Source organism: Asterias rubens, chromosome 22 (genome assembly GCF_902459465.1).
Source record: "Asterias rubens chromosome 22, eAstRub1.3, whole genome shotgun sequence".
NCBI lineage: Eukaryota > Metazoa > Echinodermata > Asteroidea > Forcipulatida > Asteriidae > Asterias > Asterias rubens.
This window is the reverse complement of record NC_047083.1, coordinates 7,787,166-7,857,856: the sequence shown is the minus strand read 5'-3', so window position 1 is coordinate 7,857,856 and position 70,691 is coordinate 7,787,166. Positions and strand designations below refer to the sequence as shown.

Genomic DNA, 70,691 nt, shown 5'->3' with positions numbered 1-70,691 from the left:
TGTCATGCTAAGCAAGTTTTTGTGCTTAGCAGCTCTATGAAATTGGGCCCATGTCCGAGCTGGTCAACCGTGTACTTCAGATAGCCACTGTTTTGGGCCTTTCGTGCTGATTTGGGCCTTTCGTGCCGAGTGTGGCATCTGCAGTACGGTCGGCATTCCAGGACACCAGCCGAAACAAGAAGAGTTTAACTGATATAAGTAAACAAAAGCAATCTTTGCAACAATGTCTTACCAGGGATGAATCGATTCAGATGGAGATAAAACGACTCAAGTGATGTGGACCCACAAACACATCTGAACACCGGTAGAGTGACTCCGAATAACACCATCGATACACCGGCAGTCTTGTAGCGAGCAGTGATGCCCTTGGCCATCCCTTCAAAGCCTTCTGCTGCTGTCATCAACACTGTCCACACTCATTCCCAAAGTTGGTGGCCCATGCAGAGCAGTCCCGGAGGCTAATCGGTCCAGCAAGTTTTTTGGCAACCTGCATTTCAATGAAATAAATTGCAAAGGAACACAAACTTGCTAAGCACAGAGTACTATTGCTTAGCAGATATAGGTTACCAGCCCATCAGTTTACAATTAGTTAGCATACCACTGTTGTGGCTGGTGCCCACCCCAAAGTTTGCTTAGCAATGCAATTTGTCAAGCAGTACTTATTTCTTCTTAACAGCTTAATGAAATTGGCCCCAGGTAATCACCTACCTGATTGACACCCGTCAAATGCTCTACACATGTCCACAACCTGACGCACATGCGGGTATATACCGGCTGAGAGGAGTTCCCGGTGCTTGCACGTTTGGGTGAGGCAAGTCAGCTTCAGAGCCCACAGCTTCCAAGCTTGTGGGTAAATTACTGTGCAGCTCTGGGTTGTTGACTAAAGATTGGGCGTGGTCAGGGGTGGGCAGGGCGTGGTCAGGGGTGGGCAGGGCATGGTCAGGGGTGGGCAGGGCATGGAAAGGGAGGGTAGTACCAGAAGCGGTTGATGATCGTGTAGTTGAACTCCCCTTTTTCCTTTTTGGACATCCTGAAGAGTGCTTCTGATGGTTCATCCTTCTGAATAACCAGTGATGGCCGTGTTTTCGGGCAGACTCTGCCGTCATCCAATAATGAGATGATATATCCTGAGACAGGAAAAATAAAACAAAAATAGGAATTAATTAACACAACACTAATTATCTACAATCTCAAAGAAAAATGTTCTTTACAGACACTTCATCTGAAACGTACATTGTGTCTCGGTGACAACAGACTCTGGACTCAAGACTGTGGTAAGACGATCCAAGGGAGTAGGGGCCAGGATTCGAAATAACACTGTACAACAGGTTACCTGAGGCCAGTGATTTAAGAATCAGGCCAGTTAATTTATAAACGTACATGTCACGCCACCACTTTTTCATTCGATATGAAAAATAGTATAACAAATAAACCTCAATCAAATATCCCTTTTTGTAAAAATGAGTGAAAGTGGCTGGCGCGGCAGGATACAGAAAGTTATCCATACAAGTTCAGCTATCTTGAATACCTCTCTGCACTTTTAAAACCAATAAATACAAATATTCATCAATTCTTTGTGAGTAGACCTATTGAAGTATACCCATAACATAACAACAAATAAATCAATTTTCTGTAGTTATGGTTGCGTTCGTTTAGCTTCCCTGGGTCGACCCCGGTCTACCCCGGTACGTCCGAATAGCTTCGACCATGCTTTTACGGGGCTCACCCGGGTCAGACCCCAGTGCCCTGCTTGTAGAGTGGGTCACTTGGGGGTGACCCGAGGTGCATGCTGTCACCACGAGAGGGCGATCAGATTGTTCGATTAGCTCTTGTCAGGGGCTCACCTGAGTAAGCACTGCGGGGTCGACCCAGGGAAGCTAACCAAATGCATACCCATTCTGAGTTTATAATTTAATATTTTGGTTTGGAACTTGAATAAAAGATCGGAAGAAATTGCATTTAAGAACCATCACAAATTGTACATTTCATGGTGGGGGGCTTAGCATTAGCTGTAAATAACAATAGGTAATATCACTAAACCAAAATTAACACATTGTTACTAGTTCCTAATGACAAAAATAACAATCAAATATTTTCCCGAAACTGGTTAAACCACACCAATGAAAGCCCAAACTCCTATTCATTTACACTGCAGTACATCGCTGCTGACGGGCGCAAAACAACATATTTTTAGACACAAAAACGATACCAAACTACATGAAAGTTACTGAAAATAATTGTTAAAAAAACTTACCAATATTATTGGTGTTGAAATTCATTTTTTTAAGGCTGTAATGTGTGATTTATGGACAATAGTTCAGTCGAATTTTGGGGGAAAATGCGATCTGGGAGGAAAAATGGTGAAGTGCAAGTACGGAGCGCCAAATGGGTCGATTTGTAATCAGCTCCAATTTTGTTCCAATTTCGTGATTGAGGGCTCTGATTGGTCGAGCCGTTCCAATTGTTGTTCCAATTTCGCAGCAAAGTTAGGGGAAAATCGGCGCGCCATAGAAGTTCTCGGGTTTGCACTCGTAAAGAGTAGATCAAAGTCAAAATCAAGTAATGATGGGCCATGAAATAGGTGGGTAAAGTTGACACAAATACAATCACCTGTTATGCATAACCATTTCCACTGTAATATTAATCATGAAACAGTTTATATATTGGGTCAAACTAAATGTATCTTTTTATAATGCAACAGCAGTATGACAAGGCCAAAAACCATGTGTTGCTAGCTCAAACCACTGCCTGCCCTGACTGCACACAGGTAAAGTTTTGCCTTAACTTTTATCCCATTTTAAACTTATTATTTCTCCTTTCATACTAAGAATTTCTCGGAAGGGTTGTTTTCACTTTTACAGTAAATTAGTATACATTTATTTTATGATACTTCTGGAATTTGAGAGGCTATGGAAATAGTGAATTTTGGGGTTAGAAAAAGTGGTGTTAATTGTTAGAAAAGGTGCCCATTCAGAGGAGGTGCCAGTGAGACTCCATTGTTACAACCCCAATCCATACTGCACAATAGAGGGGTTCATTGCTGTATTAACTCTGCCCTCTTTTATTAAGTGTTAATTATCTGCTCCAAGTTATATGGGGTGTGATGAGACAGTTCACACCTCATCAAACTTGGAAGAAATTAACTCTCTTTCATCTTTACATGTACAGAGATGTTACTTGTTTATTTTGCTCTCCATTTTCTATAGAATGTTTTGGAGGTGTGACTCTTGTACTGAAAATAAGAGCTTTGATCTCTGCCTCCTTTTGAGGTTGTGAGGAGACACTATTTTTTTTTATTGCCCCTGTCCTTGGAAGTGGGAGGATCACCTCACTTCTCATCTCCATCCCATAATTTCCCCAAGATGTCCAATCATTACATGGCATAAAATGTGATTGTCCAATGAGAGTGTAGCTGGTCTAGCTTTTCCGGGCTGATGTTGTCCGGATTTCAATTTTTGTGCCACTCTGCTTTCTTCCATCGTTGCGTTCAGAAGTGTATCCTGCAAGCAGTTTTTGCAATTTTGTGTGCTCTCTTCAAGTTGTCTGCAACTTCTGTTTGCTCTCTTCAAGCTTTCTGCAATTTTGGTGTGCTCTCTTCAAGTTGTCTGCAACTTCTGTTTGCTCTTATCAAGCTTTCTGCAATTTTGGTGTGCTCACTTCAAGTTGTCTGCAACTTTTGTTAGCTTTCTTCAAGCTTTCTGGTAAGTTTTGTAATGTTTTAATGAGCTTCATTTTTGTTATATTTTGAACCTTATAATTCTGAAAGACCACTGTCCACAGCAGAACAATTATGGATTTGAGTTAGTGTGCATTTGTTTTATTAAAATTTTATTGTTTTTGCATGGGAATTTTTGTTGACTCCTTTTTAAAAATTATTCTATTCCAGCATCAGGATAATTTTCAAAGGGACATTACCAAAAAATCATTGCTGGCAGTGTTTAGGGCTTTTGTAATCCACCGTATGCATAAACTTACAAACTTGTTAAAGTTTGAGATTGATCGGCCATCTGCTCACAAGAAAATAGTGAAATCCGGATTACTCCAAACAGGAAAATAGTTTGATTTTGTTCCCATCAATTATGACAAGAGATGTTTTCTGCTATCATAATCATTAGACTGTGTAATTTTAATGTAAATCTGTGATCTTAGACAAGTTTTTTTCCTACCAATTCTAAAAAAAAAAATCATCTCAAAATTGCCATCCATTCGAATTAAGCCCTCGGTATGTGATGGATTTGCAAAACTTGTGGACATTGTTTTTGAAGCATTTTTGGTGGGGGTTTTACTCCACATAATGGCCGACCGTGTTAGTTCACACAATAAAAGTAAAACTGTACAATTTTGAAGCATATTTGTGTGGATCATTGTTTTCTACTTAAAAACCTCTTTCCAACCATATGTATTCATAACAAACATTTCCAAATGCTTTTCATGGACCAACGTTAATTGGTCTCTTCAAACCAACAACTTGTCTGTGCCCAAAACCCCTTAACTCTTAAGCACCATCTTGTAGAAAAAAAATTACGCAGTTTATTTTACAAAAGAATCTTTTCCTTACCCTCTTGGGCTTCTAAATTGCTTTTGTTTTCCTATTTCTTTTTCTCTGTTAGACGCTACGATGTATGCCCCCCGTTTTAAGCGCTACAATGGATTCCTCACTTTGGGGACAAGCGGGGAATCGCGTGCATGGCTCATGGCCAACCAAGGCAAAAGCAAACCGCCATGCAAGTCGCCGGTTGAAGTCAGGGAGGATGCCATTCGTTTGCTGAAACAGCAGGGGGGCAACATCAAAGACAAGTTGGCAGTTCTCTCTGCAACTGAACTCCAGTTTGGGCAATTTCAAGGTAAGTCTTAATCATACTTATGTGCAATTTTTATGTTCTGAGGAGCTGACATCTTTTTATCCTGATGAAGCAATACTGCCAGCAACTGAAAGCACAAAAAGTTGTGGCAACAAGGGTGTTTTTTCTTCCATTTTTATCACGAAACTTCAACGACCAATTGAGTTCAATTTTTTACAGATATGTTACTTAACGCATTTTGTTGGGAGACACCAAGTGAGAATACTGGTCTTTGACAATTACCAGTGCCTTTAAGCTAATTGTAAATTGTGTCCAATAGTTAATTTGTCACTCAGAACATCATAATCAATTTTTTCATCTGACTCTCTATTGATTTGATTAGGAGGAGGATGAAGTGAAATTGAATTTGTTTTTATTGCATTAATGTTTTTTTCTGTGTGTAAATCTTCTTTAGGGTCAACATTCAAGTGGGCCGTTACCCACAATCTTGGGTATTGTGCCTACTTGGTGTGCGGACTGAAGGGTGAGAGGCAGAGCGCCTCTCCCCTCAGTGTCAACAAGTTCCTTCTGAAGGAGTATCTGGAATCCTTTCCGGAGGGGCTGGAAGCAATAAATATGAAGATGAAGGAGAAGGAGCCACGCCTAACACGTGCTTCGACCCGGCCGCCTTCATCTTTTCCCTCTTCTACTGCTTCAGCTCCTCCCCCAACACCATCCGGAGGTACTGTAACTTTCTTATAAGTTTTCACCGTATGGCATTGCTTTCGTATTCATTATTGTAAAACACTGAAGTATGTGCTGCAATTGGGAAAATTTCACAAAATTGCATGATATCCCTTGTAAGAGTATAGCAGAGGGAAATGCTATACAATATGTGTCAGTTGCTACTCATAATCATTATTCCCTATTTAGTTTTCAGTGTGAACAAGACATGTTGAACGTACAAATTTTGCATTGCAATAATACTTGATAAAATCGTTCTTTGCATAAATAATACTAATTTTGAAGTGTTGACCACTTGAAAAATTTACAGGTACTCTTTCTGACATGGAACTTCTGTTGGCCATGGAAGATTTTGACGCAGGAAGTCAAGGTTAGTAATGAAGTTTTGTTTCCTCCATTTCTATTCAAAGGAAGAATGCATTTTTCTTAAATGTATTTTTGGCTGTGTTATTCTCTCCGACTCCCACCCCCCCTCCCCCCCACCTTCCGGAAAAGGACAAAAAACTAAAAACCCTAAAGTTCAACTGTAACTGTTGTGCTTTTTCTGCATGCTGGACAATTTAAAACAATTTCAATTGCACTCATTGAAAATGTTTGGAATATATTGTTGCATGTTACTTTTTCCCATTTCACCTGACTGATTATTTACAAGTGTACATGTGCTACTACTTTTTAGTAATTTTTCTCTCCCATTCTTTATTGTGGGTGTAACGCCACATCAATATAATCAATAATACAGAGAAGAACCAGCCATCCGCTGTAAGACAAGGCAGCCAGCAGCCATCCAGGGGAGGCCGGGGCTCATCCAGCCAGCAGCCATCCAGCGGAGGCCGGGGCTCATCCAGCCAGCAGCCATCCAGCGGAGGCCGGGGCTCATCCAGCAAGCAGCCATCCAGGGGAGGCCGGGGCTCATCCAGCCAGCAGCCATCCAGCAGAGGCCGGGGCTCATCCAGCCAGCAGCCATCCAGCGGAGGCCAGGGCTCATCCAGCCAGCAGCCATCCAGCGGAGGCCGGGGCTCATCCAGCCAGCAGCCATCCAGCGGAGGCCAGGGCTCATCCAGCCAGCAGCCATCCAGCGGAGGCCGGGGCTCATCCAGCCAGCAGCCATCCAGCGGAGGCCGGGGCTCATCCAGCCAGCAGCCATCCAGCGGAGGCCGGGGCTCATCCAGCCAGCAGCCATCCAGCGGAGACCGGGGCTCATCCAGCCAGCAGCCATCCAGCGGAGGCCGGGGCTCATCCAGCCAGCAGCCATCCAGCGGAGGCCGGGGCTCATCCAGCCAGCAGCCATCCAGCGGAGGCCGGGGCTCATCCAGCCAGCAGCCATCCAGCAGAGGCCGGGGCTCATCCAGCCAGCAGCCATCCAGCGGAGGCCAGGGCTCATCCAGCCAGCAGCCATCCAGCGGAGACCGGGGCTCATCCAGCCAGCAGCCATCCAGCGGAGGCCAGGGCTCATCCAGCGGAGGCCGGGGCTCATCCAGCCAGCAGCCATCCAGCGGAGGCCAGGGCTCATCCAGCCAGCAGTCATCCAGCCAGCAGCCATCCAGCGGAGACCGGGGCTCGTCTTCCGGTCAGGCACCAGGGATGGCCGGAATGTCAGAAAGACAAGGTATCTATCTTGGAGTATCAATATAAATAAAAAGTGCAGGTTTTGTTTGTTTGTTTGTTTGTTTTGTTGGCTGAAGAGTTGAATGAGATTTTAATTACTTCTTTCTTTACAGAGTCAGGAATTTTTACTTGAACAAATTATTCATTTTGGTTTCCAATAATACCCACCGATAGGGTAATAAAAGAGTGGCAACATGCTCTTAAATGCCCCTTTGTTAAAAAGCGTAATAATTGCACCTTTTTCAGAAAACTCAGGTATGTTTTTAAACTACCCTACATTATGCGCTTTCCACCAATAGGAATAGCTTAACTGTCTGGGGTATTTATGAATGTAGCACTGTATACTCAGTACTTTCCCGAGTCATGTGAACAAAATCACAGGAAATTTTAACAGTGCTAACACACATCAGTGTAAGGGTAAAACAAAAATTAATATTCTTTATTTTTATGTATTAAATGTCAAATTAATTGTTCATTTATTTCAGAGTATCCTCTTACTGAGGGCTGGCGTCAAAGCCTGCCAGTAGAGGACCACCGCTGGGTATCACAGGCGCTCTTCCGACTATCAGTCAAAGGAAGAGCTGAATTGGACTATGCCAAAGTCAATCGCTTGTGGTACCAACCTCCCCAACCACGGCTTATCCACAGTCAGCCACCTAGGGCAGCGCCCTTTTACACGCACCGCCTGCTACTGTGGATGCCGCGGAGGTTGTGGGCCCTGAGGCTGACCTGCCCCTCAGAATCTTGCAGTGAGAGGGAACTCCGCTCAGCTGGCATGTACCCGCACGTGCGCCAGGTTGTAGATGTTGATGGCTACTACAATCTGGCAGCTGAGTACCTGGAGTGCTCTCACTGCAAGAAAAAAGTCATCAGCTGGAGCCATCCGATCTTGGAGCAGCTGGACATTGGGCACCGTCTCCAGTTCCCTGCAGTCCTGACCTACAGGCTTGCCTGTGATAACAAGGTTGTCAGGCTGTTGAGGTCCAGAGGACTTGGAAACGGTCCCTTCCAGCTGCAGCGGAAAATTCATGAGCAGCACAGCGAGGCCTGGCTGCAGAAGACAGCACACTACCTGTCGCAGTGCCAGGAGTTCAGCCAGGCTTCGGATCGTCGACTCATTTCCCGCCCGTCCTTTGATGACCCCGTCCCAATGCCGTCGGTACACACCTACCACTGGCTGCTACAGGTTTACTGTAACGATGTTCTGCAGCGCATCAACGATATAAAAGCAGCCATTACTTCGACATTTGGGCGGGTGTTGAAAATGGACTCCACCAAGAAGGTGAGAAAGGCATTGTTTTCGTTGAACAATTTTTAAAAATTTATTTCATTTTTTATTTATGCTAAATTTGTAATTGTTTATGCAGGTACATGGTGCAGATGTGATGTTGTAAGTACTTGTATTGTTAATTGTTTGCCGGAAAAGAGTTTACATTTCTGCTTTGGGATTGTTAATTACTAATAATTTTTTGTTTTACATTACATTAATTTCAGATCGCAAGAAAACTGGCTGGACACACGCATGGTACTGCAGCATGGGCCACCGACGTGGGGAATGAGCATGGGCAGGTCCTGATGTGCGTGTTGACCGCTGCAGAAGGCCATGGTTTGGACGAAATGACCAAGGGCCTTGTCACACGGTACCAGTCTGCCAGTGTGCCCCCGCCGGAACTCCTCTATGTGAATAGAGACTGCTGCAGTGCCAGCACAAAACGTCAGTTCATTGGCTGGCCTGCCTTGCAGATCCGCCTAGACATCTGGCACTTCATGAGGAGATTTGCATCAGGGTGTACAACCGACTCCCATCAGCTGTACGCCTTTTTTCTACGTCGCCTGTCAGCATGCATCTTCTCATGGAGTGCAGAGGATGTGGATCTGCTACAGCGGGCTAAACGGGCACATCTGATCACCAAGGACATCAAGAACCCGTCTGCAGAGGATGTGACCAACCACATCAACAAGAGGTCACTGGCTCGCCACTGCAGACGGACAACCCGTGGTGTCGAAGAGACGACCCGCCTCATCAAGGACCTGCTCACCACTTTGGACAGTGAGCAGGGGCGAGACACCCTGGGAGTTCCCTTGTTTGACTCCACCCGCATCTGGGACATCTGGGAGTCCCAGAAGAGACACATCATCTGCATCCAGGACCCGGAGGGTGTTCAACTCTACACCAAGACGGGTGAGATGGTGTTGGGTGGAGTCACTCTACCGGTGTTCAGATGTGCTCGTGGTTCCACATCACTTGAGTCGTTTCATCTCCATCTGAATCGATTCATCCCTGGTAAGACATTGTTGCAAAGATTCTTTTTGTTTACTTATTCATCAGTTTTTTTTCTAGTTTTGACTGTGAAGATGTCGTTTGTTATTGTACTACATTTACGTAAACGATTCTTTTGCAGGAACCACAGCCAATGACCTGCATTTCCAGGCCTACCTGATGGATGGGCTGGTGCGCTGGAATGCCGACCGTACTTCAGATGCCACACTCACCGAAGGCCCCAATCATCGGGTGTACAGTGGCTATCTGAAGTATGCGGTAGACCAGCTCGGACAACGTGTGCTTGGCAAGAGGATTGACCCCACACAGTCAACCCCCCAGAAATATACAGGTGCGTGTACAGGCTATTAGTTGTTTGCTTGTTTGGCGCCTGGTTGGTTTGCTCAAATTTTGTCTGTAAACATCCACTGAAAGCCAGTTTTCACATTTCACCAAGCGTGAGCACTTGATTCATGACTGGTTTTTCTTATTGTTATGTTTTTGTATTATTTTGTTTAGGAGAGCTCATCGGGGTAGAGTACCTCTATCACCAAACCAACAAGGTACTTGGAGAGTACTCCCCTGATGATGCCTCAGGAGATGATGATGACGATGATGACGATGATGACTTCAGACAACATGAAACGAGGTTGGACCCAACCATACCCCCTATTGAGGGGTCATCACAGTCCAATCACCCTATGGAAGGAAATGCATCAGTAACAACAAGTAAGTTAGAAAGTTTACCAAATAACCAATGATGAGGCTTGTATGTGCACAACGAAGTTGCATGCTGGGTGATGATGCAAACTGTACTGTACTGTTTTATTTATTTATTTATTTATTTATTTATTTGGTTTGTTATTGTTCTGTCTTTCAGAGGCAGCAGCAGCGGCTCCGAGACGGAGTTTCAGATGGCCTTCTGTGCAGGCCAAACTGCCCGCAACTGGTATGCCCATCCTGCAATCATCATCATCATCATCAACATCACCGCCTCCCCCCAGTGTCGCTCCCCAACCATTACCAAGACCCTCATCCTCTACACGCCAAGCAAAGCCTGTGGCCACACCCATATTCGCCGTCATATTTCCTGGCGTCGCCAGCAGCCAGACCGAAGACCATCCCCTTGTCCAGCCAGCCTCTGAGGAGCATCCAAGGTCAGAGTCCAAGCCAGTACCACGCAGCACAAAGCATTATCGGCGGCGTGTGGCTCAAGAGGATGAGGCCGGTGTTGAACGCAAGAGAAACAGGTATGCCAAACGCACAAAAATTACAACTTGCGGCCAATGTAAAAAACCTCGAGATTCTGAGAGCCACACCCAGTACTACGGCTGCTGGTACTGTGCCAACAGTGCCAAGGAGTCCTTTGAGGAATGGCTGGCGAGGATGGTGGCCAAGCGGAAGGCCATGAAGCAAGAGAAAAAGAAATAAAGACCGACGGTGAATGGTTGCAGGGCACAGCTGGCCGAAGGACGTCAGAACTGGTTGGGGGTCCACAAGCCGGATCATTGTAACTGGTGTTACAAACAAAAGTTTTTAATGCTGCCAAATCCAAGGAAAAATGATTGAAAATTCAGTGTTAACAAAAAGAAGATCAAAAGATCTCAAATTCATAAAAATTTTGTCTGAGTACATTTACAGACACATTTCGAAACTGAATTTAAAATATACCTTATTTTCAATCATGCCTTGGATTTGAAGGTCCCAAGCCCTTGTTAAAAAAAGCAGAGGGGAAACTTTCCCAAGAGGTGAGTAAAGTAAATGAAGGTAAAAATAGTCTTATGTCTTTCTCATCAAACGATTAAATGCAAAAATTTAAAACATTACAATTTAATAAACTCAAGGTGTCATTCAGAAACATTTGAATTTACTTAAAGCAAGTCATTATCAAAATAAATTCATTATAATATGCTGCTTTGGAAGAATGATGGTTGATATACATAACCAAATTAAGGCTCAGAGACATTGGCATGGGCCAAATTTCATAGCGCTTCATAACGGCCGATTCTGTGCTTATAACTGTGCAAATTCCGTTTCAAAGTGATGCTAACCGTAAGCACACAAAAAGGCATGTTTATCTTCCAAAACTTACTGCACCAAATTCAATTACGTCACAATGCAAATCCATGGTGAATGCGCAAAATCGCTGCCAAATTTTCTCGCTTAGACTACCTGTGAAATACGCTTACACCTAAGCAAAAATTGTGCTACAGTTGCTACAGTAAGCACAAACTTTGCTCATACCGTTAAGTTGCGCTATAAAATTGGGACCAGTACATTTTGATGTAAGAAATAATCACACTTTATACAAGAAGATTCTTTTCTACAAAGCAGCATTCAAGTATTTATTATGTATCTCAACAAGACTAATTACAGAGTGGAAAATTACAGAGTAAAACAAATCCTGTTGCCCTATTCTGATAATTAATTTCAAATGACTAGAAGTCGGTTGTACATTTGGACAAGCTCGGGTTAAGAAATAGGATAGTGTAAGACAAAGTTGTTTCAGTGCCATGAGAAGAAATCAAATTAAACTTTGTCCCAGTCTACTGTCATCATCAAATTAGGTGGTTGTCAACTGCTTACCACACCAACAAAAAATTAAAGTAAAAAAAGAGTTGCCAGTGATGTTAACACCCTGGCAAAGGCTTTAATGATTAATTAATGACAACACGTTGTCATTAGATCTTAAAGAAAAACATATTGAACCATTCACTATTTCTTTTTTACTTTTTACCTAGCGATTGATTGTGGGTAAACCTAAATTTTTAAAACAATATAACATACCATTCGGTGTTGTCTAGTTCCCTCAGGAGCCCCCCCCCCCCCTTATACAAAAAATAGTTAAAAAGAAAAAGACAATTACTATTTCTTGCATTAGGAAATGAAACGTGTCAATATACAAAATAATATAACCCATAAAAATTTCATGATTTAGTTTGCCTACATGAAAAATCAATAAAGAACAAGTTTGATCTTATCAACTGACCACTGTAATTTAGCATAAAACTTAACTGATATTTTGAAGACTTCGATGGTGCTGCACACTAGTCCGTCCTCCTTCTTCATGCGTGCTTCATGGTGGCTTCATGGTGCCTAGCCTGCTGCTATCGAGGATCGGGTTCACATTGCTTCACATTATATCCAGAATTTCAGAAAGACAATTAAATAGAAATTTCAGTTTAATTTTTGTTTATGTGTGGGGCAAATGAAAAGTAATGTAACATAGCTGTTTTAGTTTTTCCATTGAAAAGAACGGCAAATCGTAATAATGTTGAAGCGCCATGCGCCACGTATATGCGAATAGAAGCCACTAATTTTTATTAATATTATTGTCTTGACACTTTTAAGGCAGAAGGCTTACAGACAAATTAAAATGGGGGGGGGGGGGGAGAGATCACTACTACTTTTCCACCGAACTTTGCCACCTTTTATTTTTGGTCCCCTACTCCCTTCTCCATATACTATAGATACCACAATACATAGGCTAGCCCTCCCATCACACGTGCACACGTCATGATTAAAGTAGGCCCGTGCTGTTGTTCATGGAAGAAATTAAATCTCACCCAGTTCTGTTGTACGCGCACTCTCATTTGATTTGATTTGGAGAGAGTGCGCGCACGCGAAGAGACATGGGTGCGGTTCAGGCAGGCTTTGATTAGCGAAACAGCACCTTTACAGTTGCCTTCTTATTAGCAGAAAAAAAACTTTTAAAAATAAAGATTTGTTAAGATTTAAAAAAGAGTTTAAACTTCAAATAATGGCTAAATGCGTTTGGCAATGCGTACGCACAGCCATGACTCGATGCGGGTCTGCGCGCAAAGCCCGGTTCATACTTCCTGCGAATGTGAAGCGAATTTTGACATTACATGGCTGTTTTTGCAGCGGACATTTCAAAGGAGTTGAACACACGACTGGTGCAAATTATTCTTGCAAATTTTTGATGTCAAAATTTGAATCGCATTTGTGTGTTTTTTTGTGAACAAAATCAAGGACGTATTGGCCTAATTTTACCTTGTTTATTAAAATAGAGTATGTCAAATAAAAGTCTTTTTAGGTTTCAAAGAGAATTGTTACAAACGTTAGAAACGTACATTAATGCATTTCGCAAATGCGGCACAATAAATATTACCGGCATTACCATTAACATAGAAAACCTCAAAAAGAAAGGTTTTTAACTTTTGTGTTGTACACTATAGAGATCAACCAAAGGGAAATTGGAAAACGACGGAGAACAACCGGATTTTGAGCCTGGTCGGTTGTTCTCTGTTATGTTCCAATTTGTTCCAAGAGAAGTACCCCAATTGCCCAATCTGTGAGCCCCATTTTGTTCTCTGTATTGTTCCAATTTGTTCCAAATTTCCCTTACACGAGCCCCAGTTTGTTCCAAAAGTGCCCCAAATTACCCAATCTGTGAGCCCCATTTTGTTCTCTGTATTGTTCCAGTTTGGTCCAAATGTCCCTTACACGAGCCCCATGCAGCTGTTGTTCTCTGTAGTGTTCCAAAAGTGCCCAAAATAAGTGCCCCAAATTACCCAATCTGTGAGCCCCATTTTGTTCTCTGTATTGTTCCAATTTGGTCCACATGTCCCTTATACGAGTCCCAGATGTTGTTCTCTGTAGTGTTCCAATTTTTTCCAAAAGATAGGCATGCCTCATCATCTACATGAGCACATCGGTTGGTCTGACTTTTGGATTATTACAGAGAACAGTCGGTGGGGCCCACGACGTGAGATTTGGAACAAAATTGGAACACTACAGAGAACAGTCGGTGGGGCCCACGACGTGAGATTTGGAACGAAATTGGAACATGTGAACAATCCACGACGTGTGATTTGGAACAAATTTGGAACATGTGAACAATCCACGACGTGTGATTTGGAACAAATTTGGAACTGTACAGAGTTGAACAATCGGTGGGGCTCACGAAGTGTGATTTGGAACAAAATTGTATCACTAGTATTGCTCCATGCACTATTATATCCAGAACAACCTAGTACTAGGGCTCGCCACCAAAATTGGAACAAAAGCCCACGACGTTTGGTACATACACTACAGAGAACAACATGTACATGTACATTGTACATACATGTATAATATGTAGGGGCTTGCCACCAAAATTGGAATAATAGGAGACTTTCCAACGCTAGGTGGCAGCAGACATACCGGGTAAATTTCCATTGTTTACGTAGTTCTGAACATGCGCATAATTCTGAGAACAATGGATTTACCCGGTAAGTCTGCTGCCCTCTATCGTCCCAGAAAGTCTCCCATTGGAACACTACAGAGACTGGGCTAGCCTTTTCTCAAGGCCTTCGTCACTTAGACCACGCACGCGAGTGCTTTCGAAATTGGAACAAAATTGGAACGCCACAGAGAACATTGGCATGTCTACACGAGTACACAACATACAGGGGGTAGCCTTTTGTCAAGGCGTTCGTGGCTTGAAGCGCCGTGACCCCAAGCGACTGGAGCGGGAGACTACCGGTACGCACGTGAGTACCGCACTGAAACAAAATTGGAACACAACAGAGAACATGCATGACATGCATGTGTAGTAGAGAGCCGAGATCCCAAGCGACTGGAATGAGAGACCACGCACGCAAGTGGAAATTGGAACAAAAATGGAACACTACAGAGAACAGTGGTCTGCATGCATAGCAAAAGTGCTCCGGTATAAAACCGTTGGTCGAATGCTCTCTGTAGTGTTCCTAAGTTGTACTAATTGTTAAAAAAGCGTCAGCAGCTTATATTGTTCGATATAAAATCCTAGTTTTGGTAATGTTTACTAATAATTGTTGTTTTTTCGACGATTTTGTAGAAGCAGGACTGAAATATGGATATGGGCCATATCCATTATCTCATATATGGCTCTACAGTTTAAAAGTTATTGTCATTCGCCAAGTATTGACCAAAAACAAGAACAAGAACATGGTGGCTGGGAAATAATATTTCCATAAAAAGCACTGTATGCTGAATTTATGAACGGAGCATCCCTCTTCGTTCGATAAAATAGCTTGGAGATGCAGCAAAACCACCAACAGCCGATGACAGCGTGATATGCAAATACCTACCTTAACCCACATAGGATAAACGATTTCCTACGACCGCATGCCTAGCGCAGAGAGTCGGCGAAGGCGTCTGGATACCATACATCCACTACATCGTGTAAACATTCTGCGAATAACGGCCCATTTAGTGTAAATATCCCAATTGGTGTTACGTCCATGTGTACACCTCCATGCAATATGCAAGCCGGGCTTGAAACGTTTGGGAAATACAAGAATAATAGCAAGATAAATCGTTCCTTAGTTCATTTTACGTCCCGGTCTCTTGGATCGATCGTCCATGGAGAAAGAAATAGAGAATCAGGAACAGAAATTGTGTTTACAAAATCAAAACATTGCGCGAGGCGACTACAAAAATCGTCGAAAATACAACAATTATAAGTAACATAACCAAAACTAAGATTGTATATCGAACAATATAAGCTGCTGACCCTTTCTTTAACAATTAGAACAACTTCGGAACAAGTTTGAACACTTTCGGAACACTACAGAGAGCAACAGTTGCCGACGACGCGATCTGAGTAGGGGAGCCCATTTTTGCCATGCAGACAGACCAATGTTCTCTGTAGTTGTTCCAATTTATTCCAATTTCCACTCACGTGCGCAGTCTCCCATTCCAGTCGCTTGGGATCGCGGCTCTCCAATGCACGTGCACGTCCAGCATGTTCTCTGTAGTGTTCCAATTTTGTTCCAATTTTCAGTGCGGTACTCACGTGCGTACCGGTAGTCTCCCACTCCAGTCGCTTGGGGTCACGGCGCTTCAAGCCACGAAGGCCTTGACAAAAGGCTACCCCCTGTCTGTTGTGCACCCGTCCGTGTAGACATGCCAATGTTCTCTGTGGCGTTCCAATTTTGTTCCAATTTCGATAGCACTCGCGTGCGTGGTCTAAGTGACGAAGGCCTTGAGAAAAGGCTAGCCCAGTCTCTGTAGTGTTCCAATTGTTCCAATTTTGGTGGCAAGCCCCTACATGTACAATGTACATGTACATGTACATGTTGTTCTCTGTAGTGTACCAAACGTCGTGGGCTTTTGTTCCAATTTTGGTGACGAGCCCTACTAGGTTGTTCTGGATATGATAGTGCATGGAGGAATACTAGTGATACAATTTTGTTCCAAATCACACTTCGTGAGCCCCACCGATTGTTCAACTCTGTGTAGTTCCAAATTTGTTCCAAATCACACGTCGTGGATTGTTCACATGTTCCAATTTCGTTCCAAATCTCACGTCGTGGGCCCCACCGACTGTTCTCTGTAGTGTTCCAATTTTGTTCCAAATCTCACGTCGTGGGCCCCACCGACTGTTCTCTGTAATGTTCCAAAAGTCAGACCAACCGATGTGCTCATGTAGATGATGAGGCATGCCTATCTTTTGGAACAAATTGGAACACTACAGAGAACAACAGCTGGGACTCGTATAAGGGACATGTGGACCAAATTGGAACAATACAGAGAACAAAATGGGGCTCACAGATTGGGTAATTTGGGGCACTTATTTTGGGCACTTTTGGAACAAATTGGAACAAATTGGAACACTACAGAGAACAACAGCTGCATGGGGCTCGTGTAAGGGACATTTGGACCAAATTGGAACAATACAGAGAACAAAATGGGGCTCACAGATTGGGTAATTTGGGGCACTTTTGGAACAAACTGGGGCTCGTGTAAGGGAAATTTGGAACAAATTGGAACAATACAGAGAACAAAATGGGGCTCACAGATTGGGCAATTGGGGTACTTCTCTTGGAACAAATTGGAACATAACAGAGAACAACCGACCAGGCTCAAAATCCGGTTGTTCTCCGTCGTTTTCCAATTTCCCTTTGGTTGATCTCTATAGTGTCCAACACAAAAGTTAAAAACCTTTCTTTTTGAGGTTTTCTATGTTAATGGTTATGCCGGTAATATTTATTGTTCCGCATTTGCGAAATGCATTAATGTACGTTTCTAACGTTTTTAACAATTCTCTTTGAAACCTAAAAAGACTTTTATTTTACATACTCTATTTTAATAAACAAGGTAAAATTAGGCCAATACGTCCTTGATTTTGTTCACAAAAAAAACCACAAATGCGATTCAAATTTTGACATCAAAAATTTGCAAGAATAATTTGCACCAGTCGTGTGTTCAACTCCTTTGAAAGATCCGCTGCAAAAACAGCCATGTAATGTCAAAATTCGCTTCACATTCGCAGGAAGTATGAACCGGGCTTTGCGCGCAGACCCGCATCGAGTCATGGCTGTGCGTACGCATTGCCAAACGCATTTAGCCATTATTTGAAGTTGAACCTCTTTTTTAAATCTTAACAAATCTTTATTTTTAAAAGTTTTTTTCTGCTAATAAGAAGGCAACTGTAAAGGTGCTGTTTCGCTAATCAAAGCCTGCCTGAACCGCACTCTGAAAGTATGAACTGTCACCCATGTCTCTTCGCGTGCGCGCACTCTCTCCAAATCAAATCAAATGAGAGTGCGCAGACAACAGAACTGGGTGAAATTTAATTTCTTCCATGAACAACAGCACTTTAATCATGACGTGTGCACAGCCCCTTCAAGCCAACACCTGTACGGCTTATTTTTTTACGCAAAGCGCATGCGCACTGCCTGCATATGTCTATGGTACATTTAAGCGTTTTTACTGTGTGCCATTAATAAAAAATAACCTTATATATTACCCCTCTATTAATTTTTTTTTTTTTTTTTTTTTTTTTTTTTTTCCAAAAAATCATTTTTTTTACAAAAAAATGCGAAAAATATGGAACGCTTCACGATTTTGCGTGTCATCCTTGCGCAGGGGCCATGCTAATCTTCTCTGTATCGTTCCAATTTTAGTATATGTGCAGCCGAAGCTAGCACGACTAACTAAGAAACAGGCCTCTTACTTAAGTAGCTACTAGTAGAAGAAATTCTTAGCGATGGGGGTGTAATTCAGCAAAAAGACAATGCCCTTTAACAGCCCATGTGTACCTTTAAGTCATAATTTGTTTCTCTTTAACACACGAGTACAACTTCTACTTACCAAATAATACTTTAAACAAGTCCTTATCATCTATAAATGTCCTCAAACGACAACTTTTCTCTAGAAAAGATTGTCAAAAACGTCCACTTTTCAGGAAAACCATCTGCTACCACTAACAAACAATTTTTAGTCAGATAACCTTACTAATTAGTTATGCACACACAGTCTTCACATAGCGAGTCAGGTTGAGCAGGGTAGCTGACTAACAATGCAGTCCAGTGACCAGTCCAATGAGTCCACTCAACCATTCCCACTTGGGCCGGCTTTTGTGTACACAATCACAATGCTTTGTGTACGTACACGCTTTGTGTACAGAATAGTGAGGTGCTGATTGTGGCAGCATGCAGGGACAAAACCGTTGTGCAGGGCAGGCTGTTCGATCTGGCTTTTGGAGTCTTAAATGTTGTCATCCCTAACTGCAAATAAAAACATACTACAGGTTTATAAAAGGTTTATAGTGAAGATATCTAAAAGTACGATGATGAAGTATCACAAAAGGTTGCTCTGAAATCTAAACAAGAAAAACTGAAAGATAAAATACTTATTGAATTTTGCAGACAACAAGGTCCTCAATAACTCCGTGGTTCAACTTCAAGAAAGCCAGTTCTCCTTCTTGATTTCTCATCCACAAGCAAGATGAGGATTGAAGTGTTTCAAACAGTTTCTTCAAACTAAACAGGGTAGGACGATAAGATCCTCTTCTTTTGAAAAAATCATCGAAATGGACTCTGAAGTTTGGTAGAATCCAACTTCAGTTTTCCTTAGAAAGTAAAATAAAAACAAGCGACGTGAAGTTTGAACAACAAAATGAACTGCTGCCAGTAGCCGATTTCACAAAACTTTTGCAAATGCGTAAGTCCATATGCGCAACATTTCAAATGGACTTACGCAAGTTGCATAAAGTTTAGTGAAATCGGCTGCTGAATGTTTGGCCTTGAAGTGGCCATCAAAATTTTCCATGGACTTCCCAAAACAAAATGCTGTGAAAGTCTTTGCAAAATGAAAATTGTATTACCAATTACAAATTCAATTCCAGGATTGGGATGCCAGTCAACTTCAGCTTTTGTCAATTGGGTCTATCCTCTCATCAACTGCTCCATAATCTTTCAAGAAGGGGAGTTTTTCTGAGGAACAAATAATAAAAAATTGATGAACTTAATTATACATCTTTTCAACTTTAGAAAAAAGCTCAACTTATTTTGTTTCAAAAGTGTAAGCAATAATCAAGTAAAAGTTTCTGAATTCAACTTATTTCCTTTTTATGAGATATAAATTTCCTTATTTCTATTAACAACCCCATTGTCAACAAGACAGAACATCTTCATTGGGTTTTGCTTTACTTTTTATCCTATTCGGCCAGCAAACCACCAGCCGTTTCGGCCTTACCGTTAACTTTGAAGGGCGCCCCCATTAGTGTCCATTGTGACAATCGGATGAACACGGCGCGGTCGCATTACCGTTCGGACGTGAGTGTCGCAGGGGCGTGCAAGGTGATTATTAGTTCTACAGCATGGTTAAAGGAAAATACTAGCTTCCTCCATGGTTCTATGATCCACGGGAAATTTACATCGTCATTGACGTAGTCAAACAAGCTTTGATTTAAAGACAGTGGACACTATTGGTAATTGTCAAAGACCAGTTTTCTCACTTGGTGTATCTCAACATTATACAAAAAACAACAAACCTATGAAAATTTTTGCTCAATTGGTCGTCGAAGTTGCGAGAAAAAACAACCTTGTCACACGAAGTTGGGTGCTTTCAGATGCAAGTTGATTTCGAGACCTCATCTAATTCTGAGGTCTCAAAATCAAATTCGTGGAAAATTACTTCTTTCTTAAAAATAATACGTTACTTCAGAGGGGCGTTTCTCACAGTGTTTTATACTATCAACCTCGTTACCAAGTAAGGTTTTATGCTAATAAATATTTTGAGTAATTACCAATAGTGTCCACTGCCTTTAACAGAGGGTAAAGTAAATTAAGATGAATGTTGAAGAATATTACCTGATAGCCATATGTGGAGAGTGAGACTTCGTTTCGGACTTGTTTGAATTCACGATGAAGCAGCAATTCTAAGGGGAAATTGAAAAAGTCTGAATATAAATAGCAGTTCTAAAAAATCTTTATCATACACAAAATAGTAGTCAGGGCATTTCTGTTTTTTTTTTTTTTTTTTTTTTTAATCCGTTCCCCAAGACGCATCAATTCCAAAGCACCCTCCATCTTCATCCAAGAAGTGTTTTGGAGTTACTAATTAATTTGTCTTTAGTGTCTGTGCAAACATGGTGCAAAGAATGCGCACAATATAGACTAAGGGAATGAGCAATCACAAAATTAAACGTACAGGCCCTTGCTTGCAAGTTAGCATCGATAAACAAAGATTGAACCTAATTATTTCTACTGAAGTGAAAAGCCAAAAGGCAGCTCTAAAGTAGTCTTCTACCAACGACTGTTGCATTTGTGTAACATCGCACTGTGACTGTTGCATGAACGGCATACAAATAGGCAGCGCCTAACGACTTGTCATTAAGTCTAGCTCTAAAGGCACATGGCAGATGATTGCGGCGCGGTGGCACCAGAACTGTCTATCTGTGCAGTAGGGCCCGGGCCAAGCAGTATACGTCTCTAAATAGGTAGGCGCCATTGCTGTGATAAGACCGAGCGCCATAACAGCCACACAATGTGGATTCGTAGGACTTCAAACATTGAAAACACTGGACATCTTTGGTAATAAAAATTGTCAAAGACCAGTCTTCCCATTATCTCAACGTATGCACAAGACGAAATAACAAACCATGTGAAATGAACTCAATTGGTCGTCGTTGCAAGATGGAAGAAAGAAAAAACACCCTTGTCACACGAAGCTGTGTACTTTCAGATACTTGATTTCGAGAGCTCAAAATCTAATCTCATGTCTCGAAATCAAATTCATTATTTACGTGGAAAAATACTTCTTTCTCGAAAACTACGTCACTTCAGAGGGAGCCGTTTCTGACAATGTTATCAATGACTCCCCATTACTCGTTACCAAAGTAAGGTTTTATGCTAATAATTATTTTGAGTAATTACCAAAAGTATCCACTGCTGGTCGGAAGGGGTTTTATAGGAGTGGCAAAAAAAGGTAACTGGAGACACCCAGTCACCCGTTCCAAATTTTGTTTAAACAAAATATTGTATGACTTCATAATGTATTCTATACACTGCATTTGTTATCCTTGCCAATGTGTTGGCTTCCCGAATTGAGGTTTTCCCTTCCACATCTGGAAGTGAAAACTGATTGCAATCTCGTTTGACCCACCCACCCACATCCAGCGCAGGCATTTGCAATTTCATTTTGAAAGGGCAATGGCACCATAGACATTTTTCTCCTTGGTAAAGGGCTCCCCCCATAACAAAATTATAAATTTCTATTTGAGAATTTCAAGGGGCACCAAGGACATGGCGACAGGGGATCGAGGCAATCTCCGTTGTTGCCTCCGTGAAGTGCAGGCCTGGGTGCATGGTTTTCCTATATGAATTTTCCTCCCACATCTAAAAAGTGATTTCCGATCTTCAGTTATTTCGTTTGACCCCTATCCAACACAGATTCAGAGATCATATACAACATCAATAGATGAGAATGGAGGCGTTTCTTTCACCACCATTCAGAACCATGATGCTGAAAGCATGGAGGAAGAAAACGCCAGTGGCGGTAAAACGACCCTGAATAAACCATTATAGACATCTTCGAGGATGACTCAAAACCTGGTGCAATGAAGCTCACAACTTGTAGACACAATAACCACAGACCCTTCTAATTGACAGTATTTCCCACCCTTATGATAACAAGCAAAGTGGTTTGTAAACAATCACAACCTATCTACACCACGGAGGCAGGCCGGTATTTTGGGACCATGGCACCAGACGCGGTCGATCGTTATCGTGTAGAATTACATTAGATCTATATTTTCTCATCAAGAGAGAGTTGGACTTCCGGAATCAGTGGACAGATCATAGATCAATCATGGAGATCTTGTTTTAAAAAGCACTGGACACAATTGGTTATTACTCAAATAGTTGTTAGCATGAAAGCTTAGTTTTGCTCACAAGCAGTAGTATAAAACAGTATGAGGAAAGGCTCCCTCTGAAGTACAGTAGTTTTTGAGAAAGAAGTAATAAATTTGTCACTCAAATTTTGAATTTCGTGTGACAAGGTGTTTTTTCTTTCATTATTATCCCGCAACTTCGGACCAATGAAGTTCAAATAGTTTTCGAGAAAGAAGTAATTTTCCACGAATGTGATTTCAAGACCTCATAGGTCTTGAAATGGCCAAGCATCTCACAGCAGACAACTTCGTGTGACAAGGGTGTTTTTTTCTTCCATTATTATCTCGCAACTTCGACGACCAATTGAGTTCAAATTTTACAGGTTTGTTATTTCAGGGCCTATGCATATGTTGAGATACACCAAATGGGAAGACTGGCCTTTGACAATACCAAGAGTGTCTAGTGTCTTTAAAGCAATATAAAGCCATTCATAATCTCATAATAATAGTAAAGTAAAACAAGAGACAACTCTTGCTACTGGGTGAAAAAAAACTTACATACACCTCACCTTGCCTGCCTGTCTAACCACTCATGTTGACGTTGACAATAACCATGATGGAGGAATTCTACATCAAATCAATGCAATAACACAACGGAACCAAGAAATCGTCAGGATACAACCACTGCACCCGAAGACAAAGACACAGCATGGAGTTTGACAGTTAATTCAATTATTCACCTGCATGACTAACTTGACAGACGAACTATTTTCTACCTCCATGGTCAAACCATGGTCAAACCATGGTCAAACCATCAAACCGAACTCATGCGTAAAACCATGGAGGTAAAAATGATACAAACCATGTCCTTTCTCTCGGAAACCGTGGGGCCTTCAGGCAAAACTTGACCATGCTAAACAATAACATCACCATAAAGCCATTCAATAATCTCATCAAACCATGGAGGTATAGAGCATGGAGGATGTATAAAGTTAGTCAAAACCATGGTCAAAACATGAAGGTAGATGGTGCGTGGTAGCAAAAAGAGTCAACTTTACTATCAATGAAACCATGATGAAACCATTGAAGAAACTTTTACACACCTTACCTTGGCAATTGGGTTTATTTCCCCATGCCTTTTGCCTGCCTGAAGCTCACACTCCTCTGTCACGGCCTCCGTTGTGATCTGTGACAAGATCAAGTTTCCAGAGCAAACCAACAAATGCTTGTGTGGGGATTACCGAAGGCTGGTCCAAGGGTCCATTCTACCTCCATTGTCCAAGAGCTCGCCCAGGGCCGGCAGTCCAGCGGCAGTCTGTTTATCATCTGGCCGTAACGTAAGTGACAGTTCGGGCGCCTCAACAGGGCTTCGTGTCATGGTGTAGCGCGTCATCAACGGTGAGTCCCTCCGGGACGCAATTGTTTTCTTATGTACACATTGGAGTTGCCACTGTCCATAGAGTGCCTTTCTTTTGAGACATTTGTTTTTTTCTAAATCGATTCCAAAAAGCTCCCCACCCCCCCGAAAAAAAAGAATAAGAAGAAAGAAACAATGCAAAAGACTTTGGCATTCTCTTCCACTTTTTGCTCGTTGTTTTGATGCATCAAGAAATTAATAATGAATCACAAGGGAAACTGACTTGGGTAGATTTGAAATGAATTTGGATTGAATTTATACAAATTGACTAGATCAGGGTTAGCACCTCAGGATTACCGTTCAGGCTCTCTACCAACTGAACTATTAGCCCTATTTTGGTGTCTCCCTTTGTCATTATTCGTGTGCCATTTAGAAGCCATTCAACCCGTAACTGTCGTAGCCAGAGGGATCAAACGCAAGTTTTCGGTACAACCTGGGAAGTGACAGTGTAATTATTTTTTTCAAAAGTCATGTATTTCGATTAGATGAAATCTCCGCACAGTTACATATTTTAATGTTGTCAATTTTCTTTTGTCAACACTACCGCATTAATACCACTTCCCTTCCATAAAAAGATCAACGCCCCAAACCGTCAAAGAAACCAAAGTGTGTACACGGGGAGACGGTAAAATAAAACAGAACAAAAACAAGAACAAAACATAGACGACCGCCCTCCTTTGGTGACCCACTTTCACAAGGATAACTCAATGGCGCAAGTAAACAAGGTGACGTCATTACTTCCGGGAGAGAAAGGCCCAGCCACCCTGTCTATGTATTAATCCGCACCCCAAAACAGCTCTTATACAAAAATCCCAGATTAAAACACCATAAAATGATACTCAATAGTCATCAAAAACAACGAAATGTTGTTGTTTATTTGAATTTCTAGGTTTGGGAGATGTTTTAGCCTGCACCCGCAATTTGAGATCTACTTGTTAGAATAGGCGGATGGTTATGAATGTTTACGAATGTGGTGAGCAGTTTTTGTCGTCACGGGGTTATTTTGTGAATGAGATGTTTTGAGCAGACGAGATTTCAAGCTGGCGTGGCAGACGGTATGCGGTTTTTGTTGCATGTTTATGTACCACCATCGTCCCACGTTTATTGAATGAGGGAGGTATCTTTTGCGGTTTATAATTTCTGGGAATTACCGGGGTTTGACCCAACAACACACCGCTTGCTTGGGACCGGGAGGAAGGCCGGCTTGACAGGAATTGTAACAGGTAATTTCTAAATGTTGTGTACTGTTTTGGGGTGCAGACTAGGTAGGGAGTGCATTTCGATTTTAACAAACAATACTGCTTTTTAATTCATTCATTTATTTCAATGTTCTGATGAATTTAAAATCAACACATGCATGGATTCTGGAAGATGTTAATTGGCACGGCCTTGAGTTGACCTTGTGCATAAAGGGGAGTCGGCAAGTTTTTGTTTAAGTATTTGGGAGTGCAAAAAACCCTTTGTATTCCTGTATTAATTGTAAACAAACATGACAGGGAGGTTATTTAATATTTGGCTGACATTTTCTTCAGTAAGTTTTATTACTTGTTAGGTTTTGTAAATGTCAGGAGTGTGTTGAATTGAGTTTTTTAATTAATTAATGGATAAATTTCCGTATGGCGCCACCACATTTTCAATCATTTTTACAAAAAAGGAATATGTCATTGACTCATTGAGGTGAATAAGAATAGATACTATATTATTTCATATCGAATGAAAAAGTAGTGGCACCATACGGAAACTTTTCCATTCAACTGTTGTAATAATATTAATAAGGTGAATAAATGGCAAATAAATAATTAAAATAAAAAAACCACAAGGGATTTAATTAATTAAGATTTACCCAGTCATTTCCCCCTCTAAATTTAATATAAATAATTAATGTATTTAATTCCAAGTTGCTCAAGACTACAACTTACAAGAGGATAAAGGGAAATAAAGGTTAAAATGCCCAATCCGTCTACTTCTAGAAACTATCACAGGGGAGCCGTATAGTTTCTAGAAGTACAATCCGTCAGTCCTTGGCGTTATATCCCGACTTACGGACATTGCCGAGTATCACGTAGAAGTATGTAGGTCCGACTGCCAATTTATCTCCCTTATATGTAATTGTTGGGAAGTTGTATCTTGGGCTTTGCCAAGAAAGGTTATTTGACACAAAAAATATCATAAAGATTCAAGAACATGGTATTTTCTTGAAGTTTGTATTATCTGTTCAACGAATTAGGTAGGGCCTACTCATGATTTATCAAAACAAACTTCAATAAATAAGTTTACTTCTATTGAAAATTAGCCTGTTTTTATGACGTTAGGCCTACCTCTGCAGCAGAGGATTCGTTCAGTCTGTCAGTGGGCGAAGGGTGGGACTCAGTTGAGTGCCTGAAATTATTATGAATATTTTGTACCATGGACGAGTTGTAGGAAACTATCTGTAGGCCTATTGCAAACTGGGGTGTATGGGTTGATTGATAACATATTGATGGTTCCCCAGTCTATGTCGTAAGTGTTGATAAACTATTTTTTATCATGGACGACACTAGTTGCGATAACATATTTACGGTAACCCTCCTACCGGCCGTCGGGAGGAGGGTTACGTTATCGCAACTAGGACGACACTCATACACCGGTTGACTACATAACGCTGATCAGGACACGTGTACAAAATTATTATCCAAAACAAGACTTTATTTAACTTTTCTTAATTGTGAAACTACTTACTTCAATAAACAATTATTTACCGCGAAGATTAGTTGTTAGCCTGTTTATGACATTTCCCCTGCAGCAGGGGGTTGCTCGTTTGGTCGGACGAGCAATTAGTGGCCGCAGCTGGGTGGGCGTAGCTGAGTGCCTGAAATTTTGATTGGGTTGCCAGTCGCAAAATTTGTGGACCACTGCTTTAAAATGTTAGTGTGCATGATGTTGTATCAGGCATGTGTCTGCTTCGTTTTTGAAAGGGCAAGGGCACCAAGGCATGTTATCCTTGCTAAAGGGCACCCTAGAGTTTAGCCTTCAAAGCTGCAATAGAAGGAGTATCCCAGCGAAGACTGAATGAATTGTAAATTTCTACTGTTCAAGAACAGTCCTAGTGGGCATGAAGGCAATCACTTGTGTTGCCACCGTAAAGTATTTGACCTGGTCATACTCTTGAAGTTTCATGACTTGATTTTCAAAAGAAAATTGTTAAAATGTTTTTGTTTGTTTAATAAGAATGTTGACAGATGCTGTATCAAAACAAAAAACATACACAATTTGTTGCATCACGGTCAGTGATTATGTTTTGTGAACATGTATAACGCGGCTTGGTTGTACCTGTTCTCTTGATTTGCTTAAACTTAGAGGAGATATGTCATCATGATCGTATTAAAGGAACATTTCAGAATTGTTTTTTTGCTAACAAAACAGTTGCTGGCAGTGTAAGCACTTTGTAATCCACCAAATACATGAACTGACAAACCTGTAGAAGTGTGAGATCGATCGGCCATCTTGGTTACGAGAGAATAGTGAAAAATAAAAACGATTAAAAATTTTGCATTGCATCGATGCAAAAATAAAAATGAATAAAACGCTCACTGAGTGATTAACTCCATATGCAAAGTATTCTCATCGAATATGACATCTCAGACAGGGACAGAAACATTCCATGGGATGTTTTCAACTATCATGACCATGTAAGTTTTATACCTGTGATCTTCACGATTTTTGTTCTTTACCATCTCTGTAACGTTTCTTTTATAGGCCTAAGCCTTAATACGATTGTAAGAATGATGAACTTTAACCCAGTTAACTGCACAAGTATGCGTACTGGCCATCACAATCACATCACAGAGAGCACCGTTCATTAAATTATGATGTAATGGTCAGCGCAGATGCCCACGCTAATAACTAGGTTACAGTTCAATGACAACAGCTGTTCTTTAATTTCATTGCATTATGTCTTAAAACACCAATCGGCAGTGGGAATTTAGGCTTATCTCAATAACTACATTTTGAGTTGTCATGAAGAGATTTAAGCATTCCATGTTAAAATAATAACAAAATGTGCCAAATGGTAAAAACCCCTGCTTAAAATCCTAAATGAAGTTTCAATAAATATTACTGTTTTTGTTTTTAAAAACATTATTAGCAAGTAAACATACTTGGTTAAATCAGTTTTTATCTGCTATCACCTGTAGGCCTAATAAAAGCATTGTCTGTTGATTTTCGTTCCTCAAGTGAGGGACAGAACTGGATCCTGCTCTATGATATTTTGTCACAATATTAAACATTACATTATAATTTTTACAATTTTGTGTTGAAAACTTCATTTAAACTTGTTTCCTTTGAATATTCTATCCCTACTTAGGATTAAAACTCATCATAGTTTCATCTCAACTATTTTAATCATCATATTAATAATCTTTTTAACATTTCCTTTTTGTTATTCACTGATTAGATAAATTGATAGTATTTAAAGAGGTAATACGTCCTTGGTTTTTGGATACGAAAGTGTCCTTTGCAAAAATTGCATTTGCTCTTTTAAAGACAAAATTCCTGGCCTGTTTTGAAACATATTATTTAATGCAATTAGTTCTGGCATTGAATGTCGCAGAATAATTAAAGAGGAATTCTTGACTACAATGTACAATATATTCCATTTCATCAGGAAAGTCCAATAATAAAACCTCTTGGTTTTTACTTGTAGGCCTATAGTGTAGAACGTGTTCTTTAATTATTATGCAAGTACACACAAATAATTGTAGTTTTTCCGTATATTATAAGGATCTTAAAAAAAATATTGAGCATTTCGTTGACGTTCGGCTATTGCCACAGAATAGTTAGAGGAAATCTGGACTATTGCATGAGGCAAATCCAATAACCAAACCTCTTGGCTTGTACACATTGGACATACTCATACTACGTTTCATTGTATACTGAAAGTGTAGAACATGCCCTTTAATTATTATTAAAGTACGCGGATGTTACATTATTTAAATCCATCCTGTAATCATTTTGTTTGTAAAAAACAATAGATAACACCCACCAGGGTACTGAAAGTGTTATTGATAAAACCTGAACCCATGTGGGAATCTAACATGTGGACATTGTGCGAATCCCAGTAAAACAGCCCACATACAAAACGTAAGCAGGTACGGAATGTAAGCATTGTGCAGAGTGTGCGTACTATTGTATGAACTGTCATGGCTGAACAAACAAACTAAAAACAGACAAACAAACAAATAAACAAACAAACAAAACCAACATTTTCGTCGACTTTTTTTTCTGTTGGATTGTCTTGTGTTTACACTTGATGTTTACATTATTAAGGGCTCCAAATTAAGATATGAGGCAAGTGATTTTTACATTGTGCGTGTCCCAGACTACATCCCACCTTTTTATACAAAACATACACAGGTACGGAATGTAAGCTTTGTACAGACTTGTGTGTGTGTCCAACATTTATGAACTGTCATGGCGGAACAACAACAAACAAAATCCACCATTTTCGTTGTAATTTTTTTCCTGTCGGATAGTTTTGTGTTTACATCTCATGTTTACATTATTAAGGGCTCCAAATTAACATTCAGGCAAGTGATTTTACATTACATTGTAGTTTTTGTGGCCTGTCATGAATTGACAAGTCCGGCGTTCCTGTGTTTTTGCTCAAATATATTGATTTTTTTTCAGCATGGTAAATATCTTTCAATTCTGTTTAGTATTGAAGAATACGCACTTACCCATAATCCTAATATGAGATGAATCTTCCCTTTGTGCTTGTTCAAATATTAAACCGGTACTAACATAAACATGGGCTACGTGTAGCTGTGTGAGCTAAGGATGCATGAAAACAGGGAGTACTGTACGCACGCACACAAGCCAACATTCCCTGCTTACCGTAATAATAAATACACTTGACGTAAGCAAGGATTTCCCTGTTTCCGTAAGCGCCGATTCGTTGCTTTAAACAGAGCCATGAAAGTGAGCCCTGTAACTGTCATCTTCCAAAATTACAAAGTATGACAAAATTGGCACATTCAAAAAAACACCCAGACAAACAGTAGCAAATGATTTGTAAACAACAAGGCCCGATACGTCATGGAGGCAACGGAGGTGATTGCCTTTGTGCCCCCTGGTCATTGCCTTGGTAAGTTGGTGCCCTTGAAATGCTGAAATTTGCATTCTCCTCATATGGTGCCCTTCACAATGCCTTTACAAAGGAGAAAATGCCGAAGGTGCCCTTGCCCTTTAAAAAACATACAGGCCTGCACAATAATGAGCAAATTCGTCAGAGGCACTCTAGTCGACCATTGGTTGATTTTGCCTGGTTGCCTACATAGATGCATTCAATACATCCTGGGTACCAGGCAAAGTCAACCAATGGTCGACTACATGTACAGTGCCTCACTCAAACTTGCTCAATAGTGATCATTGATGAAAAAAATGGCTTCGCTGTTCCCTACAGCACATCGCACAGGAATAAATCAATTTACCTAGTACCAGCGTAATTACAACCTCATGGCTATTTCCAATATTGTACAAAGCAATGAATCGACCAACGGTGGGCATGATCAATGACAAGGTAATGCACCCCTTGGGGTATGTCCATGCCTCATGTTCCCATGAGTGGTGTACGTGAACGATTTTCTTGTATTAAATAATAGTGATAGCAAGTGGCTACTCGAAAATCATCATTTGCTACTCAATGTGTACAACCAATGTCATTCCAAATATTTTGCTATAATAATAATACAAACTTATCAAGCACACTTTCTAGTAAAAGAATTACTCAAGGCGCTAGAGAAAAGATATCACAAAATGCTCTCTGAAAATAACATCAATACAGTATTGTAATTGTTAATAACTTAGTATTGGTAAGCAGAAGTTTCTTGATGTGAGTCTGAAATGTGTTGAGAGAACGAGTGTTTCTGATGTCGATGGGTAGCTTGTTCCATAAGACTGAGTGCAATGTGAGAAAATGCCCGGTCGTCATAGTGGGGGTATGAGTTTTAGGTACAACGAGTCGGGTTGATATAGTTGGGTGCCAAGCCATGAAGCTATGCAAAAATACTTACAGGATCGTTCCCTGCATGTACACGTGTACTGATATCTTTGTACACTGTAACACGTCACATGATTGGTTCTCAACCAATACATTCACAATCTACCATGGAAATGGTAGATCAAGTAAACTTGTATTGATGCTAATACATTAGAGGTGTTTTACAAATCTACATGAAACGTACACTCAATTCAATTCAATATTGTATTAACCATTTTACAAAGTACATAAAAATTTCTTTTCACGGTGTGAAAAGATTCCATAAAAATATCAACAAATAAATAATGACCTCTAACATCTCGACCCTAGCTGCCTAGCATAGTCGTAATAATTTATGAATGTTGGACATGTACAGTGTATGTTCCATACTAACATATTTTGCACAATGTAATTATGTACTGTAACACAGTGGATAGTGAACATTTATTTAATACCGGTACTCGTCATCGAACCGTTCGTTGCTATGGCAACAATGATGTCATTGAAGGCTATCATTTTTTTTTGAGGTGTAGAACAGCTGTGCCCTGCTGGATAGTCACAAGATCCTCGTCACGTACTCAATTGGGGTATAGTTTTACCTTGATTGGATCTATATTCTCGCAATGAGTAGCGGTCCCCAATTGGGACACATCTCTGTGATGATAACACAATACCCTGCTATGCCCTGGCCCTGCCCCAATTGGGACAAATCTGTGATGATAACACTATACCCTGCAATGCTCCGGCCCTGCCCCAATTGGGACAATTCTGTGATGATAACACAATACCGTGCAATGCCCAGGCCCTGCCCCAATTGGGACAATTCTGTGATGATAACACAATACCGTGCAATGCCCAGGCCCTGCCCGAATAGACCTTTATCATGCTGCCTCCATCTTGGTCACGTTCCTTGTATCGAATAACAATAACGAATGCTGATAATCAGTATGCAAATAGGAACCAGACTATTTTGTTCTCTCAGCCTCGAAATGGTTACATTGATATCAATGGGGAAATTTCAAGATGTTAACACAATACCCTGCGATGCCTTGGCCCTGGCCTTATTTGGACAACTCTGTGATGATGACATTATACCCTGCGATGCCTTGGCCCTGCCCTAATTTGGGCAACTCTGTGATGATAACATTATACCCTGCGATGCCTTGGCCCTGGCCTTATTTGGACAACTCTGTGATGATGACATTATACCCTGCGATGCCTTGGCCCTGCCCTAATTTGGGCAACTCTGTGATGATGACATTATACCCTGCGATGCCTTGGCCCTGCCCTAATTTGGGCAACTCTGTGATGATAACATAATACCCTGCGATGCCTTGGCCCTGCCCTAATTTGGGCAACTCTGTGATGGTGACATTATACCCTGCGATGCCTTGGCCCTGCCCTAATTTGGGCAACTCTGTGATGATAACATAATACCCTGCGATGCCTTGGCCCTGCCCTAATTTGGGCAACTCTGTGATGGTGACATACCCTGCGATGCCTTGGCCCTGCGGCTGCCCTAATTTGGGCAACTCTGTGATGATAACATAATACCCTGCGATGCCTTGGCCCTGCCCTAATTTGGGCAACTCTGTGATGGTAACATAATACCCTGCGATGCCCAAGCTCTGCCCCAATTGAGACAACTATGTGATGATAACATAATACCCTGCGATGCCCCGGCCCTGCCCCAATAGGGACAAATCTGTGATGATAACACTATACCCTGCAATGCTTCGGCCCTGCCCCAATTGGGACAATTCTGTGATGATAACACAATACCGTGCGATGCCCCAGGCCCTGCCCCAATTGGGACAATTCTGTAATGATAACACAATACCCTGCGATGCCCCAGCCCTGTCAGATTGACACGGCTGCCCTACCGGTCTACAGCCAGTACATCGACTGTCTGGAAACAAGGATAACTCTTAAAAATTTTGATTTCACACTTTTTCTTATTATACTTTTCAGACAGTTAGACAAACAAAAAATTACAAATATTATTTTTTTACTTCATTTTTGTTTGTTTACACTGTAAAACTGCAGTATTTTTGTGCACAAGCCTACATATAGAAAGTGTTTTCTAACAGGAGATTTAGAGTCCACTGCCTAGGGGGCAACATATGCATAAAATAACAAACCTGTGAAAATTTGAGCTCAATTGGTCATCGAGGTTGCGAGATAACTATGAAAGAAAAAACACCCTTGTCACGCGAAGTTGTGTGCTTTCAGATGCTTGATTTCGAGACATCAAATTCTAAATCTGATGTCTCGAAATCAAATCCATGGAAAATTACTTCTTTCTCGAAAACTACTTCACTTCAGGAGGAGCTGTTTCTCATAATGTTTTATACTATCAACAGCTGCCCATTACTCGTTCCCAAGTAGGTTTTTATGCTAACAATTATTTTGAGTAATTACCAATATTGTCCAGTGCCTTTAAAGGGTTTAACCTGTTTTTGCAAAAAAATTAACATGTTAATTAACTTTAAAAATGTTTTTGATCTACTGGCTGCAGACCATTGGGGCAGCAGTGGATTAAGCCATGATATGGCTGACAATTTGTTCTCACCTATGCTACATGCATGTATCCCAAATGGGGTCTACTTTTACTTTGAAAAATTATTGGGATTGTATTCTCTCATTGAAGACACACACAAATATCAGCAGTCCCAAATTCTGACAACTTTCAGGGGTCACGCATTACACCATGCTATGGCTGACAATTTGTTGTCACCTAAACTATCCCAATTGGGGTATACTTTTACCTTGATTGGGTTTGTATTCTCCCAATGAGGGTATCAGCAGTCCCCAATTGGTTCAATTATCAGATGGTCATGAATACATTACGCAATGATATGGCTGACAATAATTGTCACCTAAACTATCCCAATTGGGGTATACTTTTACCTTGATTGGGTTTGTATTCTCCCAATGAGGGTATCAGCAGTCCCCAATTGGTTCAATTATCAGATGGTCAGGAATACATTACGCAATGATATGGCTGACAATAATTGTCACCTAAACTATCCCAATTGGGGTATTTTACCCGATGGAACAAAGTTCTCCTTGGGTCACAAATGTACAACTGACAGATGGGGCAGGGTTGTATGTAAATGAGGGATGCAGTACTCCTTTGTATCACACATCATTAGCCAATAAAAAACTAAAAAACAATGAAAAGCAAGCACTATTCTGTGTATTATCAATCAATACTAGTGACGTTAATCATTCTGTGTTATTTAACATGTTTAAATACGGATCCTCAACTTGTATGAAAAAATCACTGTATCCCCACAGTTATTGAAATGAAACGGGCAGCTAAAAAATCCTGATTTATTTGTAAACAATTTTCGAAAATGAGGTGTACTGGCCTCTCACTAGTGCAGGTCTGCACCCTTTGGGCCTACGAGTTACCAGAAGAGGCGTTTAGTGGCCTAGCGGTCAAGAGCCCTGGACTCGAGCTCTGGTGTTTCTTATCAGCAGAGTGTGGGTTCGGGTTCCAGTCGTGACACATGTGTCCTTTAAAAGCAAGACACAAAACCATGATGCTTCGTTCTTTGGATGGGACGTAAAGCTGTTGGTCCTGTGTGTTGTGTAACGCACAAAAAAGAACCCAGTGCACTTATCGAAAGAGAAGGGGTTCACCCGGTGTTCCTTGTTTGATTGGCAGCATATTGCCCCACAGCACCTAGTTAACCCAACATTTGTGCTTAGTGAAGGCATAGGTCTCATAACTCCAACTTAGTCCCACATACTGTACCTTGCAGGAAAATACTGAATGTTTAATGTGCCTTGAGCGTCAACTGAGTGACGGATTTGAGTGCTATAACAAAGCCAATAGTTGTATTTCCCTTAAAAGCCACGGGAAATTGTACCCTCTTCTGGTCACTCACAGGCTCTCAGGTTGCGTACTGTGTAGTGTGAATAGTGACCTCATTGCCAGAATGATTTATTATTCTCAAGCTAATTAGAATACAGTTTGTAATTTGTAAGTAGCCAGCATGTTCATTTGTATACACTTAGTACACAAGCCTCGCGCCTTATACTTCACAACAAAGGCGATTGCCTCCTTACCCCCATGGTCAATGCCTAGTTTGCGCCCTTGAAATGCTCAATGTAGAAATTTACAATTTCCTCATAAGGTTCCCTTTAGTTTTACCAAGGAGAATTATATGCGTTGGCGCCCTTGCCCTTTCAAAAATGAAGCATACAGGCCTGGTAGCACATGCACTCCTGCATACTTAGTACTCATGACTCTAGCCCAAGTGCTATTCACACGACATACATTTAGCTGGGGTCCCTTGCTTAACTTTAGCACGGTTGTAAAATGTAGCAAATGTGACAATGTTTTGCAACAGTTGTTCTTTCACACAATGAACATTTTGTAAAATGTGTACAACCATGCTACAATTTAGCATGGGACCCTTGCTAAAGTGCTTTCATCTGAAAGGGGCTTAATAGGCCATGAATAAGTACCCCTTTAATATGATGATGACTTTCAAATCAGAAATAACAACACCTCTCTAATTGCATGAAGCTAAACCTTGATCAGAGACAACGGCAATTAAGCTGATCAAGTTATAAACGTAAAACGGAGCATGTGTGTTTGTTTGAGACAGCGTTGCTGTCATTATGTCGGCTTTGCTTAGTGCCGTCTGGCAATTTCCCTTCTTGGCACCTTCCACTCCTCTTGAGTCAGAGCCTGAGCTGCTGTAAGTTGGTTGTGTTGTGTAGAAGGTTGCCTACTAGGCCTGGGCGAATTAGTAAAATTTACCACTCGACTAATTGCGCCTCAAATAGTCCTGACTTTGACACTAGTGGCGACTAATTTTTTAATTATTTTTTATTACCCATACACCGATGTGTGTAAGCACTGTATACTCAGTACTTCCCCGAGTCCTGTGAAAAAATATCACAGGCATTTTACTAGGTGGGATTCGAACCCACGACCCTTGCAATTCTAGAGCAGTGTCTTACCAACTAGACTACCGAGATTGCCCGGTAGCTTGAGGCAGTTCGAATCCTATGTTTTGCCAGCGGGTACCGCAACGATATAATTTCAAATTCCCAAGATGCTTTGCGGCATCATGTTTGCCACAAGCGTGATAGTAAAATTTGTGCTGAAAGGATTGAAGGATTGTGTCACTGATGTCTGATTGTGTTTCGTAAGTAAATTATGATGTGAATAGTTGTGAGCGACACAATTGGATCACCAAACAGGTAGTCACGATTATTTTTGTGGTAGTCACGACTATTATTGTAGTAGTAGCGGCGGGACAACTAATCGAGTATTATCGCATGATCTAACGGCGGTTTGAATTCTATGGTCTGACAATTTGAAAATACTTTTTCTTTAAAACCCATGTCTATTGAGCCTTGAAAAATCAATGTTCTAATTCCTTTTGATTTATTCATTCTGGATTTCGCCCACACATGGTTTGCACTCAGTCATGTCAGTACAGTAATAAATGTGACCACATTAAGTTAATGATGCTTAAACCTGATTGTACACGATCTATAGGTTAGTGTCACTTGGGTAGGGGTGGTTTTTCCCTACAATATAGTGTACCTTCAGGCCTATATGCTTCGGTTTTTAAAGGGCAAGGGCACCAAGTCATGTTTTCCCGGGTAAAGGGCACCCGATGAGGGAATTGTAAGTTTCTACTGTAGCATTTCAAGGGCACCTAGGCAATGATCGAGGGGCATCGAGGCAATCGCCTTCATTGCCTCTTGTGAAGTATCGGGCCCGAATGTACTTTTTTGCAGCATTGTGGCCCAGGGCACTTGTCTGAACAGAGTTCATGAAAGTGCGATGTAGTCAACTACTGCAGGTACATTAGGAAGGTGTGCCTGTGCAATTCCTAATTCACATTACATGTATGTACGTATACTAGGAGACGCTAACACAGGGACCAGGTGTTAGACCATTGCCCAATTTCTTTAGATCTTTATTTATAAGCACAAAAATAAGTAGCTTAAAGGCAGTGGACTTAGTTGGTAATTACTCAAAATAAATATCATCATAAAACCTTACTTGGTAACGAGTAATGGGGAGAGCTGAGGTTGATGGTATAAAACATTGTGAGTAACAGCTCTCTCTGAAGTTAGACCTAGTTTTCGGGAAAGAAGTAATTTTCCATGAATTTAATTTTGAGACCTCCCATCCAACGTACCTGTAATAGCATTTAGCAGCCATGGTTCGTGACAGATTGTGGTCGGTGCGCCTAACACAGTACAGAGACGCTTGTTTAATTGCCCCAAGCATATCCCTTCCAATTATTTCCAGCGGATATTGTGAATGTCTGTAGTTGTAAAGTTGTCTAGTTTGAACACAAAGAATAAAGGACATGAGACATTTTACCAATTAATTAAAAGCCCTTAGGCTTAACAAGGTGTAGGGTTCATCAATGTGAAGTTGCCAATGCACTGGACTGAGCTCTCAAAAAGTACAGTTTGGGTTTGAGTATGTAATTAAACCATGCAGGTAACATTTATCAAAGACAGGTACCTGCACTTTACGTGACCCAACACTGTGAAATAACAAACCTGTCCGAGAATTTAAGCTCAACTGGTCATGGGAGTCGTAACAAAAATCGGTGTAAACAACCCATCACTATCTTGACTGTTTTCATGAGACACTTTTTTTGCGTGGAAATATCAGGAAAATATTTCATGGAAGTTTGCCTGCTATGAGAATCTGCTCCCCCTTCCCCCTCCCCCTCCACCCTCTGCAGATTTGTGTAAATGCCTAACTGTTGCCGCGCTCACCTGGGCCCAATGGGAGACTTTCTGGGACGATAGAGGGCAGCAGACTTACCGGGTAAATCCATTGTTCTCAGAATTATGCGCATGTTCAGAACTACGTAAACAATGGAAATTTACCCGGTATGTCTGCTGCCGCCTAGCGTTGGAAAGTCTCCTATTTCATAGAGCTGCTTAAACGACCGATTATGTGCTTACTCTTCGTTTTCCATTTCATAGTGCTGCTAACTGGAATCGCAAGCAAGGTGAGCTACCCTTCCGGTGCTGAGGCCTGATAATAAATGACATCACAATGCGTAATCCATGGTGGACACCTAATTTTCTTGCTATACATGTACCTGTGAAAAACAATTACACCTTAAAAAATTGTTCTTCTAAAGTAAGCACGAAAATTAGCTTACAAATCGTTTAGCAGCTCTATGAAATTGGGTCCTGATTGTTGGGGTAAATTCGTTAATGTATAAGCCCTAGTGTCACATAAAATGCGCAGGTATCATGGTGATTGACTCCCAAGATGGCGAAACCAAGATTATTGTGATGATGATATACAGATGAAATGGTTACAAATGCCAGGTCAAACACCTAAGGACCAGTCAGATTTCCCTCCAAGTGATCCAGCTGGCTGGTTTAGTTTTGAAAATATCCCTGTTTCTTGAATTATGCAGTTGTGAAGAAGCTAATGGACTAGTGAAATGACAAGCTAACTGGTCCTGCATGCCAGTCACTAAACAAGTTTGTGGCAAACCCTTAAAGGCAATGGACACTATTGGTAATTACTCAAAATAATTATTATCATAAAACCTTTCTTGATTACGAGTAATGGGGAGAGGTTGATAGTATAAAACATTGTGAGAAACAGCTCCCTCTGAAGTGACATAGTTTTCGAGAAAGAAGTAATTTTTCACGAATTTGATTTCGAGACCTCAGATTTAGAATTTGAGGTCTCAAAATCAAGCATCTGAAAGCACACAACTTCGTGTGACCATGGTGCGACAATGGTGTTTTTTCTTTCATTAATATCTCGCAACTTGGACGACCTATTGAGCTCAAATTTTCACATGTTTGTTATTTTATGAGTATGTTGTGATACACCAACTGTGAAGACTAGTCTTTGACAATTACCAATAGCTTCCAGTGTCTTTAATACCCAAATAGTTGTACTTACTTTTGTATCATGTGTTTTAACTACACGTACAAACTTTCTTTTTACATTAGTTATATTCATATAAAACATGTAGACATATTTGTATGCCTACATATTCAATACATTATAAATTAAGGCAATCAACTTCAAAATTAATTTCCTGTTCCACTAAATTTATTTTGAATAAATTTATTTTGCGCAAAACACGTAGACATATTTGTATGCCTACATATTCAACACATTATAAATTAAGGCAATCAACTTCAAAATTAATTTCCTGTTCCACTAAATTTATTTTGAATAAATTTATTTTGCGCACATTTTAATATGACTCTAATCATGGAGCTTAAACTGAAAAGGATAGCTGCATGCTCTTAAAATACAACGGTAACTTTATCTCATTACTGATGCATTAGGATGGCCTAATCCTATACATGCATTAATTAAGAAAAATTTGACTACCACTAGTAAATGGCCGTCTGTGTTTGATGACGAGGTAAAAGGAAAACTACGCAATTTCGAGGCATATTTGTGTGGATCATTGTATTCTACTTTTAAAACCTCTTTCTAACCATGCAGTTTATAACAATGGGTTACATAGACCAACACATCTGATCCAAGGCAACGTGTTCCTCTTGAAATACTCACAGTAGAAGTTTACAATTTTCTCAAAGGAGAAAATGATTTGTGTTTCGTGTCGCACAAAAATTACCCAAACCCTCTAGTTACATGTAGCATGGATCAGACAGTATGAACTGTTCTAAATTATACAGTAATACAAAAAAATGCTGTGGAATTGACAGTGAAATTCAATCGTCAAAAGACTAATTGCCCATACACAGCGACGAGCTATACACGTACACTGGTACAATGTAGAGTCTCACCAGCGGGATCATGCCTGTAACAGCGGTATGGTAAGCTTGGGCGATATCGATTTACTTTATTCACGATATATCACCGACAATATATCGCGATATTCTATATAATCGCGATTAATTAAATTTGACATCATCAGTCTTCAAACTCCAAGTGAAAGTTGTAGAAGAGACAGTCATAGCATAAGAGAGGTGTTCTAATGACCTATTCTTCTGGTTTTACTCCAAACCTATGGAGTGCAAGATGTCTCAGCTAGCAATATACATCGCGATATTGCGAGATTTAATCGATATTTAATCGATATTGCAATATATCGATATTTCGATTAAAACCAAATCCATCCGATATCAAAATCGTTTTCAAATTAATATCGCGATATACGATAATATCGTGATAATATCGCCCAAGCTTACCGTATGGTTTTACTCTGAATTCCACTGTGGACATTGCCAACCTCAGAAATTTAAACTGCACTTATTTTGTGCACATTACATACCAAGAGTAGCAAATGATGATTTTTGAGTAGCAATTTATTAATTTTGTTTAGCAATTTGCTCATACTACATTATGGAGGATGCTCACTGCTATTCAAAGGAAATCATGCCTGACACTTCACCCTCGCTCTCTTGTAAATTATTTTCAAACATTACTACATTTTACAACCATGCTGAAGTTAAAACCATTATACACTTTCGGTACAGAAAAAAAAGAAATAATTCACAGATTTACAAATAATTTACAGGGTGTACAGAAGGTAATGGTGAAAGACTTCTCTTGAAATATTGTTCCATGAAATGCTTTACTTTTTGAGAAAACATTAAAACAATATCAATTCTCGTTAGCGAGAATTACCGATTTATTTTAAACACATGTCATGACACGACGAAACGCTAATGGCTTTAAGCAAGGAACCCCAGTTAAATTTCTGTCATGTGAATAGGCTAGCACTGTGCGGTGGAATTTACAGTGAAATTCAATCATTAAAAGACTATTATATGTATGCCCATAAACAGCGACGAGAAATGTGTAGTATCCCACCAGAGGGACCATGCCACTAACAGCCATAATGGTTAATACTGGATCCCCCTGTGGACGTCGCCAACCTCCAAAATTCAAACTGCTCGGTTCTGTGCACACTGAATGGCAATATTGAGTACTGTAGTAACTATTGAATCTGATAGTGATAGTACATGTATGTACATGTATGTAGGATGCACGTAGCTGAATTCCTCTTTTTTCACTTGTGGCATCAAAACAAAACACCATTGGAGTTTTGTAATTTTCTCTTTTTTGTGTGAAGTTACAGTTGCATGCCTGATGCAATGGAATTCACATTGAAATTCAATCATTAAAAAGACTATGCCCATACACAGCGACCAGTCCCACCAGTAAGAGCCATATGGTTAATACTAGATCCCCCTGTGGACATTGCCAACCTCACATCATTGCATCACCTGGATATCTGTGCTTGACTAGGCAAACATAATATAGCAGGATGCAAGGTTGCTAGGAGACAGAGCGGAACTGAACCAGGGGGGGGGGGGGTTCGAAGGTTCCCTAGTGACGTCAATGGAGTGATGTGGAGTGTTGTGCTTGGGACTGGATCGAGTGACAATGGCATCTACATGTACAGTCCTCGGCATTGGATAATATTTTGGGATTTCTAAAGCTTGGTACGTTTGGAAAAAATATATATATATTAAAGATTTATGGCATTACTCTGCAATGTACATTAACTATTATGGGCATATCTTTCATCTTCCTTTAAAGGGAAGTATAATCACTGTTGGAATTAATGCCAATACATCTTTTGGTTAGAAGCCTTCAATAGAATAAACCATTTTGAGAAACATTTCAATTTGAAGTAATTTGGAAATGGAAAAAGGATCAGTTTTTATCGACCAAATTTTGAATCTGAAAAACGTTACTGCAGTTACGCTTCTCAGACACAATCTGGACCCCCAATTGTGCTATTTTGGCCTACACATGTAAGCACGCTGAATTGAAACAAAGACCTTGTATTGTTTACATATAGTTCAAGTGGTATGATTCTATCTATTGTGGAGCAATATGGAACATTTTAAAGGCACTGTACACGTTTGGTAATTGTCAAAGACCAGTCTTCTCACTTGGTGTATCTCATCATAACCATAAAATAACAAGCCTGTGAAAATTTGGGCTCAATTGTTATTGAAGTTGTGAGAAAATGATGGTAAGAAAAACTCCCTGGTTGGACGAATTTGTGTGCTTTCAGATAAAGAATAAAAGACTTCTAGCTAGAAGACTTTTATTATTTTGGTGAGAAATTACCTCTTTCTCAAAAACTACGTTACTTCAGAGGGAGCCGTTTCTCACAATGTTTTATACTATCAACAGCTCTCCAATGCTCGTTACCAAGTCAGTTTTTAAAATAATATTTGTTTTGAGTAATTACCAAACGTGTACTTCCCTTTAATTGGTTTTATTTTATGATTTTTAGTTAATGTAATTGAACGTGTACGTAGATCTAACACAAAAATAGTATGAATTTTTGTCTTCTGTTGTATACCTGCCGCAATTTGCATGCATCGGCCCACATTTCGCATGCAATGTCATACACATACAATTTATGTATCGGCATGCATTTTACACTGTGTGTTCACCTGCAATTCTCAAGTATTGGCTCTCAACCTGCAATTAAATGTATCGGCCGCAATTCACTCTTATTACCCTACAACTGGTACGTACGCATGTATGCCCGCGTTTCACGAGTATTGGCCCGAGGTGCTAGCTTATGTGCATGGGGATGAAGCCACCCGGTAATGGTTGATAGGGGACTGACTCGGTGGTTTCTCAGTGGACAAGTTTTGAGGTGTGCCCCCTTTCATCATATCAAAAGTTAATAAGAATTAGACAGTGCAATCTCCATAAAATATAAGATTTTTTTTATTTCTTCCATTAGGCTGTGTACAAATCGTGCCTGCAGGAAGTCCAGGCTCTGTGGCTGTTTCGTAAACATGTGATGTCACAGGTCACATTGTCTATAGATTGGGCTGCAGTCCCTACCTGATTACATGACATGTGGATTTTCCTTAAGTGGGGTTTGTCTAAAACTGAGCATTTCTTCTTGTTTTATATTCAACCTGTTATGGACCAATCCGGCCTGTCAATCAAACTGTACGCTTTCACCCATTTGACCAATCACAGCAATGATTGTGGTCGGACAAACCCGGTCATGCGTGCACGTATATTTGACACGCTCGGCAGAATCGTGCAGAATGTCATTGGGAGTGCTCGTACACGTGTCTTGCTCACGTGCGCGGTGGGCGGAACTTAGTGGAAAGCCGGAACGGTCCATTGTCGCTAATCGTGTTGTTGGATGCCGGCCTGATACTTCCCGGAGGCAACAAATGCGATTGCTTCCATGCCCCTTGGTCATTGCCTTGGTGCCCTTGAAATGCTCTGATCAGTAGAAATTTTCAATTTCCTCATAGAGTGCCCTTAACCAAGGAGAAATTGCCTTGCTGCCCTTGCCCTTTCAAAAACAAAGCATACATACAGAACACTTTTTTAAATAATAGGGGGAGGCCCACAAAGCAAAACTTTAACTCTTTCAGCATCAAGTTTAGCTTAGAAAAATAGAAAACACCAGTCATGCTTATGTGGCATACATATTTGTGGCGGGTAGCCGATATAAGCAGGTTTTCTGTTTACAATCTACTCAGCCTCATTTGAATTACTGTATGCCCAGGGGGTTCAGGGGAATTTTCCCCCGGTGAAGACCAAACCAACATGAGGAAACGCTGTACTACAGCGAACAAATTATTTACGTTTTAAAATTTTTTTTTTTTCATACACTCTACTCTGGCTTTACTGCTTCAGTGATCAATAGTTATTTCATTACAGAGTATGTTGTTTCTTCAAGATGCCGAAATTTGCAAGTCAAATAGACGCTTCGCTTCAGGGAGTCTCGTTAAAGGCTCAAAGGAGTACATTGGGAGCGTTCAATTATAGCAGGTGTTAAAACATGCAAAGACTATAAAGACTGTCAATTTGAGTCAACAGCGAAATATGATTAAGTGGGATGGACTGTAGGGAGAGTTCGTTGACCTGTTTACAAAAGTACTGAAGCGAGTGTAGGTTGTCCTATTTCGGGGCTATACTGGTGTTTTTGATCAGCAGGGTGTTGGTTCGAGTCCCGGTCTTGCACTTGTGTCCTTAAGGCAAGGCACTCACAACCATTGTTGGTTTGTCTCTCGGATGGGACATATTTGGTTCCTGTGTGTTGTGTTCTTTAATTTGTAAGTGGACACAAAATAACCCCACTCCTAAAGAGGTTTGCCCCCCTTTACAATCTCCGCCTGATTTGGTTTTTCGCTGCAGCACTAGGAGTATCCTTTAACTATGACGGACATGGCGCATTATAAATGCCCACCATTATTATCATACTTGACGATGATGGGTGATATACATTAAAGGGAAGGTACACGTTTGGTACTTACTCAAAACAAATATTAACTTAAAAACTGACTTGGTAACAAGCATTTAGGAGCTGTTGATAGTATAAAACATTGTGAGAAATGGCTCCCTCTGTAGTAGCGTAGATTTTGAGAAAGAGGTAATTTCTCACTTAAATATTAAAAGACTTCTAGCCAGAAGTCAAGGGCACCAAGACATTTTCTTCTTGGTATAGGGCACCCTATGATGAAATTGCAAATTTGTACTGTAGTATTTCAAGGGCACCAAGGTAATGAACAGGGGACACGGAGGTAATCGCCTTCGTTGCCTCCGTGAAGTATCAGGCCTGGTTTTATTTTTGTACTTTACACATTTAAAACACATTCACAAAATCAGAAAACACTCCAAGTTTGCTTCTTTTTTATTTCATTTTACAGGTGAGCTGCACTATGCCTGCTTTTGAAGAATGAACAAGACTTGCAGACTTTGAGACATCAAACAGTCATCAGTTTTTGGTAAATTTGAATATTTTGCGATTGTTTTAATTTTGTATAACATTACATGTCCCAATGTGCTGTACATTAGTGCCTTGGGCCCAATTTCATGGCTCTGCTTACCGTGAGCACAGACTCAGCGCTTACGGAAGCAGGGAATTCTGTGCTTACGGCAAGCGTATTTCACGGGTTAGCGGCGAATTTTGGCTTCTGCGCTTGCGTACTTCACATTACTAGGTATTCTACGCTTACAAGGCTAGCGCAGAAATTCAGCGCTTGCACGTAAGCGGGTAATCGTGATTGTAAGCGCGGAATTCGGGGGTAAGCAGAGCCATGAAATTGGGCCCTGGTCATTAGGCCTGTCATCTTTATCAGCTCCCTGGTGAGTATACAGCCCCAGGCTGCCAGGGCGTTGTGAAGGCTTTTTCAACCACAAATATTTCAAAATTTAGGTCCAGAATGCCCCACAGTTTTGGAAAGGAAAAAAGACTGGGAGAACCCTGCCGATTATATCAATATAATTCTGCTCTGCACTTGACTTTTGTTTAAATTTTGGATGACAGTTTTGCTTAAATCCATGGGGGAGGAGGAGGGGGCATGTATTATCAGGACTGATACTTCACGCCTCCATGCCCCTGGTCATTGCCTTGGTGCCCTTGAAATGCTCCAGTAGAAATTTACAATTTCCTCATAGGGTGCCCTTACCAAGGAAAAAATGCCTTGGTGCCCTTGCCCTTTCAAAAACAAAGCATACAGGCCTGAATAGTATTAAAGACAGTTGACACTTTTGGATTGTCAAAGACCAGTCTTCTTACTTGATGTCACATCTCAAAAAATGCATAAAATAACAAACCTGTGAAAACTTGAGCTCAATTGTCATTGAAGTTGCGAGATAATAATGAAAAGAAAAAAAACACTCTTGTCCCACGAAGTTGTGTGCTTTCAGATGCTTCAATTCGTGACCTCAAATTCTAAATTTGAGATCTCAAAATCAAATTCGTAGAAAATTACTTCCTTCTTAAAAACTACGTCACTTCAGAGGGAGCCGTTTCTCACAATGTTTTATACTATCAATTTCTCTCCATCATAATTATTTTGAGTAATTACCAATAGTGTCCACTGCCTTTAATTAAAATAAGGTGTGAACAAGAGACGTAAATAATAACCCTTGATCTCCTACCCTTGCTGTTTTGCTTCTGATCGTGAACATGACGAATGTAACATATAAATCCTCACTGGTAATTGAGACGATGAGACGAGGATAAATGTACGAAGTACAGACGTGTGAATCAATTTGGTTTGCAATGTTCTTGTTGAAGGCCAGAACTCTTTAATTGAATTTGAGCATGATTATGTTATACAGTCGACTCTCTTTTATTATAATATTATCCATTGGACTCACTGGTCAAATTACCTCTTTATGACAGGAATGTTTAGAGGATTTGAGGCATTGCATGGTGAAGTATCATTATATATTTGGTTTGCGGCAACACCATGTGTGTATCTACTTGCCAGGTAGAGTTTGTTCTTAGAGAACTGTCTTGCTTAACTCTACTACCGCAGAGTAGATTATTCGGGGTTCGGGAGACTTCTCAGTTCTGAGAAGAACTGTCCTGCTTATTAACTATTGCCTGGGCGGATGGTATTGAAATAGGCTGGGACTACTACATTAACTTATAGGATTGTAATTAACTGTACTACCGCGGAGTCAGTTCTTTTCAGAACTGAGAAGTCTCCCGAACCTCGAACATCTACTCCGCGGTAGTAGAATAAAGCAAGACAGTTCTCTAAGAACAAACTCTACCTAGCAAGTAGATACACACATGGTGTTACCGCAAACTAAACAGGAATGTTGTTAGAAGAGGACTGCAAAACAAAGAAGCGAAGCAGAAATGAGATTTGGGACTTCAGCATGTACTCTGTATATAAGCAGAAGCTCTTTTTTCTGGTCATTGACAATTACCAAAATTACAACTAAAATTTGTGTTAATGCTTGCAGAGTGTCATTTGTATCTCAGTTTTTTCTTACAAAGTTTTCTACATTTTGGCGTTCTTCTTCCAGGAATCCACTTCAGATCACCATGATGAAGCCCAAACCAAGCTAGCGCATATTCAGTCCCTCGTTCTCAATTATCCAACAAATTCTGTAAGTATAACATCACAATTATCATGTTCGGTAGTCTAGTTGGTAAGACACTGCTCTAGAATTGCAAGGGTCGTGGGTTCGAATCCCACCCGAGTAGCATGCCTGTGATATTTTTTCACAGGACTCGGGAAAGTACTGAGTATACAGTGCTAACACACATCGGTGTATGGGTAAAAACCAAAATTAATATTCTTTATCCCCGATGCAAATTTGACATCTATTATGTTCATGTAAGCTGAACCCTGAGCCCTATCACAGACTCCTTTCATGATTAGTACTACAGAACCCCCAACCCCATTAAAGGGTTTGTCGAGTGTACCGTATAGAACCGCCACAAAAAGTGGCTTACTGTACAGGTACGTGGACAATTGTGCAGTATTGGATGAATTTCCACCATAACATTACGCTATAAAGTGATTGCAGACCCTTCATGATCCACCCCCCCCTGCATTATGCAAAAGAACCCTGCATCAAAATGCCGTACAAGTAGGACCCAAATACACTCACATGATTTATTTGTAAGGTTTCATACATTAACTTTTCAATGTTGAGAGTAGCCGTATACAGAACCGCCACACACATTCCTTGTGCAGTGGCCTTACTATGTATACCGTCTCCGCCGTGCTGCATAAATTCATGGGAAATCAATACCCGACGAGTGAAGAGTTCCGGTTGATGGGGAATTGCAGACGAGTGCCCGACGCTGTTCCCCGCTGCTCCATGATTGTACTTCTTGGTGCTTGCGGCATGCTGCTATCACGGGCGAAAAATCGGCAATCCCTTGACGAGTTTGACCGTGGGGGCTTTTTAGCTTAAAGAGCTCCCGGCTCTCTCTCCGGTTTAAAGGGGGAGGTTGTTTTATTTATATTACTCGTTGAACCTGTAAACAGTGGACAGTAAATTTTCTTTCTCCGTGTACATGTATGCACTATTGGTATTGGGCGAGAGTGGTCACTTAAACTACAGCTTGCAATGCATGTATGCACCTTCCTTTGCAATCTGAGTGTGTCGCATGACTGAGGTACTTAATTAAAGGCACTGGACAATATTGGTTATTACTCAAAATAATTATAGCATAAAAACTGACTTGGTAACGAGCAATGGAGAGCTGTTGACAGTATAAAACATTGTGAGAAACGGCTCCCTCTGAATTAATAAAGTTTCAGGGCTGTGCTTCGTTTTTGAAAGGGCAAGGGCACCAAGGCAATTTCTCTTTGGCAAAGGGCACCTTATGAGGAAATTGTAAATTTCTACTGGAGCATTTCAAGGGCACCAAGGCAATGACAAGGGGCAACGGAGGCAATCGCCTCCGTTGCCTCCGTGAAGTATCAGGCCTGAAGTTTTTGAGAAAGAGGTAATTTCTCACTCAAAAGTTAAAAGACTTCAGGCCTGAGTCCCTTTTTTTGGTATCTCAGAGAGCGCACAAATTTGTGCAACAAGGGTGTTTTTTCTTCTTGTCATTAGTTGCAATCTTGATTTTGATTGGTGCCATTTGAGCTCCTGCTGTGTGGACAGCAAGCCTAGTATACTTATAACAACCCCCGAGTAGATCTTGGTCATATGATTGGAGGATTGTAGATCACACCGTAATACACCAGTATACACACTGCCCGATGCGCACAAAACATTTTTTACAAAATTTGCAAAAGAAACAGTGTCACATTGTCTTAATCACTCGGCCACGACCATGTCGGTTTTAAACGGCCATTTAAGAACTTGTCGCCTACTCTTTTATTCCCTTAATCAAACCATACCATTACTTTCGTCATAAACCATGCCTTTTAGTCCTATTCACGAATGAAAATAGCCGTTCAGTAACTGTACTAAGTGCCAAGTGCCAAGCTTTTACAAATGTTTGTTCACAGACGTGGCTGCACAAGCTCGGCTTCCAAACGCAGAGCAAGTAAAATTGTCTCGTCTGTACATATTACTGTATGGAGTGTAAACACAGAATGTGTACACAGCGCCAAGATGCAAGCCAATCGCAAAGAGCCTTTCTTGTGTGAGCTACGACATTATTATAAAATTGAGAATAGCACTACTGCACTGACACTATAGTAGTTTTATCAATTGATGCAAAATTTACAGCCATGCTATTCTTCCCACTTTTTCAGATTATAAATATCCTTATTAATTAGACCTGCAAAGTCTAATTACAGCCAACACCAAATGTGCATACGTATTAATGTTTATGGTGCTGTAATAGTGGCTTCTTAGGTACATGTACATGTAGCGCTCATATCCAAAGGTGTCCAGTGCCTTTAAAGCCATTGGACACTTTCGGAACAGAAACAAAATATTATAGTGCAAAGTTACTTCTTTCTCAAAAACTACATTACTTCAGAGGGAGCCATTTCTCACAATGTTTTGTACTATCAACAGCTATCCATTGCTCAATACCAAGTAAGTTTTTATGCTAATATTTATTTTACTATTACCAATAGTTCCAGCAAAGATTATAGAGCGCCGCAAGGCGCAAGATGCGGAACTCGGGCTGAAATGTGAAATCCCACTGGATGCCATTTCGGCAAGTAATAATAATAATAATAATGGAGTCTTATATAGCGCCGGTATCCGCCACAAAAAGGCGCTCATGGCGCTCGCTCAAGATACAAAATAAACAGTTCAAAAGAAAGGAACAGAAAAGTTTGTAGAGAGATGAGGTCATTGTTTAACTGCAAAGAGGTGGGTTTTGAGGACAGTTTTGAAAGAAGATGTTGTATTTGCAGTCCTGATGTGGTAGGGAAGACTATTCCACACCTTCCCCGCAGTAACCAAGAAAGCACGTGCTCCCCATGTGTTCTTTGCCATATGTTCTACGAGGAGACGTTGATCGGCTGATCTTAGGTTACTGCGGAAAGGTGCATACTGAGTGATGAGATCTGAGATGTAGGATGGCGCCATGTTGTGCGATGATTTGAAGACCAGGAGACCGAGTTTGAAGACTGGAAGCCAATGGAGTTGCTTTAGGATAGGGAAGTAACTCTCAGTGCGGTTCAGTGCAGACAATGACCATTCCTATCAATGGGAAACAAAACATTCACTTGCTGAAATGGCGCCCATGCGTATTTCACATTTCAACAATAGATAAAGCTTCAGTTCCGCATCTTGCACCTTGCGGCGCTCTATAATCTTTGGTTATCAGTGCCTTTAACCATTGAACCATATGTCATGGTCGAGCGGTTAACAGCACCGGATTCAAACACTGGTGTTTGATCAGCACGGTGTGGGTTCGGATCCCGGTCGTGACACTTGCTACATATAATTGGGGAGGTAGTGCTATCTGCTCTACCGGCCAAGCTTCGGACTGATGATACCCAAGCCTACATTCATATGGACTGTACAAGGGGTAATCCTGTTTCAGCCCTAGCATGCCTAGGAGTAGGTGGCAATGGCCTCTGGAAAAAATAATTGTAGCCCACACCTTGAAGTGGCCTTCAGGCCTTGTGTGTCAGGCAACTTGCGTAAAAAAAAATTTAAAAACGTATTCTGGCCGTAAAGAACCCCATGCTTGATGTCCTTGCCAAGTAGTCACAGACAATGCTCGGTCACCATAGTGGTAAAGGAAACCTTCAACAGCTAAGGTACGCAATAGACCCTTCCCATGAAATATGTAAATTGCACAAAGTGCGTACGTACTAATGTTTTGGTTGGCAAAATGAGGTCACATCGCGCTGTTTTGTACACGGCTAGTGGGTGCGTGACGCAGATGCAATTGCGCGTCTGCTTAGTGCACAACTCTATGGTGTTTGCCAACCAACAGGGTCTGTACGCATGTGTGTGAATGTAATTAGCATATTTCATGGGAAGGGTCCATAAATTTAGACCATTAGGCTCTGCATTAGCTGTATCTGTGCAAACAATCAGCAGGTTTTTCTTCGACTCACGGGTCGTGTTTAGATTTTTCCTTTACGGTTACCTAGCAGCGCGGTATTAGATGGCTATCCTGATTTCAGATATCGCTCGCTGACTACAGATCGCTAATGATACTGTCAAATTATGTTTGTGTCATGTGTCAGATTTAGAGAGGTTAGAATTAATCTAGCAGGGAATGATTTCATTTCAGGTAATGCTCAGAGTAGCAAATGATGACATTTAAAGGCAGTGTACACTACTGGTAAAATTACTCAAAATAGTTATTGGCATAAAACCTTACTTGGTATTGAGTAATGGAGAGCTGTTGATAAAATAAAACTGAGAATTGGCTCCCTCTGAAGTAACGTAGTTTTTGAGGTCTCAAAATCAAGCATCTGAAAGCACACAAGTGTAACAAGGGTGTTTTTCTTTCATTATTATCTTGCAACTTCGTTGACCAATTGAGACCAAATTTACACAGGTTTGTTATTCTATGCATATGTTGAGAACTTGAGATACACCAAGTGAGAAGACTGGTCTTTGACAAAAAAAATTTCCAATAGTGTCCAGTGTCTTTAAGTAGCAACTTACATATTTTGCGTAGCATTTTGCTCTGCTATACAAGAGAAACTGTTCACTCTCTAGCGACAGAAAATACTATATAACTCAAACCACTGTGAATACATGACATCCTGTCTTTTATTTTTTAGAGACCTCGAGGGGAGCTATAAACTGCTCGATTTCGTTAAATTATTGAGGAGAGCTCTTGGCACTTCTTTGGACTTCACACACATTTTAGTGTGTGCCAAGCTTCACACTTTTTGGTTCCGAGGAGCGCATTAGTCTCAAAAATTGAACTGAAAACACAACCTGACTGTTTGTGATGTTTAATTCAAAGGGACACGTTGCCTTCAGATTTGGGAACTTTGGAATATGAAAGCGTTTGTCATTAAATTATTATTATATATGTCTTGAAGTTGTTTACTTTTTTAATTATTTTTTAGGGCCTAATGTTTTTTTTTCATCTAAATTGCATGGCAAATGTCAAATTTACATGTTGATGAATGTACCATAAGTCCAATCTGCTTTCAATGTCATTTATAATGAAAAGTTTTAATAAAAAAAATATGGAAATAGCTGTTACAAACTGCTTATCAACCAAAAGGTGCTACATGTAGTCTATTATGCACAAAATATGTCTTGAGATTTTGTCTCTGATAGCAGTCTTTCTCGAAAGCTAAAATGATAACACTTACACACAATTTTAAACATGTACATGAAAACTGGTGTAACAGATACAGTCCAGTGGAAAGAAATGGAAAGAGCTCTGAGCGTGACAGACAGAAAAAGGAAAGGATGAAACTCGAAGTGCATCGGGGAATAACTATTTGTTTTTGGAGTTTTTTAAATCTTAATGTGAATTTTTTTTGCGTTTTTGATAATATATCCCTGAAAATCCGTTTTGGGTTATACATCTTTGTACCAAAATGTTTAATTTAAAATTTCACTCAATCAGTTTCTTGATATTCACTAATGTTTGTCTGGAAATACCAATTGCATTTATACAATGAAAATGAGATACAGGTGCTGCATTTGAACATCAGGTGGTTCCACATACGGTGGTTTATGACTTGATATTCAATAATGTTTGTCCGGAAATAATAATAATAATAATAATTAAAACTTATAAAGCGCCATCTATCTAAGACTAAACTTATTCCGAGGCGCAAAAAACAAACAAAGAGAGTAACAAAACAAAAACAAAAATACAAATTACGAAGCTTGGAAAGAAATAAAGGTACGTTGAATAGAAATGTTGAATTACATAAATGTGTTGGCAAAAATAAATGACAGACAGAAAGTCAATCATAAGAAATTTTGAATATAGGTGGGTTTTTAGCAGAGTTTTGAAAATGTCCAGAGACGTTGTAGCTCGAATATGTAAAGGAAGAGAGTTCCAGAGTGTGGGTGCAGATACAGAAAAAGCACGAACGCCGTTGGAAGTGTTTGTTTTAGGGACAGTTAAATAAAGTTGGTTTGTAGAGTGAAGATTGCGAGTAGGTGTATATGGTGAGAGAATTTCTTTGAGATATGGAGGAGCCCTTCCATTCATAGCACTGGAGCCCTTCCATTAATTCCTTTCATTCCTATCACTCGCAGAAATAGATTTCAGAATGAAGACATGATCATAATATACAGGCGCTGCATTCCACCTGACCGGTTCCACATCCCGATGAACGACTGTGTTAGTACTTTGCACTTCACTTGTATTTGTCCACCTTGTGATTTATTAAGTTCTTGGTTGCCTTGACGCCTAAATCATCTTCAATCATGGCCAGATGTCTTGACGTTTACCTTGAAGCAGAAAAAGCTTTTACTCGGGTAACCGCAGGCCCCCCCTCCCCCCCCCCCCCCCACCCTACCACCTACACTTTTCCTTTTCACTGCTGAATGTTTTTTTGTGTAATAAGTAAATACATGGCACCAGAAAACTCATCGCATATAAACAAAAATAAAATGTAGGGGTCGGAACAGACATTTAACTCATCGCATTTTTAAAATGTTGTTTTGGGTCGGAGCGGTAATTTAACAATTATCTTTACAGTACACTGACTGTAGATGTACATACCTACAGGGCTAAATTTCATGACGATTTCTACCTGGTCTTGTGTAGGGCTTTTAAAACTAGATCATAAAAACAGTTTCCAAAACCGGTTCACATTAACCCATGCAGTAAGCATTGCCCTGAAAACCATTTTAAAGGAACACGTTGCCTTGGATCGGTCGAGTTGGTCTTTGAAAAGCATTTGAAACCGTTCGTTATGATTTGCAAATGGTTAGATTAGATAGATAAATTAAAAGTAGAGTATAATGATCCACACAAACATGCCTCAAAATTGCACTTGTTTCTTTTGACGGCGCGAAGAAACTCGGGTCGGCCAGTTTGTAGTCAAAGTTTTGACTCCATAAAATGACATAGTAAAATTCATACTGAAGGATTGAAGGATTGTTACTGATGTCTGTTTGTGTTTAGTAACTATTTTTGTATTAGTCGTGACTATTTTTGTTGTAGTTGTGGCAGCTCGATTAACCAAGTAGTTGAAAAACAGTAGTCGCGACTCGACTAAGCAATCAATAGTCACTACTACGACACTGGTCACCCTAGTCACACTAGTCGTCCAGGCTTAAAGGCAGTGAACACTATTGGTAATTGTCAAAGACTAGCCTTCACAGTATGTCAAAATATGCATAAAATAATAAACCTGTGAAAATTTGAGCTCAATCGGTCAACGAACTTGCGAGATAATAATGAAAGAAAAAACACCCATGTCACACGAATTCAAGTGCGTTTAGATGGTTGATTTCGAGACCACAAGTTCTAAATCTGAGGAAAATTCGTGGAAAATTACTTCTTTCTCGAAAACTATGACACTTCGGAGGAAGCTGTTTCTCACAATGTTTTATACCATCAACCTCTCCCCATTACTCGTCACCAAGAAGGGTTTTATGCTAATAATTATTTTGAGTAATTACCAATAGTGTCCACTGCCTTTAACAAGGATATGTGTGACGGGTAAAAATTAATATTGAGTGAATTTCCGTTTGGTGCAATGTCACAGAATACACTGGTAACGGTAATCATTTCCTGTAATGTAGTCCAGATTTCGCCTCAATTTTCTGCGTCATTGCACTCATATACTCCTCCAGTATTTGTATAATATAGATTTTTGTTATGGCTCAAGTAATTTGGGTCACCAGTTTACAATCAATATCTGATCCAAAAATACAAAAGCCTTTTCCGTTCCTGGCATATGGTCACGATGACCAGTTTTGTTTACTAAAGATTTTGTTCTCGTGCAATCTTTGGTAAAATTCAAAATCAATTTCTGTGTTGGGATTATCTCATAGACAGGGATTTTTATTTTTATTTTTAATATTTGTGTCACTAAGTTTTAGTTACAAAGTATAATAAAATAAAACATATAATAGTAATAATAATTGTTTTTATTTATGTTATTTTTATTTTAATCTAATAGATCAAATTCATAAGAAAATGAAGATAAAACTATATGGAACACTCCAGATTGCAGAGAAGGGCTTTAAACCGAAGATAATTGTATGTAAGCAGGCCTCGCACTCAGAAGTTTGCGCTTGAAAGATTTCATGCTTTGCGCTCATAAATGTAGTTACGGGGTCGATTTCACAAAGAGTTAGGGCTAGTGCTAACTTAGGTCTAGTCCTAGGAGATATTAAAAACTTTAGGCTATAGTCCTAAGTTGGGTCAAGTAACTCGTCCTAACTCGGGAAACGACTCAGTCTTAACTCTTTGTGAAATCTACCCAAGGTTTTTTTCAACTGCCTATCACATCACTGCATAAAAGAGGGTCAAAGCTACATTAGCCGAGTAGCGCATATTAATGTTACACAGACTGCATACTCCCCACCAGGGAGCTGAGATGGTTTAAGGAATGAATTAAGGCCCAGTGACTAAGTGCTTTAAGACGCCCTCCGGGTGTGAAAAGCGCTTTATAAAAACTTTATTATTTTGCTTCATTACAATAAAAGCGCAATGACTTGCACAAGTCTACTACTTACTACTACGTAGGAAGCACACCCACACACAGTTTAGATTTGCAAGAGTCCTTGGGGCAGGATTAATGTAGGGACGTCATAATCTTGTTTACCCTTGTTTTCCGGGATCAAATCAAATGACGAGATTTGTCAGGCTGTTTTGGGGTCCGAGAGCTAGCACAAAATTCAGTACAAAAGATATGTATGGTCAGATGTAAGTAACAAATATTTCTTGCATTTGCAGTTAAAGGTACTGGACACTGTTGGTACGTAATTATTCAAAATAATTGTTAGCAAAAAACTTACTTCGTAGCGAGCAATGGCGAGCTGTTGTTAGTATAAACATTGTGGGAAACGACCCCTTCTGAACATAAAGTTATTGTAAAAGAGGTCATTTTCTCATTCAAATATTAAAAGACCCTACAGAGCCTGAAGCTTCTTTTAGGCATCTGAAGGCACACAAATGTGTGCAACAAGGGTTTTTTCATTCATTGTTCTCTTGCAAATGAGTCCAAATTTTCACATGATATCAAATGTTGGGTTACACAAGTGAGAATACTGGAATCTTGGAAGGTTCCATGAGAGGGCAGTATTAGGTGTAAACAAAGTCATGCAGAATCTCCTGACCATTTGACTCTTTAAATGTTTGGCTAGTATAAAGGGCACACTTCACAGCCTTCTCGTTCGCTGCTATTAGGGCTCAATTTCATGGCTCTGCTTACCGCCGAATTCTGCGCTTACGATCGCGATTCCCCGCTTACGTGCAAGCGCCGAATTTCTGCGCTAGCCTTGTAAGCGTAGAATGCCTAGTAACTTGGAGTACGCACGCGCAGAAGCCCAAATTCGCCGCTTACCCGTGAAATACGCTTGCCGTAAGCACAGAATTCCCTGCTTCCGTAAGCGCCGATTCTGTGCTTACGGTGGGCCCAGATCTTCAAGGCAGCACTGCTCCTCCAGGGCTGGGCATCGTAGAAGGTGTGGCATAGATTGGGGTGATGTGCCTCAATCGCATTTGGTGTCATCATCGTTGGTTACCCCAATTTCTCCATCGTCCCACCGCTGTACAGTAGTCTATTGAAGGACTTCCATGTTCTCCAGTCCATTTGACTAACGACGCCTAACTCACTTTGCTTAAAAGTTGTTGTTTAATTTCCCAACTCTTTCCTTTTTTCTTTACCTAGGTGAGAGCTAGCCAAGCACCCCTGCTTCATGTGTTGCCGGTGTAGGTGCCATTAACCTTTGACCCCTGGTGTCAGTCTGACCACGCCCCAGCCATGCCGCCTACCATTCTGACACCATCTCCAACAACAGGGGGCTATGGGGAATTTGTTCACGTCCAAACAACAGGGGCAACAGGAATAGAGAAAAGTGATGTGAGTTCAATTTTTCTAATCAAGTAAAGCCTGGTTTATACTTCCTGGGGTGGATTTCACAAAGAGTTAAGACTAGTCTTATCTCAAGTAAGTACGAGTTAGTTGTCCTAACTTAGGACTAGCCACACGTTTTGTAAATCTCCTAGGACTAGTCCTAACTCTTTGTGAAATCAACCCCTGCTCCTTCAAATGCGATACAAACTTTGACATCACAATGTCGCAAAGAAAAATTCACAACAGTTGACTTGGGTTCAACTCCTGCAAAACAATCACTGCGAAAACAGCCACGTCAAAATTCGCTTCGCATTCGCATTCACAGAAAGTATAATCCGGGCTTCATTAAGTCACTTATATGTATATATGGACACTGACTTGGTAAATTTTAACTAATTTTGAGTTGTATGTATTTGGTTTGCGGTAACACCATGTGTGTATGTACTTGCCAGGTAGAGTTTGTTCTTAGAGAACTGTCTTGCTTTATTCTATTGCCGCGGAGTAGATAATCGGGGGTTCGGGAGACTACTCAGTTCTGAAAAGAACTGTCCTGCCCCCGAACCCCCGATTATCCACTCCGCGGCAGTAGAATAAAGCAAGACAGTTCTGTAAGACCTGGCAAGTAGATACACACATGGTAGTACCGCAAACCAAATAAATACATTGATACCTCACCATGCAATGCCTCAAATCCTATAATTTTGAGTTGATCAAGGTAAAATGCCTAGAGTTGGACTTACATGTAGGTAAGGTTTGCGGTAGCACCATGTGTAAATCTCTTGGCTCTGATTGTCTTCAGGAGAAGATGATCGGAGCAAACTGATCAAAACGTTGAGTTGTCAACCACCAGTTCTTTTCAGAGCCAACACTTTGTCCTTGCTGATTTTCTACCTTCCAGCCTTCAAATCCTTCTTTGATTTCCGTTGTTTCCCACAGAATGCAAAGGATGAAGTCATTCCGGAAGTCTTCAATTTTTGGGAACACGCCAACGCACCCTACCTCATTGCCATTAGTTGTGCACTAGCCATAGTCATCCTTGCAATCGTGAGTCTCTCTTGACATTTTTGTATTTTAAACTTAATTCTTCAAAGGTTTTCCAAAGGAGAAAACAACCCACAATATCCATGAGTGGCATCTCATAGCAGAGCTGTTGTTGATCAGCGAGTGTAGGTTTGAGTCCCTGTCATGACACCTGTGTTCTTAATGGGAAACGTTGCCTTGAACCAGGCGAGTTGGTCTATGAAAAGCATTTGGAACATCGGATATAAAATGCATGGTTAGAAAGATGTTATAAAAAAAATACAATGATCCACACAACTATGCCTCAAAATAGCACGGTTTTCCTTTTAAATCGTGAACTATATTAAACACAGCACCATACAAAATATCTGACTGTGTAACCTCACAAAGACCAACTCGCCCGATCCAAGGCAAAGTGTCCCTTTAAGCAAGACACTTAACCATGATGCTTCGTCCTTCAGGTGGGACGTAAAGCCTTTGGTCCTGTGTGTTGTGTAACGCACGTAAAAGAACCAAGTGCACTTATTGAAAAGAGAAGGGGTTTGCCCCTGCGTTCCTGGTTTGGTTGGCAGCATATTGCGCCATCACATGATGCTATGTAAAAGGAATAGGTTTCCTACTTTAAAGGGTAGTCCCATGATACATCTTGCAAAAAAATACTGAATGTGGAAGCGCCTTGAGCGTCACTGAGTGACAGATAAGAGCGCTGTATAAGAAGCCACTAATATTAATTATATCCAGTGATGTTTGCCCGAGGCAGTGACAGGCGCAACAAAGACCATAATTTAAAAAAGATTTGATTATTATTATTATTTTTTTTGTTCACCTTTCATGTTCGGGGAATCAAGTATTTAACCAACAGGTTTCAAATTTCACATTGGATTGTTGGCCCAAGGCCAGCGATTTTTAGTATCGGGAAAGTAAACTCATGTCCGAACAAGTCCGCGGGTCTGGTGTTGTTCAGTTGTAGAATAATATCTCAGCGTGTAATATCTGAAACTTATAAAATACATTTTTGAAATCTGATTTTTTTGTTTAGCCAGTTTTTTCAGTTTATTATTATTATTATTTTTTTTGTTACCCATACACCGATGTGTGTTAGCACTTATATTCAGTACTTTCCTGAGTCCTGTGAAAAAAAAAAAAAGGAAAAAAAAAAGGGGAAAAAAAAAAAAAAAAGGAAAATGAAAAAAAAAGGAAAATTAATATACTTTATCCCCGATGCAAATTTAACATCTATTACATGTATCAGTTGTTCATCATACACATGGTGCTTACAGTTGTATGTAAATTAGCACGTTCGAACATGTACGTACATGTACATGTACACAAATAGTGCATGAAAGCACATTAGCAGATGTACAATCTAACATGTTCAGACATGTTAAGACATGTTTTGGACTTGTTATCTTATGGTTTGCATGAACAATTGATAAGTATACACACGAATCATGTTTTTAGTTCCAAGTGGGATTTAAACTGCAAACCTGTTATTTAAACAAAAAAAACTCCATCAAGTGTGACACTGTTGATCAACCAGAAAGGGTACATGGGTTTTCCCTGTACATGTACCAGTGCATGGACTTTGTATTCACGTGCAATTGTACATGGAATTTGAATGTTACTGAAAAATACCCTTGTTTAATCGATGTAGCTTTTTCAAATAATTTAAAACACGTTTGCTGTGTACGTGAAACTTTTTGCCCAGAGCTGCTTTAGCCTGGTTAAAACTTCCTGCGAATGTGAATGTGAAGCGATCGATAAGCAAAGAATTTGCATTGGTTGACTTGTGCTCAAAGTCAACTTGTGCAAAACATTCCCTGCGAAAACACCCAATGTGACATCAAAATCCTCTTAGTCTTTGCATGGAAGTATGAACCAGGCTTTACTCCTTCGGGAAAAAAATGCTTGCTTAACTAGTAGTTATAAATCCATTAACCAGTTTCTAACACATTCTCTTTATTTATCGTTACAGGTTTTGTTCTGTATATGTAGGGCTTGGCGACGTGCCAAACACCTGCGAGAAGAGAATACGAGAATATGCGTACAGTCCACCATCAAACCGACGATACGAGAAGGCCAGACTGTCCAACCAGATGCGGGCTATTCCTACTCTTCCTGCGCAACAAGTCAACCAATCAAAATCAAGTCCACGGGTCTACACGAAAGGTATATAAAAAATGTGTAAAGCGCAGGCATCGAAATAACCCACCCACACCCACAGCAAACGTCGTGGTGCCCTGTGCTTTTCCAGTGGTGTCCTTTGCAAAGCTCCAATACAAATTTACGTTTTTCTCATTGAAGTGCCCCTTGCCAGAGGGAAATTGCTGTTCACCTTCAAGAGCGACGTTCAAGGCCTGAAAGCACCATCTATCTATTACCAAACATTACGAGGCCTGTGTGTTAGCATCAATAGGAGTTCTGTGAAAAAATCACAGGCCTTTTACAAATTTATCATCTACTAGTATTGAGATACCCACTGCTAAAACTAGGGATTCAAACTGCCTGCTCATCAGGAGCATGTTTAACCATAGATCTCAACCAGCCTTCAAAACACAGGGCAGTGCAGCGCCCTAGTCCAACATAGCTCACGGTTGGACATGAATTAAAATTGTACACTATTACAATGATATTTATTTTGTATTAATACAGGAGAAGTTCGGGAGCATCTTTAACCATAGATCTCAACCAGCCTGTAGGAACAGTACGATGGATGGCGTCACCTCCAAGAGAAAGGTAAACATACATGTATCTCAATATTTATCAATGAATTGCGAGGGAAACTGACTAATAATAATAATAATAATAATAATATGGATTTATAACGCGCACTTCTCCAGAAAACCGTGTGTTTTTAGTTCCCTCTTGAAGTTGTTGAGTGATGTTGTTTTGCGAAGTGAGACAAGGAGCTTATTCCATAGGGCAGGAGCAGCTTTGGCGAAAACACGGTCTCCGTAACGAATTGTTCTAGACCTTGGCTCCACCAGCAAGTGAGATCCAGCAGACCATAGGCAGACATGCCAACTAGTACATTTTTGCAGTATTTCGTACGGGTTTTTGTAAAAAATACGGGTGTACGGGTTTTGCCAAAACAAATACGGTTTTGAGCATCGCCACCTCAAAAATACAATTTTCTCCTCTATTTTAGCCGTCGTGCTCTTTTTTTAACTCGATATTTTTATATTGACACAAATATTTGTTTTCAGCCGATCACTTAAGGCCGACATCTCCTTAAGTTCTCGTCTTAGCCTACTGTCCTTTTTGTTTCTGCAGCTCTGTTGCTGAGTATTTAGAATCGGCAGGAAACAGAATGACCAGAAAACAGCTTCGGAACTCAGTGAAAAATATCAGAGCTTTACATGAGGAATTCTGGGTAAGAGTTTGTTTAATAGTTCGTAGTTTCTAATGTTTCCCTTAATTAATTGATGCAAGAATAATTCACCACACTCTTGTTCTGTAGAGAGTTTAAATTCTGTTACAGAAAATATGTCAACTCCGATACCTACAAATGCATTTACAATGCGCAAACACAAGCAACTCCGATGAACAAAAACAAAGCACCCCTTCTTGCACTGCGCGCCCCAAGTTTACACACGCAAAATTGCCCTTCTTTCTACCGTGCCCAAAGTGTCAAGTCGTTTTCTTTCAACTCTCGAAAAACAAGTAGTGTTACACACTATATGCAAGCAGTCTATCTTCCAGACACCTCCCTGCCGATGTCAGAATCGACTCAAGGAAAAGAAAGCCTTACCGAAAAGGGAAATGGTAGATGACACAATAATTCATTGCACTCTTGTTCTGTAGGGTGTTTGAAATGAGCGTTACTTTTGCAAGTTCGTCAATGTGAACATGAAAAGTTGCGTTGTTCAACAGAAAAATATTTCACACGATATCCATCAACCCAAGTAGACACTGTATTCAGTTGAACCTTTTTTTTATAATTCTGCCTGTAAGTCAGCATTACTTTGACAAAATAACAATCTATGCTCCTTTCCTTTAAAGGAACATTACAGATTTGTTTTTGGATAAGAAAACAGTTGCTGGCAGTGTAAGCACTTTATGTTATCCACATAAACTGACAAACCGGTAGAAGTTTGAGATCGATCAGCCATCTGGGTCACAGGAAAATAGTAACACATTTTGCCTGACATCAATTTAAAAACAATGATAAAACCGTTCATTGAGCGATTAACTCCAAACGGGAAATAAGTTGTTTTTATTTCTCATCAAATATGACATTTCAGACATAAATATTTCAAGGGATGTTTTCCACTACCTGTATCATCATTATTAGACCGTAGTTTGATGTAAATATGTGATCTTAGACCAGTTTTTTTCTTCTGTAATGTTCATTTAAGTACAATGTCTCTAAAATTTAAAGCCATTGGACACTTTCGGTAAACAGTATTGTCCAAGGCCCACACTTCGTGTATCACAACTTATATATAAAATAACAAACCTGAGAAAATTAAGGCTCAATCAGTCATCGGAGTCGGGAGAAAATAACGGGAAAACCCACCCTTGTTTCTGCACGTTTCGCCGTGTCATTACATGTGTTTAAAAATGTTTTCTCAAAAAGTAAAGCATTTCATAGAATAATATTTCAAGAGAAGTCTTTCACCATTACCTTCTGTAAACCCCTGTAAGTTATTTGTAAATCTGTGAACTTTTTTTTTTTCTGTTCCAAGTGACCAGTGGCTTTAAGTGCAACTGAAACAAATGAGCGCAGCGAGCCAGTATAACAGGAATTATCAATGGGCAAGTTGTTTGTTTAGCGTGTCGTCTTTTATTTATGGAGTGTTATATATGCATTGATTAGCCACATAGTTCCACTCGAGTGACATTCATCAATCAGTCATGTGCATAGATTGAGTTAATGGCAGGACTTAATGCAAGTCTATTAATGTTTCCACTGTTAATGTTTCCACTAACTGCACATGGACTAAACAGTATTAAAAAGGTTATGCCACCTTTTTTACCAACCTTTCAAATGCTTTGCATTTATTTCAATATGGGGAGTAGTAACTAAATAAATATTAATGATGAACTTGTATCTTTTGTTAATACCAGACTCTGATTTGATTTTTCCCAACAATGTTCAATGTTATTACCTTTTTTTTGTAAATTGTAAGGTTATGGATTTAATGTTGTTGGTGTAAAATACTAAAATCACGCGAAATTTGCAATTTCAGTCCCTACTGTGTTTTCTTATTTAGTGTTAACGTGATTTTCAGAGATGCCAAGTCCAGAGGCCAGCTATGCGTGAGTTTTTTCAAAGCTCCCCCCCCCCCGAAAAAAAAAAAATTGCCAGTTTTAGAAGGCCTTTCGAAATCGCCGCCCAACTTATTTTTTTTTTTTTATTATAAAAAATCAGAAATTTAATTTAATTATGGACAAAAAAGTGTTCCAAAATGCATCAAAAACCTCTTCAGAATAATTAAAACTCACATGAGGTACACAGGAGATGTTGATGGTTAATGTGGAGGTACGATTGTGTCAGATTATTTCCTTCCAAACTAAAAAAAATCGACTAAAAATGTCCACAATCCTCCGCTCACTTCTTCTGCCTGTTGTGTCTTCGCTAGTGGAGCGCATTTAACGAATTTGCTAAACGAATCGGGCAAAAGCGTGCGCAATCTGCAAATTTGCGCTCTGTTTGTACAAAGTTTGTACAAAAAATGATGATTCTGATAAACTACGTGCAATCTGAAGATTGTGCAAACAGTATAGATTGCGTTTGTTGTACACACGAGCTCGATTTGGCAATGCATGTCGTTAATTTCTTTTTTTTGTTTCCCGGTCTGGCCCCAATGCGTGAGAAAATGGTTGCTGTGCGTGTTAGCGTGAGACAGAGACCAAATGCGTGAGTCTCACGCCTAATGCAGGAGACTTGGTAGGTCTGGATTTTAGAGACTTGTAATTTCCATCTATTGGAAAATGAGAACATCAATTCCCTTCCTCGTTAAAGCCGTTGGACACTTTCGGAACAGAAAAAAAAATAAAAGTTCACAGATTTACAAATAACAGGGTTTACAGAAGGTAATGGTTAAAGACTTCTCCTGAAATATTATTCCATGAAATGCTTTACTTATTGAGAAAACAATATCAATTCTCGATATCGAGAATTACGGTTTTATTTTAAAAACATGTCATGACACGGTGAAACGTACGGAAACAAGAGTGGGTTTTCCCGTTATTTTCTCCCGACTCCGATGACCGATTGAGCCTAAATTTTCTCAGGTTTGTTACTTTATATATAAGTTGTGATATACGAAGTGTGGGCCTTGGACAATACTGTTTACCGAAAGGGTCCAATGGCTTTAAACAAAAACAGCTTTCAATGTCTAGGCCTGTTTGCTTTGAAAGGGCAGGGGCACCAAGGCATTTTTTCCTTGGTAAAGGGCACCCTATGAAGAAAGTGTAAATTTGTACAGGGAGCATGGAGGCTTCGCTCGTCCCCAGCGCCTTGCTCTAACCAAAGGCACTGAGTTGGGCATGGCCGAATCGGACCAGGCGCTCGGCCGGGAGGGGCGAATCGCGGACCCCCGTCGCCAGAACGTAAGGCACTGTCATTGGTTTAATAATGCGCAGTCCCATCATGCATCATACTCACACTGCACCATAATTTCTAAGCACTATATGCATGACGTACTTCCTGAACAAGAATCTGTGCAAGCGATTAGCCCATCCAAGCAGTCCTGTATAGACTGACTGGCCACTGGGGCCGAGCGAACATGGAGGCAATCTAGCACTTTAAGGCCTGTATTTTTTAATGACTGCCAAACCTTTCAGGTCACTCAAACCACAAGTTTGTTAATACTACATTAAATAAGCCAGTCTAAGCATAGAGCATAGGGCATGTCTTTAGTGCATCGGGGCAACTGTGCACCTTGCAGCAAATATCTCTCATAGTCATAGAAATACACTACAGTCAGCAGAAAACCAAACAAAACTTGGCAAGTCAAAACCAACAAAACTTATCGTGAACCCAAATGTGCTAACTATCTGTTCTTGATACTTTTTTTTCACCAACAGGACATTCCAGATAACCACACGGATAGCATTGAGGTCCCGGGCTCAGCTGCCAAGAACCGCTATCCTAAAATATTGCCAAACCCATCTACCAGAGTAGTACTACCATCCATACCAAATGATACAATATCAGACTACATTAATGCTAATTATATTAGGGTGAGTATATGTACCATGATAATCTAATTAAAAAAAACTCATACTTCATTATGAGGAGCCACATTTCTTTTAATGTCCGTGTGGCAGTCGCTTCGGTGCGAATGTCACAGCCTTAACCTGCAGCGTTAACCTTGCCAGTTGTATAATATCAGTAAAAAGTTTGCTATTTCATCAGCTTTATTGTACATTTATCTTTTTCTAATTTCAATGTAAATGTTTGTTTTTAATTGACATTGATGCTCTTTCTTCTAAGTTGCTGTTTTAATTGTAAACCATGAGTGACTCAGCTTTTGGCTGTGATTCATGTTTTTTTTGTTATTAACCATTTTGAAATGAAATGAAATGAAACACAAATGGTGGGACCAACCATGACCACCCCATGACATGGGAATATCTTTGTTATTCTGCGCGCTATGCGGTTGACAGACGCTGTTCATGCATAGTGCGTGATAATGAAGACAGCGCGTATCACGATCATTCACAACATTTTGTTGGTAAAAAAATGCATTTTTTCCTTGTTTTTCTCTCTTCCTTTTCTTAATATTTTTTGTGAGCACCATTTCAATTTCTTTCATGGGGCGCAAGAGGCCCCCAGGCCCATCTTGGCTATGCCAGTGGTTTTGAACTGTTCCTTTACTCTTTTCTATCTATTTGTTTGTCGTCACACTTGCTATTTTCGATGGTTGTAAAAGTTTTACCCTTTACGTATAAATTATTTGTATTTTTATGTGAATTGCCAAATAAATAATAATAATAATAATAATAATAATAATAATAAAAAACTAATATTTTTATCTTCTGATATATTTTACTAAAATAGACTTATCTTTTAAACTAAGTATTTGAGTAAATTCTTTGTTTTTACCCTTCAATGTTTTCGTAGATGTTGTATTTTGTATTTCTTTATCCTTCTGTACAGTGTATTGTATTCTGGATTTCTTCTTAGCTTAGGCTTACATTTAAATTTTGGTTATTGTTATTTCAATTATTTGAGTATTTTATTGATTGTTTTTAGCTAGCGCCGTGAGCACTTTATGGATTTGTGCACTTTATAAAATGTCATTATTATTATTATTTAGATGCACAATTGAAAACAATCTACTAAATTATTATTTTTTAAAGGCTTCAGGCCTGAAGCCTTTAAGTTTTAATATTTGAATTAGAAATTACTTCTTTCTCAAAAACTAGTTACCTCAAAGGGAGCCATTGCTGACGATGGTTTATATTACCAACAGCTCATTGCTAATTACCAGTGCCTATAAGTCTCCCATTGAATCGCAAGCAATTTTATAGCCCTTCTTCAACTACCGTGAAATGGGGATGGCTTTGGACAAATCTTACCCGTTTTTATGCGAACAGTTATTTTGAGTAAATACCATTAGTGTCCAGTGCCTTAAACATGATGTTTATATTAATTTGAATTGTATTGATGCTGTTACCAGGGATACGACAGAGAGCCAATGGCCTTCATAGCAACGCAAGGACCGATGGTACACACCTTCACAGACTTCTGGAGGATGGCATGGTTTTCAGAGGCACCCATTATCGTCATGGTAACAAAACTTAAAGAGAGAAATAAGGTAAGACCAATCAATTTGTTTGTTTCTTCTTTTATAATTTGTTAAAGCCATTGGACACTTTCGGTAAACAGTATTGTCCAAGGCCCACACTTCGTGTATCACAACTTATATATAAAATAACAAACCTGTGAAAATTTAGGCTCAATCGGTCATCGTAGTCGGGAGAAAATAACGGGGAAAACCCACCCTTGTTTCCACACGTTTCGCCGTGTCAAATAAATCCGTAAATCTCGATATCAAGAATTGATATTGTTTTAATGTTTTCTCAAAAAGTAAAGCATCACATGGAATAATATTTCAAGAGAAGTCTTTCACCATTACCTTCTGTAAACCCTGTAAATTATTTGTAAATCTGTGAACTGTTAATTTTTTTTTCTGTACCGAAAGTGTCCCATGGCTTTAAGGCGATCTCTCAAAGTTGTTTATTTTTTAAAGCAATTCAATTGCTTTTAAAACGAATGTCATTAATTACTTTTTGATTTATTTTTAATTTTATTTATTGGTATATATAGAATAAAATTACCAGCAGCAGAAGTTGAAAGGGTCAAAGTACGTCAAAATAATGATAAGTTATAATAATAATGATAAATTATTGATAAATTATTTTGTATCCCTCTTTATTAGAATAAATGTGACAAGTATTGGCCGCCGCAGCAAGGCATATATGGAGACATTGAGGTCAACGTTCTAGAGGTCAATCGGAACGATGATTACATACTTAGGATATTAAACTTAAAGGTGAGTGCAGGGTAGCCTGAACGTAGGCTCGTGAATTACGCCAGGGCCCAATTGTGTAGCGCTGCTTAGCGGCCGATTTTGTACTTACTGTCCGATTTCCATTTCATAGCGCTGCTAACTGTTAGCACCCGAAAAGGCATGCTAACCTTCCGGTGCTTACCGCACGAAAATAAATGACGTCACAATGCAAATCCACGGTAAACATGGAATATGGCCGCCCAATTTTTCTGCTAACCTGTGAAATACGCTAAGGCTTAAGCAAATTTTGCTGCTACAGTAGGCACGCAAATTTGCTTACCGTTAAGCAGCGCTATGAAATTGGGCCCATATATTTGCCTAAAGTCTACATGGCATGTCATGGCCTAGAGGTTAGAAGCACAGGATTCAAACTCTGGTGATTCTGATCAGCCGAGTGTGGGTTCGAGTGCCAGTCGTTGCACCTTTGTCCTTAACCATTGCTTTGTCCTTTGGATGGGACATAAAGCCCTTGGTCCTGTGTGTTGTGTTACGCAAGTAAAAGAACCAAGTGCACTTATAGAAAAGAGAAAGGGTTCGCCCTGGTGTTCCTGGTTTGATTGGCTGCATTTTGCGCCACAGCACCTCGTAAACCATTACATGGTGCTATGTAAAAGGAGCATGTCTCATAAACCAAACATACCTTTCAGACAAACATGCACGTAGAAACAACTATGATGAGGGCCTAATAAATGTTGTATTTTTTATTAATATTGTTATTATTATTATTATTATTATTGTTTGTTGACACAGTACTTAGAGGAGAGTCGACAGATGCTTCATTACTGGTATACATCCTGGCCAGACAATAAAGCACCGGAGAATCCATTGACATTACTGGAGATGATCAAAGAAGTTCAGATATCCAGAGCAGATAATAGCCTCCCTAAAGGCCCTGTTGTCGTCCACTGTAGGTGAGTAGTCCTGGCCGATCTCATACCTCCCTCCCAGGTAGTAGTTAGGGTGTAGTTAGGATGTCCCAGAATCCATTGACATTACTGGAGATGATCAAAGAGGTTCAGATATCCAGAGCTGATAATAGCCTTCCTAAAGGCCCTGTAGTCGTCCACTGTAGGTGAGTAAGACCGGCCGATCTCATACCTTCTGCCCAGGTAGTAGTTAGGGTGTGGTTAGGATGTCCCAGAATCCATTGACATTACTGGAGATGATCAAAGAGGTTCAGATATCCAGAGCTGATAACAGCCTTCCTAAAGGCCCTGTAGTCGTCCACTGTAGGTGAGTAAGACCGGCTGATCTCATACCTTCTGCCCAGGTAGTTGTTAGGGTGTAGTTAGGATGTCCCAGAATCCATTGACATTACTGGAGATGATCAAAGAGGTTCAGATATCCAGATCTGATAATAGCCTTCCTAAAGGCCCTGTAGTCGTCCACTGTAGGTGAGTAAGACTGGCCGATCTCATACCTTCTGCCCAGGTAGTAGTTAGGGTGTGGTTAGGATGTCCCAGAATCCACTGACATTACTGGAGATGATCAAAGAGGTTCAGATATCCAGAACAGATAATACCCTTCCTAAAGGCCCTGTAGTCGTCCACTGTAGGTGAGTAAGACTGGCCGATCTCATACCTTCTGTCCAGGTAGTAGTTAGGGTGTGGTTAGGATGTCCCAGAATCCATTGACATTACTGGAGATGATCAAAGAGGTTCAGATATCCAGAGCTGATAATAGCCTTCCTAAAGGCCCTGTAGTCGTCCACAGTAGGTTAGTAAAAATCTGTAGGTTGAGACCAATTTAGAAACCACTCCATGGTAGTGAAGTTAATAACGAGAATTCTCCTTGATCCACGAAGCAAGAGTAGTAGTCCTGGACAACTTCATACATTGCACCAGGGGAGTATATAAATAGCAGGACAGTTCTTTTCAGAACTAATGTCTGTTTTCAATGATTAACATTTTGAAAAGCGTACAAACTGTACGCTGAGAGGGAGGGAGTTAATGTCCGCCCTACATGTACACTTTAGTTTGTTGAAAAAATGTTGAACTTGAAAAACATAGCGTCATGGCCCATTTTGCATAGTTAGATAAGATAAGTTTTTGTCTATCTTTTTCTATATTACTACTGCATCACACAGTACACTGTACATGTATATCACATGACAGAAACTAGTCTTTATAAACAAATTGTTTGTGTATGTTATCGTGATCTTGCCAACAGAGGGCGTACGTTTATAGCACTTTGCAGTATAAAATGTCACACTATTTTAAATGTATTATTTTGTGTTTTATCTTAGTGCTGGTCTTGGTAGGACGGGATGTTACATAGGCATCAGTGTCGGCATGAGACAACTTGAAGAGGAAAAGATGGTCGATGTCTTAGGAATCGTCTGCCAAATGAGACAAGACAGGTAAGCCGTTTTTTCATTTCTGGATCTTGGCGTGTCATGGCGTAGCAGTTAAGAGCATCAGTTTCAAACTCTGGTGTTTCTGATCAGCAGAGTGTGGGTTCGAGTCCCAGCGGAGGTTGTTGGTTCAAATCCCGCTCTGGGCAATTTTTCTTTGTTTAACCAAAATTATGTTAACAAATTACCCGGACAGTTTCCCTTGTTTATTAAAAATAAAATACTGAGCGCTTTGAGACACGCCTAGGGGTGAGATAAAGCCCATATAAGAACTGCATATTAATCTGACATAATATTCAAGCTATATCATTGGACACAAGAACAAAGTTGAAGCACATGTTTATTCTATTTACCATAATCCTTGTATAATTCCCGTCTTTTTAGGGGAGGAATGATCCAGACAAACGAACAGTATGAGTTTGTCCACCAAGCCCTCTGCATGTACGAGAAAAGACTTCCCGAAAACGGATCAACCACAGACTGAGGACCTCCGACGCCAGCGCACCTATCAATCACCCGTCACCATAGCAACCTAGACTTGTTTGTTGTGCATTTGATACTCCAGTGATGTATGACGGTACATTTCTAAAAGATTGTTTTACAAATGTGTACTTGCATGTGATGTCATCACCCAATGTTGTTGTTTTTTATGAAAACTGTCCGTGAACATTTAAAGAACGTTTTCCATGTTTGAACTTCTCAAGTCAAACGTTACTCATTATGTGTCAGTATACGACAAAATGCGAGTTGTAATTGTTACTATTGTGCATTAGTGCGCCCTCCTACTACCTGGCTGTTGAGTGGTTTTGAAGGATAGATGCACTACATGCTAGTCTACAATGTGATAGACATGTAGTGTGGTGAATGCGTATTATGAAGAGTAGACAGTCAACCCTCCTACTATCTGACCATTCAATACATCCATGGTTTTTAGTTGATTATGTACTTTACCAGCCTGCATTGTGTTATCATGTGTTGGATGCATCTACAAAGTACACAGTCAACCCTCCTACTGTCTGACCATTCAATATCAGCCATTGGTTTTGACTGATAGATGCTCTATGCCAGCCCACACATTGGAACTATGTGATGAGTGCACCTACTCATTACACGGTCAACCCTCCTACTATCTGACCATTCAATATCAGGGACTGATTTTGAAGGATAGATGCACTATGTCAGCCCGCATATTGATATCATGTGATAAG

General features: G+C 40.2%; 1 protein-coding gene, 1 long non-coding RNA gene and 1 other non-coding gene across 5 annotated transcripts; 1 reads left to right on the top strand and 2 right to left on the bottom strand.

Annotated features, from left to right (window-relative positions):
• Positions 1–18,201: 18,201 nt before the first annotated feature.
• LOC117305490 lies at positions 18,202–18,308 on the bottom strand. Its single transcript, XR_004520681.1, has one exon. It is a non-coding gene; the product is annotated as a U6 spliceosomal RNA (small nuclear RNA).
• Positions 18,309–18,803: 495 nt separating this feature from the next.
• Positions 18,804–20,556, bottom strand: LOC117304941. Its single transcript, XR_004520631.1, has 3 exons — positions 20,475–20,556; positions 19,487–19,595; positions 18,804–18,887 (listed from the first exon to the last, which is right to left on the bottom strand). It is a non-coding gene; the product is annotated as an uncharacterized LOC117304941 (long non-coding RNA).
• A 4,383-nt stretch (positions 20,557–24,939) lies between these two features.
• Positions 24,940–70,374, top strand: LOC117305472 (tyrosine-protein phosphatase non-receptor type 5-like). Of its 3 annotated transcripts, none has more exons than XM_033790343.1 (15): positions 24,940–25,135; positions 44,587–44,664; positions 46,706–46,789; positions 56,398–56,589; positions 57,520–57,627; positions 59,579–59,772; positions 60,256–60,339; positions 60,877–60,976; positions 64,639–64,794; positions 66,237–66,374; positions 66,999–67,112; positions 67,881–67,960; positions 68,122–68,202; positions 69,376–69,489; positions 69,868–70,374. In XM_033790343.1, the coding sequence occupies exons 4-15, from the start codon at positions 56,491–56,493 to the stop codon at positions 69,965–69,967; spliced, it is 1,368 nt and encodes a 455-aa protein (XP_033646234.1). In that variant the 5' UTR covers positions 24,940–25,135; positions 44,587–44,664; positions 46,706–46,789; positions 56,398–56,490; the 3' UTR covers positions 69,968–70,374. The 3 variants fall into 3 exon arrangements, with proteins under 3 accessions (XP_033646234.1, XP_033646232.1, XP_033646233.1); XM_033790341.1 differs by having other exon boundaries at positions 67,881–67,982; positions 68,144–68,202; XM_033790342.1 differs by lacking the exon at positions 68,122–68,202 and having other exon boundaries at positions 67,881–68,041.
• The last annotated feature ends 317 nt before the right edge of the window (positions 70,375–70,691 follow it).

Coding starts and splice junctions, on each gene's coding strand:
- LOC117305472 (XM_033790343.1), top strand. CDS start 56,491: ATGCCGCCTACCATTCTGACACCATCTCCAACAACAGGGGGCTATGGG. Junction 60,977..64,638: donor CTTTACATGAGGAATTCTGG/GTAAGAGTTTGT, acceptor TTTCACCAACAG/GACATTCCAGATAACCACAC. Junction 64,795..66,236: donor TTAATGCTAATTATATTAGG/GTGAGTATATGT, acceptor TGCTGTTACCAG/GGATACGACAGAGAGCCAAT.